Consider the following 72,089-nt stretch of genomic DNA (forward strand, 5'->3'; position numbering starts at 1 on the left):
TATCAATATAACTTGGGGAACTGGGGAATTTATTGCTTCAATCAATTACATTTACCATCAGCACTGTCTGAATATCCACATAAAAAGGTGGCTAATTTCCCCTTTTAAGTAGTCAGTGTTACCTTTGTCAATGGTCTCAGATTGTACAGGCTTGATTCCAGATTCTCCTCCTACCATGACATTATCCTTTGAATGTTCACCAACACCAAGTTCATTCACTGGATCACTCTAAGAAAACAGATTATTTGATTTCACATTATTTAACCAGCTTAGAATCATTGAGATCAAGCACATGAAGTTCAATACCAATAGCAGACCAGTTCAGAGTACAACACCAAAATAAATGCAACAATATGTACACAATGCTATCAGGTTTGTATTTAAACTTTTCTGCAAGTGATTTTCAAATCATCATTGTGTCCAAGCAGATGGTTCATGGAGTCAAACTCAGTCTAAACTAAATGGCTCCAATCTTCATCTTAAATTTGATCAAATATGTATATAGCTTCAAAAACATTGCTGTATGATAATACTACTAAAAATCAAAATTTCTCACCTTTACCTCTCTTTTAATTGCACTCTCCTCCAGCTTGTCTACTTCAGGGTACCAGGGTGGAAACAGATTGCAGGATAAAGTATAAAATAAAATGTTTCTGGTCAGACAACTATTCCAGGTAAATACTGTAAGATTTGTTTGCAATTGTTCTCTGTATATTTAAAAAGTGCATTTTTAAAATGGCATATTTCCCCTAAATAATACAGACATTTGTTTATTATCCATATTTTTGGGAAAAAATGCAACACAACAATTAAAGACTAAATCTCTTGGTTTTTTGGTTTCTGTGGACAGTCTAAAATGTTGGACTTCTGTCCTTAACTGCGTCTATTTCCTCCATGGACAACTCACTCATGCTACTGCTGCTTTCATTGTTGACCTCTTCATTAGCCTCGTCTGTTGAAGGGTCAGAGTCTATAAATATCATATTAGTTAATTAGTTTCCTGTTGTACTGGCACCTTTGAATATTTATGAAATATTATTTTTCTGAAAAATGTTGTGTTACAGTGAAAACTATAATTAAAACGTTACCTTTCTCAATGGTTGCAGATGCTATTACAGACTTGATTATACACTCTTCTCCCACTCCCACTCCTTCCTTCCTCTTCTCCTGTTTGGGACGATTTGCTGGATCACACTAAGAAAGAAGGTAATTTCACCTTGTTAGAGCATTTGAGATCAATATCATTATAACACAGTGTTGCACCAATTGAGTAATGTAATGCAAAAATAATAAAAAGCTAGGTAAAACAGTAGACAGATTTAAACATTTCAGCTTCGAAGACTGGATCTCTCTATAGAGTGGTGTGGATTGAAGCTCTAATTTTCCAAAAGAGCAATGTGCCTTGCAAAGAGCAGACTAGTATTAAGTACAACAGTAAATAACCGTAAATAAATTGTAATCCAAACAATATATACATACAATTTAGACAGACGAATACACAGGTTTACACCACTTCTGTCTTTGTCACTTATGAAAGGCCAAATCCCATTTTGTCAAATAAGCCAACAGCTGAAGGGAATCAAATTAAACACACAATGTAGTGGATGGAAGGAGTAAAAATAATTACCTGAGCCTTCTGTGGGGTTTTTATACTTGATACAGATGGCAAAGATAATTTAAATCTACACTAGTAACTTTATGGCATACATTCACATTCAACTGGATCAGACGGGAACTAAGTGACCCAAATTGTGTTCAGAGGAGCCTGAAGGGGAATAAGGGTTTCAGCCATAAAACAGTGCGTCAGGAGCTTTGCTTGCAAATAATTAATACAATTCCAAATAAATAAAAATTGTGGCTTAAAATGACCAATATTACAACAAAAAGGTTGCATTATTATGATAGTTATTTCACATCAAACAAACATTTAAAACACAAATACTGCAGCAGCAAATTATGATCACCATGCTTTTACCTTGATTTCACTTGCATTCTCTTCCATCTCTCCAACTGTAAGATAATTTAAGGAGAAAAAACAGCAAAAGATTAATGTTTCAACAAAAAATAACACTGGAATAATAAACCATCCTATGGTCCTTGAATACTAAATGTCTGTGTTTTTTTGTTGCATTATTTTCCTGCAGTCAATTATACTAAGGTTGGAAGGGAACCAGCATTACAATCTTTCAGTACAACAATTTTTTATCAGCTATGTGTCAATTCAGTGTGTGTAGTAGCTGTCATGAGCTGTCTTTTGTTTGTTTAGATGCCCCCATCAGCTGCCACAGACATAGAGAGTGAAGCTGCCCACTGATTGCTAAGGTACAGATTCATCACACCAATGCTATTAACTGCAATTTCTCCCGAGGATTGATAATGTCTGTTTGTCTATTCATTCTATGAAGAGGCAAAAAATTTGATGTCAGCCTTGTGTAGACGGGTCCCCTTTATTTAGTGAAGTTGAATTTATAAAGTTGTGTTCTCTATTATCCTTGAAGTGTTCTTGTAGTTCATTTAAAAAACCCAGATTTTTTTTCTGCATTTCTTCTTATTTTAAAAATTAAATGAGGTATAAACCAAACGTGGGCTCAAAATCAAGGTCTGAACCAAACTCTGCATTTGGAGAATCTATACACCCCTATAGTGAGTTGTATATAGTATACAAAGACAATGCGAAACATGTCCAATGGACTTTTGTCAGAAAATGAGTCAGGAGCTCTGGAGGCGACATGCAGGGAAGCCAAACACTATTTATCCGCATATACCCATCAACAATGCAATGACACAAAGCCATTTGAAATTGGCAAAATAACGTAAACGTAAAGGTCAATAAAATATACTTGAGGGGTTGTGAGATGATTAATGGGTTATAAAAGAACCAGAGCTGAGGGGGCAGGCAACAGAACCAGGTTAAAATAAATGTACCAAAAAAGTATCCATTTCCCTGTGAAATGTAGTGGAATAGAAGTGATGTGGCAAACATTTTAAATACTCTAGTAGAGTACTGTACAAGAGTAAATACACCTAGTAAAATGTTGCCCCTGACTAAGGATGTCAGGAGAACTGATACTTTTGTACTAGTGTCTGAAAACATTATGGTGCTTTATTTTTTCTTCCTTACTGCAACTACCTAGCCTGGCTAACACCAGACTAATCACAAGTGAGATTAGTCTGGAAACCAGCCGTTCATTTCTCTGTAGAGGAGGCGTGGTTTACGATCCTCCGGAGCCGTTTATTGGGCGCTTAGAATGTCTATCAAAAGCGTCTGTAGGTAGCTCCTAGCCAATCGAATCAATTATACCAGATGACGTAGTAGAGCGACATAAATTTATGTTTGTTGTGTGTGTGTCTGTGTGAGAGAGAGTGTTGCTTGCTGCTTTGCTTCTCCAGTTCTCGCTTTCTGCAAGATTATTTATTTTCACGCTTTATTCCCCCTCATGTCATTTAGCCACACACATCCACTGATTTTATGGGCAATAAACAAGCTGCTGCGGGTCTCTGGGCGGCTCCGCTGTCCCCCGGCTCGTAGCGAGATCACCGGCGAGATCATAACGGTAGCGTAACCGCAACCGAGATCATAACGGTAGCGTAACGCTACCGCTATTAGCCCCGCTACCGTAACGCCGGTGATCTCGCTACAAGCCGGGGGACAGCAGAGCTGCCGAGAGACCTTTCGCCTTTCAACTTTCGCTCTAAACTATTTAAAAAACCATCTACAGCTAAAGAGAGTTTCGCGTCTGCTGCAGCCATGTTGGATCCGTAAGAAAAGTACAAGCTTCCGTCTGCCGAGTAGTACGCGTCATCGTCTTGCCGTCCCTCCCCGTTCTGTGATTGGATCCCTAAAACAGGGCTAAGAAACCTCTCTGGTTGCCAGACTGCCTGGAGGTTCGAAATGAAATTTGAGCGCGCAAGGCAGTATGGGTATACCCAGGCTAGCAACTAGGGAACTGGGGATGCTCAGTGTCACTTCATGCTGCAGCACACAGACATCTCACCCATCGCCAGAAGTCTAGTGAATGACACATGCTCCGTGTGTTGCAATGTGGAAAGAGACCCAGGTTAATATTAATAGCAGGAGCAATTGCAGGAGCAAGTTGCAGTTGATCAGCTAAATTATGAGCTGAAAGCTCCATAAATAGTTCTAAATTGTGATTATTCTTTGAAGGTAAATAACTATGAGTAACTCTTTCAACACTGCAATTTTTTTACATTGCTGTTACAAGGAGAAACATGAATTATAGTTGCTTTGACATTTATTTGCTCGTAATGGTCAAGTAAGAGGTTTTTTGATCCAATCTTAATGGCATTTTTGTCACCAATTAATTAATTAATTAATTATCAATGCATGTGAGTTCAGTTAGGACTGAAACAAAATAATCTGAATAACATCACTGCAATTATCACAACAGCCTCACAGTAAAACACATTTGCAAAAACAACATGAGAAGTAATGAAGTGATTCTCACTTTCTTTACTATCAGTTGAAGCAGTCTGAGGTGTTGTACTTGTGCCCTCCGGTGCTTCACTTTTCTCTGCAGATGGCTCACTAATGTCATTGCTTCCTTTAGTTTGGATGTCTTTAACTTGGTCAGCCGCTCCTGTTGAAGTGTCAAAGCCTCCAGAAAACAGAGATTGGTTTGATTTAGTTGGTTCCCCTTTTTAACAGCATTTCAAATGTAATCAAACTATAATCTATGAAATTAATTCATTCATTTCATTTAAATTTAAAATTCTTGGTTGAACCATTACCTTTGTCACTGGTCACAGAAGACTTGTCTTCAGACTTGGTTACATCAATCTTCTCTGAGTGTTCAGCCTCATTTGCTAAATCACACTAAGAAAAAACATGATTCTGTATAATCTTTAGTTCACCAAGTTCAACCAATTGAAATGAAAATTGTGTGTGATGGTGGTGACCAGGCCAATAGACCATTTCAGAGATGTAAATATTCCATATGGGTCCCAGTTTTTATCTGTAGCAGTTAGGGTTGCGGTTTTCTATGGGAATTAATAGGAACAAGCCCATAAAAATCAAGATAAACAAACCAAACAAGGATTTAAAAAACCCCACAGTGGTACACCAATTCACTAAACAATATCAGATAAAATGACAGTAAGGTGAATTAATGTACACTCACTAAATGCAAAGAGAATAAGAATAAAGTTAAAAGAAGAACATTAACTCTTTTCGATGTGTTATCCACTTCCTGTGTCAATCTGAGACGTTCAAATCGCAAGTATAAAGGAAAATGGCTACAATCTTCAGTTGGATATGTGAATATGAGAGTTAAAATCAGACTCTAGCTGTATGTTGCTGACTAATGACTAATGAAGATGAAAGATCTTACCTTCACTTTGGTTTCAGCTAAATTCTCTGCCAATGTATCTGTTGCAGGAAAACATAAGAAAAATTACTGAATGCACTAAATCAAATATAAAAGAATCAACTAAAGTTGGATTCTGGATTACTTGATCCCCAAAATAATCATTTACAAACCAATTACTCCGCCTGTGTTATCTTCACTTTTTGAAGAAAATCTTTCTAGTTTTTGTTTATATATACAGTACTGTGCAAAAGCCTTAACCAGATTGATGCTGGTTTGAGGCTAAGGGTAGTCACACCAAAATCTTGATTTGATTTAGATTTTCTTCTGTTCACTCACTTTGCATTATGTAAATGAATATAAATATACAAATTATAATTTGGGGTGTAAGATATTGAATTCACAATCTTCATTGAAGGTTAATTTTCAATTTAGAAATTGTAGTTACCTTTATCATTTGCCACAGATGGGACTGCAGACATGAGTTTAGACTGTTCTCCATCTGTTGTGTCTTCATTGTCCTCCTCCTCCATCTCATCACGTCTTCTTCCTGTAAGAGTCATAGGAAAGAGACATTTAGACAAATGCAACACATTTTCAAACTTCTTGAACAAATGATTTGATAAAGAAATATATACATCTGTTTGGAAAAAGTTTCAACAAGTGCTCCAAATCATAAAACCACATACAGTAAGTCGTCAGGTCCTATATACTTAAATACACCATCCCTCCCACCCTTCCAAGGTGGACTTTGTCAGTCGTTATCATCTATATCCTTGCTTCCACTGCTGCTTTCCACTCTCCATCACATCAGTTCTGCCTTGGCATCCTTCATAACTGCTACGGTCACTAGATGAACTTTTTTATTACGGTTGTCCAATTCAGCATGACCGAAATGGATCTGACAAACGATACATTTTAAACAAGTAGCCTGTGTAGAATCTGGTGACCTGTTTTGTTCTGTCAAATAGAACGTATACACTTGCGTCCATGTTTTCCAATCAAATGTATGTTTCAATACAATTTGTAGAAATGGAGACATAGGAGTCGATGGAGTATTTTTATGAAGAAATAAAATCTTTTGGACTCGAAGAACGCCGAATACCTTTATGCTGTTAGTAAACAGTGCAGACACTGAACCATTGTATGATGCAGAGAAACAGACCTGTCAAGCCTGAACAGTCCTTAGGAGAGATTTCATCAGTCAAATGTCTGTGGTGTACACAAATGTTGTTCAGCCAGTTTAAATGTGAAAGAACAGATGACAATGATGCCCTTTGTTCAGTAGGATGATACTATAATTATATTAATTATAGCCTATAATTTAAGTAATTATAAGTTGTTTTCCTATTCAGGATGTGTTGTTGTTGTTGTTGTTGTTGTTGTTTTTGCCAAGCAACTTGAGAAAACTGGCCTGAAGTGTAGGCTAATAAATGTTGTCAAGCCAGTTTAAATGTCACAGTGGAAATGGTAATGACGCATTTTGATCAGGCGATAAAGTTTAAGGAGCAATCTTCCTCCTCTTAAATGCTGACACTGTGAGTTGTGTCTTGCTTTCAAATGCGTGTTTTATTTTTTTTAAATGTGCACACAAAGAAAGGTTTCAGCTTTGTGTAATACTGCAGTAATTTAAAGAGAATTCAGGTCTCAAGAAGAAAAGGGAAGAATAAAGAAGTAAAACAGTTTATGTGTACAGGATGTCAATAAGGGAATGTGTGTACTGCATAGTAAACAAGCAACATTTAAAAATAAATAAATTCATACAACTTTACATGTATAATCTTAAATGAGATAAGTTAATACGTATAATAAGTGTGTTTGCAGGTCCAGACTATTCAAATAGAAATTATGTATAAACTGACCTGTGTTTTTTATTTTCTGGGTTCTGCTGAGTCTTTGTAGATGCAGCCGCCTTGTTGTGTCCTACCAGTCACTGACCTATATACAGAGAAATCAGAGCATTGTAAACATTCACATCCAGGTGTGTCTTCCACAAAGCCCTCCCACATGTTCTTAGCAAACCTGTCTTGATGTGATAGGTGTAAAGATCTGTGTCGATCCACATGAACATTATTTTTCAGTGAACGCCTTAATCTTCAGAGAAACCATGTGACTTCAAGGAAAACATGTTCAAGTTCATGGAACGATTAAATTATTCTTGTTTGAATCAAATACAATGAAGCACAAACCACTGTCAACTCTGAACATGTACAGTGTCCTCTCTAAAAGTTTATCTTTGATAATAATATAATTGAGTTAAGTTAATACAGTTTGATGAAGTGTTTATTGAACTATCAACAGTAGTTATAGTAGCTTATTCTATGATATTTAACATTTAATATAATAGTTTGGATGATCAGGAGAAAACTAACATTTGTATTGAATGGAATATGCATACACTTGTTTGTTTGTTAGTTTTCTAATTTCTTTTTATTTTAAGGAGTGTTTACGTGACATGAGTCTGCCAGGCAACAATGGGAGAGTGAATGAGGTTACAGGCCTGGCCAGGAGTGAAGGATCTTGTTCAGGCAGTTTGAATGTGAAAGCAGAATTGATGTTGACTTTGATCGACAGTTGAAGCTCGAAAATCTGTGTATTTGAAAAATGTGCAGTGATCTGTGAAATACTGGATACTTGGGATACTGGAAATATTTTGAAGAAGGGTTGAAGACAACAAAAATAAATATGAAGTCTTGCCTATATGCAAGATGTGATCAACAGAGATGGTGCAGCACAAGCTGGTTGTATCATGTCGGATATTTTGGTTTCTGTGATCATGTTTTCTGTGTGTTGGGCTGTTGAGAAACCAGTAAGATTAATAAAAATGACTTTTCTTTAAAAAAATATAATAAATTGATTAATGATACATGCCTAATAGTTCCTAGTATCCACTTTAAAATGGGAATATGTTTAGCCTATTTTCTTTTAAAAAGATATGATTTTTAAATATTTTTATTTAAGTAAAAGTTCATAGAAAATTAAGCAGTGAAACCGAGAAATAAGTGAGAACAGTATGTTAAACTGTAGCTCCATATTAAACATTTCCTGATTGTTCTGTGATATTGTGACCAAATATAGTCTGATTTTTGTTGCCCTCAAGTGGCGAAAGAAATAATTATTGTGAGTTCCAAGTCTTTAACCTTGTAGTATAGTTTAAGACATGAGCATTATGAATATTATTGGAATTGAGATGGTTTCATATTATCTGACAGAAGGACAGCCCGAATATACCAAAATACGCTTTTCATTTGTCAGACATGAAGTTAGTTGTGCAACATTTCACCGAGACTTATTTTCGATGTTCAGAAAACACTCAACAATAACACAATAAAAGGAAGACTTTCCACCAATGCATCCTTCAAAATAAAACTTTTAATACCTTAAGTGCAGATTCTGTACTCTGTAATAGACTAAAAATAAAGTAATAAATAAAATAAAATAAATATAATACACACCTTGTTGAAGGAATGTGTGTGTATTTTTTCTCTTTGTTTGGTGGGTGTGTATTGGAGTTCTATGCCATCAAGGATGGGGAAATAGAGCTGGATAGAAGGGAACCAACGATAAGGGAAAGGAGACTGGAGGCTCAACAACGAGCTCTGCTGGTTGATGACTGCTATAACGTCATGGACAGACAATGGTGTTATGGATGTATGCTTATGTATGACATCACCAGACTAATTCACAAATGCTAGGTAGTTTCTGTTCATTACAGTCTGATACAACACTAACACTACAGCTTTAAAAATGTCTTTGTCATTGTCTGTTTTTGTTATTTACTTTCCTCATCATCTAGTCTATTGCAAAGACACTATTTCATTTATCTTTGGGCCTCATCAATCATGTTGTTCAATTTAAATATGCATATTTGTGTAAATGTTAAATGTTTACAGCATCAGACCAGACACACTCTCTGCCAAGCTGCATTCTTAATCATACAACTTGTCTTTCTTCTGTCAATGTTTTTTTTACTTTAACTTTTCTTTTAATACCTTAAAGGCAGATTCTGTACTCTGTAATAGACTAAAATAAAGGCTGATTATCATCAATACTGATCCAAAATTGTTTGTATAATATATAAAGTCCTTTATTTGATTGATTACACTCCACAGTCAGTATGTGCAATGCATTTCAGCTTCATTTCATGCTTGACTGATTGAATATTTAAAAGATTTCAGGATTTAACTTGACCCATTCCGTGCCCATTGAAGATTTGTAGTAAGTGGGGCCATCCTCAAAATGTTTCATGACTTCTTCCAAACACCTCAAGTTTTTAGGAGCAAATCTTCAAGCAATAATAGACGACCACTGAGCACATTGATGGACGGTGGCTCAAAGGGAATAAACAGATGATCATAAACCCATATTATCTACAGCAATGTTCCTCTGATGAATTGTCATTTTATAGACAGAACAATTCATTATAAAAATTATCCTCAGTTTGAATGATAATGAAAATGATCAACAGTTGCAACCTCTTTTGTGTCTTATATCCCAAATGCCTCTAAACTGAATTTATTTGCTGAAAATCAAAACTTACATGCCATCATCTCGCTGGTATTTTATCTGTACAACAACAGCAGACAGGATTTGTCAGAATTCATAGAACCTCTAACACAGTCTACAATACAGATAACAATATGTTACTTCAATTCCTGAACATAACACTTCACCTCTTTGGCCTGTGAGCAATCATCATCACTTGAGTTCCTTATGGAGACATCAGGTTGGTATCAGGTCCGTGTTGGGGACATAAATGAAGTTTCACTGTCTGATGAAAATGATGATGATGAAAGAGAAAGTGTGTCTGTACATGAGAACTCCAGAGGAGACGGAAAGAAACCAAATACTACAAATAATTGTCAACAATTGAAAACAGACCATTAAAAGAACAGAGCAAGCAGCGCAACAATACAGAGGGCTTTACCTTCTAATGTAGTGGCCAAGTGTGATCTGAGAGCGCACACAAACAGTTTGAATCCAAGGAGAAGAGTTCAAGGGAGGGCGAAGAAAATTTGTCTAAGCAGCAAGTTTTGAGTGCAAACACACAGTTTTCTGTTTAAGGAGAGACAATCTGCGTGTGAGCTGTGATATTTTGAGTACAAGAGAAGAGGTTTGAGAGAGATCAGTAACATCAACTCAAAGTGAAAATCCTGCTCCTGAATAAAGATAGTAAATAAACTCCACAGCTGCTCAGCTGGAATGATGTCCTGGGACGACTGTCCTCTGAGGACAGTTGGTGTGGTCCTTTCTGCTGGGACGACTGTCCTCTGAGGACAGTTGGCGTGGTCCTTTCTGCTGGTGTTGACCAAACACACCTGTAACTCAATCTCATTAAAGAGTAAAACACTCACAATATATTCTGGCAGTTACACTACATGTTCCTTCTGCATTACTCTGCATTATCAGTTCATCATTTAGTTAATAAAAATAGTTTTTAAACAGTTTAATTATTTATAGCAAGTCACAAATAATTGATTCATCATTAACATCCCTAATCCCAGTATAATAAAAAAAAAAATATGAATATGAGTCTTTAATAATAAGGTGGAAGCCCTTCATTAATTCCCAGTGGATTCTCTCATTACTAGTCATGTCTTTATCTGGAACTTTCAATAGCTCAGATTAACTGTGTGAAAGGAAATACAATACACACCTTGTTGAAGGAATGTGTGTGTATTTTTCTCTCTGTTTGGTGGGTGTGTATTAGAGTTCTGTGCCATCTAGGATGGGGAAATAGAGCTGGATAGAAGGGAACCAACGATAAGGGAAAGGAGACTGGAGGCTCAACAACGAGCTCTGCTGGTTGATGACTGCTATAACGTCATGGACAGACAATGGTGTTATGGATGTATGCTTATGTATGACATCACAAGACTAATTCACAAATGCTAGGTAGTTTCTGTTCATTACAGTCTGATACAACACTAACACTACGGCTTTACGTCTTTGTCATTGTCTGTTTTTGTTATTTACTTTCCTCATCATCTAGTCTATTGCAAAGACACTATTTCATTTATCTTTGGGCCTCATTGTTGAATGATGTTGTTCAATTTAAATATGCATATTTGTGTAAATGTTAAATGTTTACAGCATCAGACCATACACATTCTCTGCCAAGCTGCATTCTTAATCATACAACTTGTCTTTCTTCTGTCAATGTTTTTTTTTTTACCTTGAAATCCATTGGATGGATTTTTTTAATGGAGTTTGTTTAAAATGAACACTCTTGATTAAAACTTGAATAAAATGTTATGTGTAAAACTAGCCAATAAATCTTTCGATTACTAAAATGTCAAGTGTTATAATCTACTAAAACTAGACTAAAAAGTCAAGATTTAAGAGGAATACAAAAAATAAAGAGTGTGGTCTTTTCATAATGAGACAGAACAGAAGACACTTAAATTCCAAGAGTCGTGTACACGGTATATTTATTTTTTCATTATAAGTTTTTTTTTCACACTGGCTGATAATTCTGTCAGTAATTCCGAATATCAATATACTGCAGAAATCACAGGCAACAATATAGGCATAAAAATGTCAATATGTTGAATACTCTATATTCTTGAGAAAGACAAAACATCATTGATCAAGTTTTTATCAAATAATAACAGATGACATGAGAAAATATGCAATAACCAAAAAAATGATGTGTGAAAAGCACAAAATGTGAAAAAAGGAATTCCTCGTATCAACTTTCAAATGTTTGACTTTTCTTTCTCAATTACAAGTTTCATGCATTTTCACAATCAACTATGTTCCTTTTTTTTAAACTACAAAGCAAAAAATTACAAACATATTTATGTACAACTTAAGAAAATCCTTTTTTAATGATTTTAATGAGATCTGGATTGTGGTAAAAAAAAAAAAGAAAAAAAATCTCAACCAATTAAAGGTGCCATGTCTTGTTTCAAATGAAATAAATTGTATAGATCTGACATGTCTCAGCTTAACATCTTAACCCTTTGCTCTTAAACTTTAAACAACTACTAAAATGTCCCATTAATGCTTTACAAATGAAAAATAAAAATACCACCATAGTATTCAACAAATGAGAAACTCCTTCTTTATCACTTTTTGAATAAGTTTCCCTTTAAACATTCACTTAAGAAATTCCATAAAAATGAAGAAACAACAAAAACAAAACGCACAATTTAGTTAGACAAAAAACCTATAGCTATTTCTGATGTCTCATAATTTGTGCTCATTCTTTAATGGCAGAGAATATGCAATTTATAATTATACATGCCTTGCATTCTCCTTGTTTAACAGAATTTTTCTTGAATCCCTTCAACTCAATGTCATACTGCAAAACGTTACATATTTATATTAAAAGCAGTTACTTTATACTCATTCGAGAAATGATTAATCCTCATCATTGTTAATGTATTTTCTCTCTCTTCACTACTTCAGTCACATGAAGAAACTTTGGACTTCTGTTACTTTGAGGAGAGCTTGTTTGTTTGTGAATCACTCACAGATTGTACGTGTCATCAAGACTTTTAATAGCATCTTGTTTACTGTAGTTTCTCCACTCACTGGGAATTTCTCCTCTGTCTTGGAATTTTTTTTTATAGTGGTCTTCCAGTTGATTTTGAAATCGACATACAAACCATTTCCACTATGTCAGCTTTGATGCTTCAGGAGTAATCTCCCATGTAGCAAACTCTCCCCCAGCACTTTGATACTGTTTATAAGGAAAGGTCTCATCTGAATCATGACTGGGGTAGAAACTTCTATCACTGGCAACTAATGACAACTGTCCCTCTATAGTGACATCCCTTAATCCCCCAGGGGCGATGGAAAGGGACGTTGTGTTTGTCAGGACTGTGATCTTTCAGTGTGTTGGTACAAACAGCTGCACAGAATGGACACTTTACCCAGCAGCAGTTACACAGCTGATCGATGAGGATTTGATCAGGCTTCATCCTGAATTTTTCCATCTCATCCAATGAGAGACTGCTGACTTCCTTCATAACAGATACAAGGCCTTTTTCTGTCTCTTCTCTAAGAAAGTCAAAGTAGTTTATGTCACTGAAGTTTTGACAACAGATGGTGTCAAATGTTAGCTTAGCTTCTAGCAAACTAGAAAATTCCTCCATCCACATGTCTGTGTCTCCTCTCTGTCTTATGACTTTCTCTGTTGCGTCAAATAAAGCCTGACTAACAAGTTTTCTGATGTCTTCAACATTTTTCTTGAGTATATTCTTTGCTTTATCTCTGTTTTCTGTGAAGATGTATTTCTGTACTTCCTCGCTTATAAAAGACTCTGCTTGGTTTCTTGGGTCATGGATGTAGGTGATAAAACCATCAAAGTCCTCTTTCTCTGCCAGTGACTTCAACAAATGTTTCTCCAAGTTCAGCCTGTTCCCGTTAAATGCTGGGTTGTTGCACCTCATCTCTCCAGCGAGATCAATGGCAGTCTTGTTACAGACGGCCTCAACAGTTGAACTCTTCAGTTTCTCACAGATCAGTTCTCCGAGCACAACAGCAGACGAGCTTCCTTTGCAGAAGCTTTTGAAAATGTTGTAGTATTGCATTTTTTTGCTTTCTACATAAGCGAGTGCATCGTTGTTCCTTTTGAATTTCTTGTGGGACTCTAAAAGCCAACTCTCTGCTCTGTGAAACACGTACAGTAAGAGATCAACTGTGAACTCCTTCTTCACAGCAAATTCCTTCTGTGATTCAAAAGTTTTTACACTTTCTTTGACGTCGTTGGCCACTTCTTGCAAGTAAGCTGTTCTATAACCACTTGAAGCTACAGGCTTGCTCTTTATTGCATGAAGAGAACGTTCTTCAATATCATCAATGAGGGATTTGATCAGTTGCTGTTCTTTATACGTCAGAACCAAGTCTGATTTTGATTCTGCAGTTTTTCCAGAAAATAATTTCTTCCATGTGTTTTTTGTCTCATCTTGTTGGCCTGTTTTACACTGCTTATGGTGTTTGGTAAAATAATCAGCATAGTGAACAACCTTTGATATTTCTCTGTATCTTCCACTGCTTTTGGATTCATGTATGAGAGACCATTCAAAACCAAGCTCCTGAAGGATAGTTGTCTGATCTTCTTCATAGTAGATGTCCTCAATAGGTTTTATATCTGCAGTTAGTTCATGGACCCAGCCACTCCAGACAGAGTTGAAGTGCTTTTTAAGTTCCTCTTCATCTTTTGCCTTGTCTTTTAGCTGATGAGCGAGCTCTTTGCTCTTTTGTAGCAGCTTGTTCTCAAACTCTGTCTTCTTATAATCTAGCTTTTTACAAGCATTCTTCTGCTCGATGACTTCATCCAGTTTTCTTTTAATTTTGCTCACTTGTTCATCAAGAAACTCCTTGATTTTACTTTCAAATCGTCCTCGCCACTGAACCAACGTTTCTTTGTCTCTGTTATCATTAAAGTACGCTGTCATTGCTTTTTTGATTTCTTCATAGGTTTTGTTCATTTCTTTATGAAGATAATTAAGGTCAACCTTGTCAAGTTCTCCTCTTTGAATTCTGGTAGAAAGCTGGTTCTCAATGGTCAACATGTTGCTCCGCAGGGCCCAGGTCCAGTTGCCGTACTGCTCCTCAAGTTTTCTGTACACTGCAATCTCAAGTGTGTTTTTGAAACTGAAAACAATGTTTTCATTCAACAGGGCATTCCACAGGTACTGAATTTTGCTTTTGAACTGTGAGAGAGCGATCCCAGCAGACTGTGAAGCTTTAGAGAGGATGATGGTCTTCAGCTCCTGGACACTCTCACTATAACCTGGATTTGGAGGAGCCATAGGTGGACTTCCCTTCCAGAGTTGAGCAAAGTATTTCACATCTTTCTGCACATCAAATGCAATGACGTCACTGAAGCACTCAGCATCACAAACCTCCTCTTTGGCTGCTAGTTGGGCCATCTGGTCCAGTTTTTCTTGAAGCCGTCTCTTTCCATCCATGTTTTTTTCTGCAGCTGGAATATCTGTAACATTCTGATGAACAAACACACAACTTGGAGAAAGTTTAACTTTCTTCATCCTCATGAAAGCCTGAACAACAATCTGCAGAACATCTTGCATCTCAGCTGGATTCTCTCCAAAGATGTTGATCAGTGTCAAGTTTCCCAGACCAACAACAAATGTTGCCAGTTCATTGTCATGGTGAAGAGTGTTGTTACCTTCCAACTCAAGAGCCCGCAGTCCTTCAGTGTCCACAACTAGAATGTAGTCAAACTGAAAGTCTTTCTTGATCTCCTCTGACACTTTGACCAGCTGCATGAAGGCCCCCTTGGTGCACCTTCCAGCACTCACTGCAAACTGTAAGCCAAACATGGCATTGAGCATTGTTGATTTTCCACTGCTTTGTACGCCTAATACCGACAAAACAAAAACTTTCTTGTCACCCAGTTTCTTGATGACTTCATCTAAAAGACTAGAGATCCATGTTAAAGGCACATGACCTGCATCACCATCCATCAGCTCCATTGGGTGTCCTGATATCATCAGTTCTGCAGCCAGCTCAGGGTATTTAGACCAGTCAGTCTGTTCCTCCTTTGTTTGTTTCTGCAGAGATGCATGGGCTTCATAGATCTGTCCCATTTCTCTAAAGATGTGCTCCAAGCCAAAAGTTGCTGACTGTAGTTTTGTTGATATCTTTTCAAGCTCAGTTTGCTTTTCCTTTAGATCAGTTTTGCCATGCTTCTTCTTCAATTCCAACATGTCAGACCACTTTTTATCATATCTTTGGAGAATTAATGAGAGAGCATCAGTGGAGAGAGCATCTATTGAGATCTGAGTCCATTTCAGGAAATACTTTTTGTCTGTTGATGGTAAAGATGAGAGGTTTTCAATGAACAACTTCATCAGTTCACTGCAGGGCGCAGTGCATTGTTTCTGTCTAATTTCTATCAGTTGCTTTTGCTTTTGACATTTCTCCTCCTCAATGTTTTCTTTGAGGTGATACAGTTCTTTGTTTATTATGGACCAATCATGCCACAATTTTCCTTGACAAGGAAGAAATGTATCTTTGATCTCTGAAAATCTGACAAGCAGTTTACTGCCTCCACCATCTCCCAAACCTCTGTCCCATCAACTGCAACTGCTCTGCCGGCTCTTAAGAAGCTAACAAACATTTTGTCAGAACAATCACTGTGTTGTATGTTAGAGACAGAGACAGGTCAGTAAGGTTTTGTGGTTTTTTCGTTCGAGTTTGTCTGGGTTTCGTGCTGTTTTGTGGCCGTAAGGGATAATTGTAGACATTGTGTTAGTAAGGAAGTGACGACGCGCTTGCTAGGCGCCGATTTGCTAATTCGCTTGAGTGACGCAGAGGGGCGGGTCCAGCAGTGGACCCGCCTGGTATATGTAGACTCTGCTTCACTGTAGGGTCAGCGGAAGCGTTAGCCCTCATTGTGTGAAGACCAAATTTGGTAAAGACCTGCGAGTCTCCCTGCGCGATTCCACCGAGCAAGGACACGGACTGTAAATCACTTTCTACTCCTTTCCTACTCATTCAGGCAACATGTACTATGACAGCATCCCCCTCATTCATGGTTACCGGTAACACAGAATGTGTTGCAGACGACGCAACCCTGAGAATCTTTCCACACTCAGGAAAGCCTCACCCACCCACTCTTCTTTCACCTTCGGCTTATGGAACTGCCAATCAGCTGTAAACAAGACTGAATTCATCCAAGCGCAGGTTAATCTATCGAACTTACAAGTGCTTGCTCTGACTGAAACCTGGATCTGCCCAGAAAACAATGCCACACCAGCAGCACTCTCTGCTGACCCTAACTTCTCCCACACGCTACGATCTGTTGGATGCGGAGGCGGCACTGGTGTCCTCATTTGCAAAAGCTGGAAATTCACCATGCTGCTCAGCAACATCTCTTCCTTTGAACACCATGCAATGAGGGTTACATTTCCAGCTAAACTCATTGTTGTCATTATATACCGACTGCCAGGGTGCCAACTGAACTTAGTTGTAGAGCTTGACATGCTACTCTCGGCCCTCCCTGATGAGGAAACACCACTGATTGTCATGGGAGACATGAATATCCACACTGAGAGAGCCCAAGCTTCTGACTTCCTGTCTCTTTTGTCATCATTTGACCTCAAACAGGTCGCCACCCCTCCTACTCACAAAGCGGGCAAAACACTTGACTTGATCTTCACTCGCATATGCTCCACTGCAAACTTGATTGTCACACCCCTACATCTTTCTGACCACTTCTTTATTCAGTTCACGGTCTCTCAGCTGGAGAACACTCAAGGTCCTTTAAAATGGGTCTCTTTTCGTCAAAACCTTCAGACCCTTACGTCAACCCAGCTCTCAAACGAGGTCTTGACCAGCTTGCCTCCTCCCAAGGAATTTTCATCACTTGGTGTTAACGAGGCCATAGACACTCTTTGTTCCTCTCTTGCCTCATCTCTTAACAACATCTCTCATTCAAACCCGCTCGTGTCTACTGGCGAGTCTTCGTGCGTGCACCACCAAGCCTCTGTAGATGATCCAGAACGTGACTGCACGTCTGGTCTTCAACTAGCCCTGGAGAGCACATGTCACTCCGCTCCTCATCTCTCTGCACTGGCTCCCAGTCGCAGCCCGCATCAAATTCAAAGCTTTGTCTCTTACCTACAAAATAGCAACGGGCACTGCCCCTTCTTATCTGAACTCCTTTGTTCAGGTCCACAAACCCTCCTGTCCACTACGCTCCTCCAGTGAAAGACGTCTGGCTCCTCCGCCGCTGAAAACCTGAACTCAAACCTGACTCTTCTCCTCTGTAGAGCCCTGGAGGTGGAACGAACTTCCAAACTCCATCCGTTCTGCTGAGTCCTTCTCAATCTTTAAGAAGAGACTAAATGCCCAACTCTGTACTGAACACCTTCACTCTTGATCTACACTGACGACTACGACAAGTATCGCACTGACCGCTCTTGCAACCTAAAAGCACTTGTGTCCTAATGGACTCAAACTTAACCCACGGCACTTACTCTTGCTATGTTTCTTCATCCTTGCTTGTGTTGTATTAACTCTCATTTGTACATCGATTTAGATAAAAGCGTCTGCTAAATGACATTGTAGAATTGTAGAACTGCAATCTGTGTATCGCCAGTGTGAATGTTGTGAACCCTTCTATGTTGGCCCATCCAACTAGCTGAATAATCCACCCTGGAAAATACTGACCTGTTGACTATACACCAGGTTTTGTTGGTCAATGCAAGAACATTTGCTAGTTCGCACAGAACATGAGCGCTAGGCGTGAAAATGACTATTGTGTCGATCTGAAAATAAATATGACTTTGCTTGAGGTTAAGATAGGGCCTGATGTGTGTTTTATATTGATTTTAATTGTCCAGACTTTGTAGAAATGTGATACAACAAAAGAAAATTAAATAATTATCACCTTCTTTGTTCACTGTTAAAACAGGATGAGATGTTGGACTTGTGTCCTTCACTGTGTCAGTCTCCTCTATTGACGGCTCACTAATGTTACTGCTGCTTTCATTGTTGACCTCTTCAACTTCATCAACCTTGATTTCAGCTGCATTTTCCTCCAGCTCTTCTACTGCAGGATGATGTAAGAAGAAAAAAGGAAATAGCACTGTATTAGTAAACCATCATAGAGTCATTATATTCACTACATTATCGATTTTACCAGGGTTGCAAGGGACATCACTTCACCCTCTTTAAGGCTAGAAGAAAAAAAAACTATTTTGCTTTTTCAAATTGAAATTGTGATTCTCAAATAGACTCTGCGGGTTGGTCAAATGTTGATTTGAAGCTCTAAATACTTAACAAAAGTTAATGCATCTTTTGAAATCTGCAGTTCCAAACTTATGGGTCAACAACGTATACCTAAAGGATGATGAGATGTTTAATGTGTCACAACACCTGATGTTTTAAATTAAACTGTGGTTTAAACAATAAAGTTAAACAAGAAAGGTTAACGGGCACAATTGCTATACTAGACATTCGGAACATTATCTGTGGTAAAGATGTAGTGGAGAAATGGCATCCTGTCAAGGAAATCAAGTCCAAGTTCCTCTGTTTGTATTCTAATCGAATTAAGCGTTTCTGTTCTTTACTTTGGTAGTAAGGTCAGCAACACATTCATTGTAGAGCGTGTGGGTTCCTCGGATTTAAACCGTGTTGCATGTTCAACTCTAAACAGAGATGTGAAGGAATCTAAAGCTCACTTGTTAGCTACTTCCATTATCAGTTATGTAAAAACACAGAGTGTTTTATTCTGAATTTTATAAAGACACAATTTTGAACATCAAACACATCTTTTCCTGCATTCTGACGCACAGGAGACACACTAATGTCTCAGTTTCACCCAGAATTAGATTCTTTGTTCTGAATGACAGTGAAACAAATAAATTCAAACGTGTGCTACTTTGGCTCTGATGCAGCCGGCCTTTCTCTTACCCCTCTCACACTGAGGGCTAAACCAGGGTTGAACCATGGTTGATCCTGTGTTTGAAAGGGTTAATCATTGTTGACCACATCAGAAGCAGGTTGCTCAAGGGTTGATTTCAATTTGAATGACACACCACCAGGTTAGATACTTTATATATACTGTAAATCTGTACTGTCCTCATTGAAACCAAAATGTTTTGCATAGATTATACACCCACATATAATAGTATAATATAGTTTAATGTTTCACAAAGGTAAAAAATGCTGTATGTAATATATTTACACCATTTTACCCCCAAAACATTCATCATATTGTGATGTGTAAACCCTCTCTGCCTATTCCCCACACATGAGAGTTATGCATTGCTCTGGGGTTGTGACATTCACTCTGAGCCTTTCTGAATGTTCCAAGCTTAAGTAGCTATACTTGTGATAGTTTTTCATGTTATTGTAGTATTCATTCAAATGTTACCTTTTCCAGTGGTTGCTGTTGGTACAGGCTTGATATCAGATTCTCCTTCTTCTGTTGTGTTGTAATCATTTCGGTGTTCAACATCTCCAGGTTCATCCACTGGATCACACTAGGAAAACAAATTAATTCATTTAACATTAGTTTAGCAGGTTGGAACCACTGACATTAAGAACATCAAAAATACACAGTGGTATGCCATAACCATTGCCATTAACACATCTATGTGTCTAATGGAGGTTAACAGGAAGTTAAAATTAAAAAGGCAAACATCTCCAATATTCAGTTAAAATTTGACCTGAAAAAAGGTAGCATTGCAAAAGAAACTTAATGGAGGCGTAGGTAGGGGAGATTTGTCAGAAGTCCCGTCAACAACAGATTTAACGTTTAAACAGCAGAGAGGTTGCTTTAGATGCACACAGCTTCAGATGCAGAGCATATTTAAATTTAATCCATTCATTATATTGCAAAAATATATATATTTCTATAGCAAATTGCAGCCGTTTTAAATGCAGTCTATTTTTACCCCATTGGTCAAAGTTATTTTATAATAGATTTTTGAAAAGGCTAAAAGCATTTTTTTTTTTTTTTTTTTGATGTTTGACTCACAATCTGCCTGAATGTATATTCTTGCCCAACATTTCTTGCAATTTATTCTCCGATACTGATTCAGTTATCAGTGTACTGAGATATTTTGTGTTTCATTTTGGTTTCATTTCCACTGAGTGTGCTTCACTACCATACAGTAAATGTTTTAAAGGACCAGCCACTGTGGGTGAAAGGGGGGTGCCCCTGGATTTACCACAGTTGCCATGTGTCCTTTTGCTGTACATTAATTGCACTGGAAAGTTTCCTGTCCACACAGGTCCAGGAGACATGACAGCTCCAGACAGAGAAAAGCTCTGGCAGGGTGCAAGACCCTCCGAGAGTGTGTGTGTGGCTGGAGGTCATCAACAGGAAGTGGACAGAACCACGTTAAGCAAGTCCATATCAGGTTGAAAACAGCTGTGAGAATCATACATTCATGAAAAAATCATATTCATATAATCAATTGTGTTTGACATTATATACTGCAAACATTTTTTGGGATAAATGGGTACAGAAAGATTGCTTTGGATACGGCTGTGTTGTTCTGTTTTGCTCTGCTGTCTCTCCTTATAGTGCTCTCTGTTCTGTCACCTGGAGCCGAGGGGGAGAGTGGACGGTGGTAATATTATTATATTATTACTATATTATGTACAGAAATTGACATATTGATGACACAAGCATAGTGGTGTTGTGTGTTGTGTGTATTTCTGTATTTGTTCTGTCTGTGTCTGCCTCATCTCCATGGTCATCGAAGGTAAAACCCTTTCCCCATATCAAATGACATTATCCACTCTGAAATGCATGCTTTGCTGCTCACTGATATTGCTACTATTCATAATTTTGTTTGAGTTGGCCTAATGAATGCTAGGCCAAAAGAGGGAATTGTTAAAATAATTGATTATTTTCTATATTGGTAAATGATTTTATGCTTGATTTCTGCTCCTCTGTTGTCTGTCTCTGTTCTCTGTCTCTGTGAGTGACGCAGGTCACTATCAAAGGTCAAACCTTGAGTGTAATAAATATCTCTATGCATTTATATTAAGTCAGACAATATGATTTTGATACAATGATTATGTTTGTGTGTTAATTTTGGTTTAGAAACTTTGACTACATATATTTCATTGTCTGTTTCACATTTTTTAGACTTTTAGAATCTATGTGAGACAGAGAAAAACCTTTGGCTCTGTAGACATAATATCTTTGTTATACAAAACAAGGCAGCAGGTCTTGTTGAATGTTCTGGAGAAGGGGCCAGGGCAGGATGGCCTTGTCTGGGGCAGCAAGCATCCAGGTGGCGTTGTATTAATTAAAACTGGCGAATCAGCGATCAAGAAGGCGGAACTTCCTGGAAGAAATTGACCAGCATGTTTTGTAAACAAATGTTAGTATTTTAATGGGTTCAGGGAGAGAGTCGTGGTTCAGACTTCACAAACTGAAACACATCTGTTTGTATTCAGGGACATGAGTTTTTGAACCCGGAGATTCTCTGTAAAGTGCACATTTTTTGACGTATTGTAATAAAACTATGTTAAACTGAGAACTTGGACGTCTCCAGCTCTTCATTTCCCCATCAACGAACTGCGCTGAAAAATGGTGAGGTTTTTTCTGTTGGTGACAGATCATCAATTTTCAAGGTTTCCTCATGCAATTTTTCTAACAGTGTGCAGTGTTTAAAATTAAGGTTATAATTTCTTTCTTTCTTTTTTATAAATGTGGGCACAAAGAAAGCTTTCAGCTTAGAGTAATACTGCAATGATTTAGAGAGAATTCAGGTTTCAAGGAGAAAAGGAAAGAATAAAGAAGTAAAACAGACTGTTTATGTGTACAGGATGACAATAAGGCAATGTATAAACTGCACAGTAAACAAGCTAAGTTAAAAAAAATGAATTCATACAAGTTCACATGTATTAACTTAAACAGTTCATACTAATAATTGTGTTTGCAGGTCCAAACTATATGAATATAAATGTTGTATAAACTGACCTGTGTCTTGTGTTTTCTGGGTTCTGCTGAGTCTTTGTAGATGCAGCCGCCTTGTTGTGAGTCCTACCAGTCACTGTCCTGTATACAGAGGGATCAGAGCATTATAACATTAGATTCTAGGTGTCTCTTCCACAAAGCCCTCCCACCTGTTCTTAGCAAACCTGTCTTGATGTGATAGGTCTAAAGATCTGTGTTGATCCACATGAACATTATTTTTCAGTGAACGCCTTAATTTTCCGAGAAACCATGTGACTTCAAGAAAAACATGTTCAAGTTCATGGAACGATGAAAACTAGTCTTGTTTCACTCAAGCACAAACCACTGTGTCCTCTCTAAAAGTTTATGATTGATAATAATATAATTAAGTTAAGTTAAAAGAGTTTGATGAAGTGTTTATTGAACTATCAACAGTAGTTATAGTAGCTTATATATTATATTTTAAATATAAAATAATAGTTGGGTAATCAAGAGAAAACAAACATTTATATTGAATGGAATATGCAAACACTTTGTTTGTTTTTTTCTCATTTTTTTAATTTAAAGAGTGTTGACGTGACATGAGTCTGCCAGGCAACAATGGGAGAGTAAATGAGGTTACAGGCCTGGCCAGGAGTGAAGAATCTTGTTCAGACAGTTTGAATGTGAAAGCAGAATTGATGATGACACACTTTGATCAGACATTATACCCAATGTTCGTGTGTCAGGTCTCTTGCTTTCCTGTTATTGTTCTCAAATGGTGCAGTGCAATTTCCTGAAACAGAGTTGCTTTGATCTTAATCAAGCAGAAGTTTCCTGTGAAGAGACTGTGACTGTTGATCAGACTTATGTGTGTTTATCAAAACATGTTTGATGCATATTTAAACTGCTATATGTCTGATATTTTAATACATCTTCACATTAATACACAACAGGAGATAAAAAATATAACTTTTCAGAAGTCTGTGAAATACTGAATACTTTAAAAAAAGAGGAAAGATGGAAATATTTAACAGAAAGGTTGACGAAGACAAAAAGAAACATGAAGTCTTGCCTATATGCAAGATGTCATTAACAGAGATGGTGCAGCACAAGCTGGTTGTATCATGTCGGATATTTTGGTTTCTGTGATCATGTTTTCTGTGTATTATATCTATAATAACTATAATAAATATCTAGAAGAAAATGAAGAAGTGAAACAGAGAACTGAGTGGCTGAGAACAGCAGGTTAAACTCTAGCTACATATTAAACCTGATCTTTTATTGTTCTTTATTTCTTTTTTAAAATTTTGTTAATTTAAAAAAAAAGAGGAATAGTTGATATGTTGTTGTTTTTTTTAAACTTATAAGCAAATCACGTTTGTGAGTCTTGTTGATACAGCCTGATTTTTGCTGCCCCCACGTGTAATTCTTGCAGGTTTCAAATCAGCTGAGTCTTATACTTTAAGACATTAGCATTATGAATATTGTTTGAATTGAGATGGTTTCATAATATCTGACAGAGGGGCAGTATAAGAAAATGACACATCTGCAACATTTCACAAAGACTTCTTTTTTTCCATTTCCACTTTGAAGTGTCATTCAAAGTAAAACTTTTAATACCTTTAAGGCAGATGTTGTACTCTGTAATGGACTAAAATAAAGTATTTTCATCAATACTATCATCTAAAACCACTTGTAGAATATAGAAAGTACTTTATTTTATTGATTAAACACTTTAGTCAGTATGTGCAATATAAATAATATTATATGTAATATATATGTACATATTATCTAATTTCATGCTTGACTGATTGAATGTCTAAAAGGTTCCAGGATTTAAGTTAATATGGTCAGATCATTTGGAGTAAGGGGGGCCATCCTCAAAATGTTTCATGAACTCTTCCAAACATCTAAAGATTTAAGAAGCATTTTTTTTAACAGTTCTCTGAATAATCCAAAAATTCTGTGATGTCAGCAGGATTATTATGAGTAGTTCTCCCTTCATAAAATATGTACACAGTATTATCAGCAGAGGCCAAGACTGGAACTTAGCGGGCAGATCTTCTATCTCGGTTGTACAGTGTATCAACACCAGACACGTACCAGTTTGACCAAAGGATCATATTTGTGTTTATTCACATTACTCAGAAAACCAAACACTGCACACAGCTCGGAGAATTTCTCTGCCTTCTCAATGACTGCTAGTACTGTGTAGTTATAGTAGCTTACATTATATTTAATATATAATAGTTTGGATAATCAGGAGAAAACAAACATTTATAATAAATGGAATATGCATACACTGTTTTCTTTCTTTCTTTCTTTCTTTCTTTCTTTATTATTTTAAGGAGTGTTGACGTGACATGAGTCTGCCAGGCAACAATGGGAGAGTGAATGAGGTTACAGGCCTGGCCAGGAGTGAAGAATCTTGTTCAGACAGTTTGAATGTGAAAGCAGAATTGATGATGACACATTTTAATCAGACATTTGGAGCTTTTTCAGAATCTGCGTATTTGGAAAATGTGCAGAAGTCTGTGAAATGAGGGAATACTTTATGTGAAAATGTGAAATATTTGACAGAAAGGTTGATGATAACAAAAATAAATATGAAGTCTTGCCTATATGCAAGATGTGATTAACAGAAATGGTGCAGCACAAGCTGGTTGTATCATGTTGGATATTTTGGTTTCTGTGATCATGTTTTCTGTGTGTTGGGCTGTTGAGAAACCAGTAAGATTAATAGAATGGCTTTTTTAAAATATATGCTTATTATATATATGCTTTATAGTTCCTAGAATCCTCCTTACAATGGGAATATGTTTAGCCTAGTTACATATATATATATATATATATATATATATATATATAATTTTACTTAGACATTTCCTAATTGTTGACCAATATTATTATATTGTGACAAAATATACTGTCTGATTTTTGCTGCCCTCAAGTGGTCCAAGAAATAATTATTGTGAGTTTCAAGTCTTTAACCTTGTAGTATAGTTTAAGACATGAGCATTATGAATATTTTGGGAATTGAGATGGTTTCTTATTATCTGACAGACGGACAGCCTGATTATTCCTAAAGAGGCTTTCATTTGTCAGACATGAAGTTCACTGTGCAACATTTCACCGAATCTTCTTTTCGATGTCCAGAAAACACTCAACAATAACACAATAACTGGAAGATTTCCACCAACGCATCCTTCAAAATAAAACTTTTAATACCTTAAAGGCAGATTCTGTATTCTGTAATAGACTAAAATAGAGGCTGATTGTCATCAATACTGATAATCCAAAATTGTTTGTAAAATATATTACACTCCTCAGTTAGTATGTGCAATGCATTTCTGCTTCATTTCATGCTTGACTGATTAAATATTTAAAATATTTCAGGATTTAACTTGACCCACTTCGTGCCCATTGTAGATTTCTAGTAAGTGGGGCCATCCATCTTTCATGACTTCTTCCAAACACCTCAAGTTTTTAGGAGCAAATCTTCAAGCAATAATAGACGACCACTGAGCACATTGATGGACGGTGGCTCAAAGGGAACAAACAGATGATCATAAACCCAAATTATCTATTGCAATGTTCCTCTGATGAATTATTGACACAGGAACAACAAATCTAAATATCTTTCCAACTTTACTGAACTCTTGGGCACAGAGGTGTTTTTAAAAAAAAATGTCTTTCATTTTATAGACTGAACAATTCATCATAAAAATGATCCTCAGTTTGAATGATAATGAAAATAATCAGCAGTTACAACCTCTTTTGTGAATTGTCTTATATCCCAAAATGCCTCTAAACTGAATTTATTTGCTGAAAATCAAAACTTATGTGACACCCACAAATGTATGGTCACAATAGTTGAGGTGTGATTGTTATATTATTGTGTATATTTTTTGTGAAAGAGACCAGTTTTGGAGGTATTTACTGGTTATACTTTTGAGAGTGTAGTTGTGCACTTGCGCCACAAGGGGGAGTATCGTGTTGGTGAGCGCTGGTTGTGACAACGGGCTTCCGTCCCTCAGACAGAGGACAGCCTGCTGAACTACAGCAACGATTGAGTCCTGTCTCTGCTTTTACTTAACTTATACAGGTTAGTCGTGTGTTGTTACACCAAAATATGTTTACAATTACTTGAAAACAATTCGGAACAGTGTCTGACAAAGATTGAGAAAGAGAATTAGTGTTTTGTTTCGGTCGGAGACTTCTGTGCACTTTAGCAGAGTTTTCAATGTGGATTAAGTCGCAGGATGGCGGCCGTGGTGTTGTATTTTCGTTTATTTCTAATTTAGCTTCTTGACATTTGTATCATAATAGATAAGGCTGTATTTGTATTATAATAATGTATTGTTCATAAAGTTTGATAAGTTTGTGATACAGGACACAATAAGCAAATTAATATGCTTAATTAGGGCAGATAAATGCCATGAAAGACATGAAAATGACAATGTTGCCAATAGTACTGTGTGATTAAAAAAAGATTAGTAATTCATATGATAATATAATTTCAGTGGTTAAAAATATAATTTTGTGTTGCAATGTGAAGGGCAAATGTGAATTAGTTGAGTAAGAAATTGATGTGAAAAGTGAAAAGATGTTAAATTCTGTTAATAAAGACAGAGGACAGCCTGCTGAACTACAACAGCGATTGGATCCTGTCTCTCCTTTTACTTAACTTATACAGGTTACTCATGTTTGAGGCCTGTAACACTTACATGCCATCCCAAACTGTCCACTGGACTCCATAGAGGAGGTGGGTGAGAGGAGGATGTTATCCAAGCTGGCATCCATCATGGACAACCCCTCTCACCCCCTGCAGGACACTGTGGGGTCTTTGAGCAGCTCCTTCAGCAGCAGACTGTTACATCCACGGTCTAAGAAGGAACGCTGCTGCAGGTCATTCATTCCTCTGCCATAAGACTGTACAACACCAGCACAACCTGAACATGTTGTAGCTTTCTTTCTTTCTTTTCTGCACATTTTGCATATAATTTGCACTCCGCACATTCTTCACTTAATTTGCACTAGGTTGTATATAGTATATTGTATATTGTTAAATGTCTTTTTCTATTAGATTGTTTATTTTTTATCTTTATCTTAAAGGGAAATAATTTTGTGTGCAATTTTTTGGTCGGATGTAACAAAGAAATTTCCCCACTGTGGGATTAATAAAGTTGAATCTAACCTAATCATCTCGCTGGTATTTTATCTGTACAACAACAGCAGACAGGATTTGTCAGAATTCATAGAACCTCTAGCACAGTCTACAATACAGATAACAATATGTTACTTCAATTCCTGAACATAACACTTCACCTCTTTGGCCTGTGAGCAATCATCATCACTTGAGTTCCTTATGGAGACATCAGGTTGGTATCAGGTCCGTGTTGGGGACATAAATTAAGTTTCACTGTCTGATGAAAATGATGATGATGAAAGAGAAAGTGTGTCTGTACATGAGAACTCCAGAGGAGACGGAAAGAAACCAAATACTACTAAAAATTGTCAACAATTGAAAACAGACCATTAAAAGAACAGAGCAAGCAGCGCAACAATACAGAGGGCTTTACCTTCTAATTTACCTTCTAGTGTAGGGGCCAAGTGTGATCTGAGAGAGCACACAAACAGTTTGAATCCAAGGAGAAGAGTTCAAGGGAGGGCGAAGAAAAATTGTGTAAGCAAGTTTTGAGTGCAAACACAGTTTTGAGTTTAAGGAGAGAAAATGAGTGTGAGCAGTGATATTTTGAGTACAAGAGAAGAGGTTTGAGAGAGATCAGTAACATCAACTCAAAGTGAAAATCCTGCTCCTGAATAAAAATAGTAAATAAACTCCACAGCTGCTCAGCTGGAATGATGTCCTGGGACGACTGTCCTCCGAGGACAGTTGGTGTGGTCCTTTCTGCTGGGACGACTGTCCTCCGAGGACAGTTGGCGTGGTCCTTTCTGCTCGGACGACTGTCCTCTGAGGACAGTTGGTGTGGTCCTTTCTGCTGGGACGACTGTCCTCTGAGGACAGTTGGCGTGGTCCTTTCTGCTGGGACGACTGTCCTCTGAGGACAGTTGGCGTGGTCCTTTCTGCTGGTGTTGACCAAACACACCTGTAACTCAATCTCATTAAAGAGTAAAACACTCACAATATATTCTGGCAGTTACACTACATGTTCCTTCTGCATTACTCTGCATTATCAGTTCATCATTTAGTTAATAAAAAATAGTTTTTAAACAGTTTAATTATTTATAGCAAGTCACAAATAATTGATTAATCATTGACATCCCTAATCCCAGTATAATAAAAAAAAAATGAATTATGAATATGAGTTTTTAATAAGGTGGAAGCCCGTCATTAACTCCCAGTGGATTCTCTCATTACTAGTCATGTCTTTATCTGGAATTTTCAATAGCTCAGATTAACTGTGTGAAAGGAAATATAATACACACCTTGTTGAAGGAATGTGTGTGTATTTTTCTCTCTGTTTGGTGGGTGTGTATTGGAGTTCTGTGCCATCAAGGATGGGGAAATAGAGCTGGATAGAAGGGAACCAACGATAAGGGAAAGGAGACTGGAGGCTCAACAACGAGCTCTGCTGGTTGATGACTGCTATAACGTCATGGACAGACAATGGTGTTATGGATGTATGCTTATGTATGACATCACCAGACTAATTCACAAATGCTAGGTAGTTTCTGTTCATTACAGTCTGATACAACACTAACACTACAGCTTTAAAAATGTCTTTGTCATTGTCTGTTTTTGTTATTTACTTTCCTCATCATCTAGTCTATTGCAAAGACACTATTTCATTTATCTTTGGGCCTCATTGTTGATTCGTGTTGTTCAATTTAAATATGCATATTTGTGTAAATGTTAAATGTTTACAGCATCAGACCAGACACATTCTCTGCCAAGCTCTATTCTTACTCATACAACTTGTCTTTCTTCTGTCAATGTTTTTTTTTTTACCTTGAAATCCATTGGATGGATTTTTTTTAATGAAGTTTGTTTAAAATGAACACTCTTGATTAAAACTAGAATAAAATGTTGTGTAAAACTAGCCAATAAATCTTTCGATTACTAAAATGTCAAGTGTTATAATCTACTAAAACTAGACTAAAAAGTCAAGATTTAAGAGGAAAACAAAAAATAAAGAGTGTGGTCTTTTCATAATGAGACAGAACAGAAGACACTTAAATTCCAAGAGTCATGTACACGGTATATTTATTTTTTCATTATACGTTTTTTTTTCACACTGACTGATAATTCTGTCAGTAATTCCGAATATCAATATACTGCAGAAATCACAGGCAACAATATAGGCATAAAAATGTCAATATGTTGAATACTCTATATTCTTGAGAAAGACAAAACATGATGTGTGAAAAGCACAAAATGTGAAAAAAGGATTTCCTCGTATCAACTTTCAAATGTTTGACTTTTCTTTCTCAAATACAAGTTTCATGCATTTTCACAATCAACTATGTTCCTTTTTTTTTTAACTACAAAGCAAAACATTACAAACATATTTATGTAACACTTAAGAAAATCCTTTTTTAATGATTTTAATGAGATCTAGATTGTGTAAAAAGAAAAAAGAAAAAAATCTCAACCAATTAAAGGTGCCATGTCTTGTTTCAAATGAAATAAATTGTATAGATCTGACATGTGTCAGCTTAACATCTTAACCCTTTGCTCTTAAGCTTTAAACAACACTAAAATGTCCCATGCTTTTATTACAAATGAAAAATAAAAATACGACCATAGTATTCGACAAATAAGAAACTCCTTCTTTATTACTTTTTAAATAAGTTTCCCTTTAAACATTCACGTACGAAATTCCATAAAAATTAAGAAACAACAAAAACAAAATACACATTTTAGTTAGACAAAAAACCTAGAACTATTTCTGATGTCTCATAATTTCTCCTCATTCTTTAATGGCAGAGAACATGCAATTTATAATTATACATGCCTTGCATTCTCCTTGTTTAACAGGATTTTTCTTGAGTCCCTTCAACTCAATGTCATACTGCAAAACGTTACATATTTATATTAAAAGCAGCTACTTTATACTCATTCTAGAAATGATTAATCCTCATCATTGTTAATGTATTTTCTCTCTCTTCACTACTTCAGTCACATGAAGAAACTTTGGCCTTTGTTACTTTGAGGAGAGCTTGTTTGTTTGTGAATCACTCACAGATTGTACATGTCATCCAGACTTTCAATAGCATCTTGTTTACTGTGGTTTCTCCACTCACTGGGAATTTCTCCTCTGTCTTGGAATTTTTTTTTATAGTGGTCTTCCAGTTCCTTTTGAAATCGACATACAAACCATTTCCAGTATGTCATCTTAGATGCATCAGGAGTAATCTCCCATGTAGCATACACTCCCCCAGCACTTTGATACTGTTTATAAGGAAAGGACTCATCTGATTGATTGGGGCGGAAACTTATATCACTGGCAACTAATGTTGTGCAGAAATCAACGACCAGGTCCTTTGTCGCTCTATAGTGCCATCCCTTAATCCCAGAGGGGCGATGAAAAGGGACGTTGTGTTTGTCAGGACTGTGATCTTCCAGTGTGTTGGTACAAACAGCTGAACAGAATGGACACTTTACCCAGCAGCAGTTACACAGCTGATCGATGAGGATTTCATCAGGCTTCATCCTGAATTCCTCCATTTTATCCAATGAGTGGTTGCTGACTTCCTCCATAACAGATTCAAGGCCTTTTTCTGTCTCTTCTTTAAGAAAGTCAAAGTTGTTTATGTCACTGAAGTTTTCACAACAGATGGTGTCAAATGTTAGCTTAGCTTCTAGCAAACTGGAAAATTCCTCCATCCACATGTCTGAGTCTCCTCTCTGTTCTTTGACTTTCTCTGTTGCATCAAATAAAGCCTGACTCACAAGTTTTCTGATGTCTTCAACATTTTTCTTGAGTATATTCATTGCTTTATCTCTGTTATCTGTGAAGATGTATTTCTGTACTTCCTTGCTTATAAAAGACTCTGCTTGGTTTCTTGGGTCATGGATGTAGGTGATAAAACCATCAAAGTCCTCTTTCTCTGCCAGTGACTTCAACAAATGTTTCTCCAAGTTCAGCCTGTTCCCGTTGAATGCTGGGATGTTGCACTTCATCTCTCCAGCGAGATCAATGGCAGTCTTGTTACAGACGGCCTCAACAGTTGAACTCTTCAGTTTCTCACAGATCAGTTCTCCAAGAACAACAGCAGACGAGCTTCCTTTGCAGAAGCTTTTGAAAATGTTGTAGTATTGCATTTTTTTGCTTTGTACATAGGCGAGTGCATCGTTGTTCCTTTTGAATTTCTTGTGGGACTCTAAAAGCCAACTCTCTGCTCTGTGAAACACGTACAGTAAGAGATCAACTGTGAACTCCTTCTGCAGAGAAAATGTGCTCTTTGATTCAAACTCTGTCACCTTTTCTTTGACTTTGTTGGCCACTTCTTGCAAGTAAGTTAATCTGTACCCTCTTGTAGCAACAGGTTTGCTCTTTATTGCATCAAGTGACTGTTTTTCAACATCACTGATGAAGGATCTGATAAGTTGCTGATCTTCATTCTTCAAACCACGAAGGTAATGTCGTGCTTTTGAACATATATCCTTTTTGCCCGTGTTGAATATATCTCGGAACTTGGTAGGACATACATATTCAGAATAATCACCAACCTTTGATAATTCTTTGTATCTTCCACTGCTTTTGGATTCAGTGATGAGAGAAGTTTTAGAGTCAGGTTCCTGAAGGATAGTTGTCTGATCTTCTTCATAGTTGATATCCTCAATGGGTTTTATATCTGCAGTTAGTTCATGGACCAAGCCACTCCAGACAGAGTTGAACTGCTTTTTAAGTTCCTCTTCATCTTTTGCCTTGTCTTTTAGCTGATGAGCGAGCTCTTTGCTCTTTTGTAGCAGCTTGTTCTCAAACTCTGTCTTCTTATCATCTAGCTTTTTACAAGCATTCTTCTGCTCGATGACTTCATCCAGTTTTCGTTTAACTCCTCTCAATTCTTCATCAAGAAATTCCTTGATTTTACTTTCAAATCGTCCTCGCCACTGAACCAACATTTCTTTGTCTCTGTCATCATCAAAGTATGCTGTCAATGCTTTTCTGATTTCTTCATAGGTTTTGTTCATTTCTTTTTGAAGATAATTAAGCTCGACCTTGTCAAGTTTTCCATTTTCAATTCTGGTATAAAGCTGGTTCTCAATGGTCAACATGTTGCTCCGCAGGGCCCAGGTCCAGTTACCGTACTGGACCTCAAGTTTTCTGTACACTGCAATTTCAAGTGTGTTTTTGAAACTGAAAACAAAGTTTTCATTCAACAGGGCATTCCACAGGTCCTGAATTTTGCTTTTGAACTGTGAGAGAGTGATCCCAGCAGACTGTGAAGCTTTAGAGAGGACGATGGTCTTCAGCTCCTGGACACTCTCACTATAACCTGGATTTGGAGGAGCCATAGGTGGACTTCCCTCCCAGAGTTGAGCAAAGTATTTCACATCCTTCTGCACATCAAATGCAATGACGTCACTGAAGCACTCAGCATCACAAACCTCCTCTTTGGCTGCTAGTTGGGCCATCTGGTCCAGTTTTTCTTGAAGCCGTCTCTTTCCATCCATGTTTTTTTCTGCAGCTGCAATATCTGTAACATTCTGATGAACAAACACACAACTTGGAGAAAGTTTAACTTTCTTCATCCTCATGAAAGCCTGAACAACAATCTGCAGAACATCTTGCATCTCAGCTGGATTCTCTCCAAAGATGTTGATCAGTGTCATGTTTCCCAGACCAACAACAAATGTTGCCAGTTCATTGTCGTGGTGGAGAGTGTCGTTACCTGCCAACTCAAGAGCCCGCAGTCCTTCAGTGTCCACCACTAGAATGTAGTCAAACTGAAAGTCTTTCTTGATCTCCTCTGACACTTTGACCAGCTGCATGAAGGCCCCCTTGGTGCACCTGCCAGCACTCACTGCAAACTGTAAGCCAAACATGGCATTGAGCATTGTTGATTTCCCACTGCTTTGTACGCCTAATACCGACAAAACAAAAACTCTTGTCTTGTTGCCCAGTTTCTTGATGACTTGATCTAATAGACTAGAGATCCATGTTAAAGGCACATGACCTGCATCACCATCCATCAGCTCCATTGGGTGTCCTGATATCATCAGTTCTGCAGCCAGCTCAGGGTATTTAGACCAGTCAGTCTGTTCCCTCTTTGTTTGTTTCTGCAGAGATGCATGGGCTTCATAGATCTGTCCCATTTCTCTAAAGATGTGCTCCAAGCCAAAAGTTGCTGACTGTAGCTTTGTTGATATCTTTTCAAGCTCTTTTTGCTTTTCCTTTAGATCAGTTTTGTCATGCTTCTTCTTCTTCAATTCCAAGACTTCAGACCACTTTTCATGGTAGATTTGGCGAATTAATGAGAGATCATCTGTGGAGAGAGCATCTATTAAGATCTGAGTCCATTTCAGGAAATACTTTTTGTCTGTTGATGGTAAAGATGAGAGGTTTTCAGTGAACAACTTCATTAGTTCAGTGCAGGAAGCAGTGCATTGTTTCTGTCTAATTTGTTTCAGTTCCTGTTGCTTTTGACATTTCTCATCCTCAATATGTCCTTTGAGGTGATACAGTTCTTTGTTTTTTTTGCACCACTCATGCCATAGTTGGCCCTGACAAGGGAGACATGTATCTTTGATCTTTGAAACATCCATTCCCTGAAGCAGATTAACTACTTTCATTGCAGCAGATTTCCCATTCCGGCAGACTTCGTCATCTTCATCCACTGTGATTCCAGAGACCTCAGCCATGGTTTCAAGCTGGAAGGATTCATGTGGTCCAGACAAAAATCTTCCAATAACTTTTTTCAGTTCTTCAGAAACTTCTGACAGGTTTCTGTCCTTTATACCCAATTTGTACTTTCCCTTTTTCATCTGAACTGCTCCACAATCATTATCAGCAATGAGAACAATGAGAGGCTTTGGAGACTTGAGAAGGGCAGAGATAACTGCAGTACTTTTGTCACCTTTCTGAAGAGTTGGTACAAGAACAACATTGACTGAAGATTTGTCTGTCAGTATGTCACGCTGTTTTGCTATTGTTAGAGCATCACCATGGAGATTACAGAAGGCAATGCAGTCAGTGAAAGCATCATTGGGTTTTCCAGCAGGACAGTACCAGGCAATCTCTGCCACACCATCCATCAAATGCCGAGACTTGGTGCTACCTGGGCAGTTTCTGTGGAAGAAGGTGCTGTGACGGTCGTTGATCAAAGTGTTCATCAGCTGAGATTTAGACATAGACAGTGAACCCAGGCGGAGAAATGACACCATGGCTGTCTCAGCTTTGCAGATGGACATGGTGACAGTGTTTGAATTTTCTTTGATTTCAGCTTTCTTCCATGTTTTTGTTATTTTTCTGAACGTCCACAGAGGACAGTCAATGTTCATTGTGACTGGGTCTGGAACAAGCAAAGGTAAGGCGTACTGACATTGTGAGAGCTTTGTTATCATGTTCTGCTTTAAAAAGCTGTCTGAGCAGTGAAACACTGCCATTTGAACATCCATTGGATGAACATGAGTTATTTTGGATTGATCAAATGCTGCAGTTGTTTCGTAAAAATCATCTAAATCACTTTCGTCTGTGTCAACAGTGTCAGACTCTGGATGAAGTTTTGATTGGCTCAGCTCCTGACTGTCCTGTCTAACTGGAATAAATCTGGCTCTGTAGTCTAATGACATCAACATCTTAAGAAAAGTATGAGCGAGATCTTTCTCAGATATATCTTGGTCCTGTTTCACAGGTGGACCTACTTTAAGAAAATCTGCTGATGACAACTTCTGTTGGTGTTTGTCTTGAAGGTGAAGTCTGCTGAGAAGTGTTTCAGTTTCTCTTGTATGTTGTTTCTTCTTGTTGATCTCTTCAGAAATCTCCACTGACTGCTAAATAATTTCATAAATACATATATATGTGAGAAAGTATGTCATCCAATAGGGTTATAAATGAAGCATTCCTTGAAATACTGTTCAGGAAATTTTGAGTTTCTTACCTTATCCATGTTCCCACTCAGATCCATACCTACAGATAGAGAAAGAATAGAATACATTACATTACATTACATTACATGTCATTTAGCAGACGCTTTTGTCCAAAGCGACTTACAATAAGTGCATTCAACCTGATGGTACTAGACATAGACCATAGGAATCGAGTAAGTACATAACTTTAAGAGCTAACTGTCATTGCTACAGGAGTGCTATATGTTAAAGAAGAAAAGAAGAGAAAAGAATAAGAATTTTTTTTTTTTTTAAGTATATATATCTGTTAGGTGACCATGACTTAACCGAGGTATTGTTGGAAGAGATAGGTCTTCAGCCTGCGGCGGAAGATGTACAGGCTGTCTGAGGTCCTGATGTCGGTGGGGAGCTCGTTCCACCATTTGGGAGCCAAGACAGAGAAAAGTCTGGAGGAGGTTTTGAGGCGAGTTGACCCACGCAAGGTGGGAGTCGCCAGCTGTTTGGCTGATGCAGAGCGGAGAGGACGGGCAGGGGTGTAGAGTTTGACAAGGTCCTGGATGTAAGTAGGACCTGAACCGTTAGCAGCAGAGTACGCCAGAGCTAGAGTCTTGAAGCGTATCCGCGCAGCCACTGGTAGCCAGTGGAGGGAGCGGAGGAGGGGTGTTGTGTGTGAAAATTTGGGAAGATTGAAGACCAATCGAGCAGCTGCATTCTGGATGAGTTGTAGAGGTCGGATGGCTTTGGCAGGCAGACCTGCCATGAGGGAGTTGCAGTAGTCCAGGCGTGAGATGACCAGTGCCTGGACCAGGACCTGAGCTGCCTTCTGGGTGAGAAACGGGCGGATTCTCCTGATGTTATGCAGCAAGAATCTGCAAGATCTGGTAGTGGCGGTGATGTTTGTTGAGAGGGACAGTTGGTCGTCAAGAGTTACGCCAAGGTTTTTGGCGGTTTCTGTGGAGGCAACCACTGTGTCCTGGACAGTGATGTGGAAGTCAGTGGTGGGAGAGCCCTTCCCTGGGAGGTAAAGTAGCTCAGTCTTTCCCAGGTTGAGTTTGAGGTGGTGCGAGGACATCCACTGGGAGATGTCGGCCAGACATGCAGAGATACGTGCTGCTGCACGTGTTTCAGACTGGGGAAATGAGAAGATTAGCTGGGTGTCGTCGGCATAGCTATGATAGGAGAAGCCATGCGAGTGGATGAGGGAGCCAAGGGAGTTGGTGTAAATCGAGAAGAGGAGCGGACCAAGGACCGAGCCTTGAGGGACCCCGGTGGTGAGAAGACAGGGTTCTGAAACAGAACCCCTCCAAGTTACACGGAAGGTGCGGTCCTTGAGATAGGATTTGAGCAGAGAGAGGGCAGAGCCAGATACTCCAAGGTGGTGAAGGGTGGAGATGAGGATCTGGTGATCCACAGTGTCAAAAGCTGCAGAAAGGTCCAGTAGAACCACAACAGATGAGAGAGAGGCCGCCTTCGCCTTGTGAAGCTGTTCAGTCACAGCGAGAAGGGCAGTCTCTGTTGAGTGGCCCTTCTTGAAACCAGACTGGTGAGGGTCAAGGAGGTTGTTCCCATGCAGATAGGAGGACAGCTGATTGAAGATAGCCCGTTCCAGAGTTTTGGAGAGGAACGGCAGGAGAGAGACGGGTCTGTAATTGTCCACTAAGGAAGGGTCGAGGGTGGATCTCTTTAGGAGAGGATTCACCCTTGCTTCCTTCAGAGAGTTAGGAAAGCAGCCAGTAGTCAAGGAAGTGTTGACAAGATGGGAGAGGAACGGGAGGAGATCCGGAGCAATAGACTGAAACAGGTGGGAGGGAATAGGATCGAGCTGACAAGTGGTAGGACGGGCAGAGGTTACAAGGCTGAGCACTTGAGGAGGAGACAGTGGAGTGAATGCTGAGAGGGAGGGAGACACTGATGGGGAGGGAGGAGAGGCAGGTTGTGAGACTGGATGGGTAAATGACGAGCGTATGTGCTCAATCTTTTTCAGGAAATGGTTGACAAAGTGGGTTGGTAGGAGGGAGGAGGTAGGAGGGGGAGTTGGAGGGACCAGGAGGTTTGTAAAGATGGAGTAGAGCTTCTTGGGGTTGGAGAATGAGGAATAATAATGTACTATAGAATAATATGTACTATACGAGTGTCAAAGCAATGTTCTTATGAACCAAAATACGTATATTATTTTCTATAAATAAAATTCACTGTGAGTCTTTCTGAATGTTCTAAGCTTAAATAGCTATACTTGTGATAGTTTTTCATGTTATTGTAGTATTCATTTAAATGTTACCTTTTCCATTGGTTGCTGTTGGTACAGGCTTGATATCAGATTCTCCTTCTTCTTTTGTGTTGTAATCATTTCTGTGTTCAACATCTCCAGGTTCATTCACTGGATCACACTAGGAAAACAAATTATTTCATTTAACATTAGTTAAGCAGGTTAGAACCACTAATATTAAGAACATGCATATCAAAAATACAAGGTGGTATATCATAACCATTGCCATTAATTCATCCATGTGCCTAATCAAGAGTGTCTACCAGTCAGTCTTTACCCTCTTTTTTTGTTTCTGCAGAGATGCATGGGCTTCATAGATCTGTCCCATTTCTCTAAAGATGTGCTCCAGGCCAAAAGTTGCTGACTGTAGTTTTGTTGATATCTTTTCAAGCTCTTTTTGCTTTTCCTTTAGATCAGTTTTGTCATGCTTCTTCTTCTTCAATTCCAAGACTTCAGACCACTTTTCATGGTAGATTTGGCGAATTAATGAGAGATCATCTGTGGAGAGAGCATCTATTAAGATCTGAGTCCATTTCAGGAAATACTTTTTGTCTGTTGATGGTAAAGATGAGAGATTTTCAGTGAACAACTTCATTAGTTCAGTGCAGGAAGCAGTGCATTGTTTCTGTCTAATTTGTTTCAGTTCCTGTTGCTTTTGACATTTCTCATCCTCAATATGTCCTTTGAGGTGATACAGTTCTTTGTTTTTTTTGCACCACTCATGCCATAGTTGGCCCTGACAAGGGAGACATGTATCTTTGATCTTTGAAACATCCATTCCCTGAAGCAGATTAACTACTTTCATTGCAGCAGATTTCCCATTCCGGCAGACTTCGTCATCTTCATCCACTGTGATTCCAGAGACCTCAGCCATGGTTTCAAGCTGGAAGGATTCATGTGGTCCAGACAAAAATCTTCCAATAACTTTTTTCAGTTCTTCAGAAACTTCTGACAGGTTTCTGTCCTTTATACCCAATTTGTACTTTCCCTTTTTCATCTGAACTGCTCCACAATCATTATCAGCAATGAGAAGAATGAGAGGCTTTGGAGACTTGTAAAGGGCAGAGATAACTGCAGTACTTTTGTCACCTTTCTGAAGAGTTGGTACAAGAACAACATTGACTGAAGATTTGTCTGTCAGTATGTCACGCTGTTTTGCTATTGTTAGAGCATCACCATGGAGATTACAGAAGGCAATGCAGTCAGTGAAAGCATCATTGGGTTTTCCAGCAGGACAGTACCAGGCAATCTCTGCCACACCATCCATCAAATGGCGAGACTTGGTGCTACCTGGGCAGTTTCTGTGGAAGAAGGTGCTGTGACGGTCGTTGATCAAAGTGTTCATCAGCTGAGATTTAGACATAGACAGTGAACCCAGGCGGAGAAATGACACCATGGCTGTCTCAGCTTTGCAGATGGACATGGTGACAGTGTTTGAATTTTCTTTGATTTCAGCTTTCTTCCATGTTTTTGTTATTTTTCTGAACGTCCACAGAGGACAGTCAATGTTCATTGTGACTGGGTCTGGAACAAGCAAAGGTAAGGCGTACTGACATTGTGAGAGCTTTGTTATCATGTTCTGCTTTAAAAAGCTGTCTGAGCAGTGAAACACTGCCATTTGAACATCCATTGGATGTACATGACTTATTTTGGATTGATCAAATGCTGCAGTTGTTTCGTAAAAATCATCTAAATCACTTTCGTCTGTGTCAACAGTGTCAGACTCTGGATGAAGTTTTGATTGGCTCAGCTCCTGACTGTCCTGTCTAACTGGAATAAATCTGGCTCTGTAGTCTAATGACATCAACATCTTAAGAAAAGTATGAGCGAGATCTTTCTCAGATATATCTTGGTCCTGTTTCACAGGTGGACCTACTTTAAGAAAATCTGCTGATGACAACTTCTGTTGGTGTTTGTCTTGAAGGTGAAGTCTGCTGAGAAGTGTTTCAGTTTCTCTTGTATGTTGTTTCTTCTTGTTGATCTCTTCAGAAATCTCCACTGACTGCTGTAAATAATTTCATAAATACATATATATGTGAGAAAGTATGTCATCCAATAGGGTTATAAATGAAGCATTCCTTGAAATACTGTTCAGGAAATTTTGAGTTTCTTACCTTATCCATGTTCCCACTCAGATCCATACCTACAGATAGAGAAAGAATAGAATAATATGTACTATACGAGTGTCAAAGCAATGTTCTTATGAACCAAAATACGTATATTATTTTCTATAAATAAAATTCACTGTGAGTCTTTCTGAATGTTCTAAGCTTAAATAGCTATACTTGTGATAGTTTTTCATGTTATTGTAGTATTCATTTAAATGTTACCTTTTCCATTGGTTGCTGTTGGTACAGGCTTGATATCAGATTCTCCTTCTTCTTTTGTGTTGTAATCATTTCTGTGTTCAACATCTCCAGGTTCATTCACTGGATCACACTAGGAAAACAAATTATTTCATTTAACATTAGTTAAGCAGGTTAGAACCACTAATATTAAGAACATGCATATCAAAAATACAAGGTGGTATATCATAACCATTGCCATTAATTCATCCATGTGCCTAATCAAGAGACTGACATTATGAAACTAAAAAGGCAAACATCTCCAATCTTCAGCTACAATTTGAAGAAAAGTAGCATTAATAGTATCTCACCATGGCATCTGGTTTTGTTGCATTTTCCTCCATCTCGTCCTCTGCAGGGTGATGTACCAATGGCCCTATTGCAGAATCAAGCATAAAGTACATTTTTAAACTTTCCAGGTTAACAAGATTTATTTGCCAAGGATCTCTGTATATTTAAAAGGTGAATTGTTTAACATGGTGTACCAGCTCTACACCAAATATACACATTGCGCCCATCTTCAATAAGCTATGCAACACATGGTCTAAAGTGCATGGAACATGTGCATTTAGGGTGTGTCCAAGTCCAATTTGCTAGTTTATTGCAAAGCAGGGTGCAAAAGGACAAAGGGGTTGGATTTAGTTCCTAACATAAGATTCGGTGTGTTTTGTGTGTAACAAATTTATTTGTCACCTTCCAGTCCCATTAAAAGCCAGGTTTGCCTGCACAGTGACAGCTTCTTTAAAATAGTGGATTTTTCTATGCAGACTGCAAGGTCGCTGCAGCAAATATGGGGTACACTTGAGCAGTAAAACTAAAAACTGTCGCTGTATACTTGATAGAGGAAACAACTACATTTTTAGCTTCTGAAATAATCAGTGAAATAACGCTGCTGTTCCTTGTGCATACTGCATCTCTCTCAATGGGGACTTCCTGATGAAAAGCTTTCTGCTGCACAGAGGATATAACTGCAATCTGCACATCACCAGTGTGAACGTTGGGAACCTTTCTATGTTGGCATCCTGATATCTAAATAATAAACCCTTACAAGAGCAGAAAACACTGCCCTGTTGACTACACACCAGGTTTTGTTGGTCAATGAAATTACCTGAAATTAGGTGAATTATTTGTACCTTAAGTTATTTCACTGCTACTTCCTTTTGTTTAAAATCAGAATTGAACATATTTTCTGTCCACTACAGCACTAAAAGCTTACCTGTTTGATTTTGCTGTAACACTGAGGAATCACTCTGAGATGTTGCACTTGTGACCTCCATTGTTTCACTTTCCTCTGAAGACCACTCGATGTTGTTTTCAACACCTCTTTTTCTCTTCTGCCCTCTTTTTTGGAGTTCTTCACCATCATCACCTTCCCCTGTTGATTCATCTGTTGAAATATAAAAATTAGTTTAACTATGTTTCCAGAATTATTCTGTGATTAAAAATCAACTGAAATATCATAAGTATAATCAGTAACTGTACAACTAATCCATAATGGAAAAATTACCTGTCTTATCTGATGCAGATGGTTCTACACATGTTATTTCAGAGTCTCCTCCTGTGCTTTCAGCAGTCTTCTCTGACTGTTGAGCTTCACCAGGTTCATGCACTGGATCACACTGAGAACATATATTTTATTCAACAATTACTTCTCCAGGTTGGAACTATCAAGGCCAGATGGGCTTTTAACAGAGAAACCGAAACCACAGAAACAACATCAACATTAAAAAAATGTGTGAAGATGAACATATAGTACTAATACAATATTATGTAAAATAACAGCAAAGAGAAACAATATATATACGTATATCCTCCCAAATGCAATTAGAAGTTAATCATGTGTAAAATTACAGGTCATATATGATTCATTGTTGGGCAAAAAAACTTTAAAGTGTCTACCAGGAGATTATATTATAATATTACAGATACTGTTCTATAATAATACTCATTAATTCAGGGGAAATAATCTTTTGCTTACCTTGATATCAGATGTATTCTCCCCCATGTCTTCTACTACAGGATCATCTGAGGAAAAAACAGATTGCACATAATGGGGTTTTAGATTTTTTTAAACTGGATTAAAATGTGTTTTTTTTCTGCAGATGATTTTATCAGAGTTGCAATACAACTTTATTAATTTCTGGAGTTATGGCCAACTTTCCACCACTGACAAAATGAGAAAAGCCAAATGCTACAGTTAGCTATCACCCAAACATTCTCCATTCAAGGTTTAAAATCAGAACATTGATTTATTAGTTATTGAAACCTGTGGTATAATAATATCATTCATTTGGAGTCAAGCTTTGGCCACCTGGCGAACATAAGTCCAATATTCACTCTCATTTAGCTCTATTTTTTGTAAACTAACTGACTCTTCAGCTGCTAAATGATTCACTGTGTTCACCAGCTTGTCAATATCTCTGCTGTTTCTGATTTTGAGTGTATAGTGGGACAGCTGCCTCCTGCAGCAGATAATAAGTAGCACCAGACAAAAACACTAAAAATACAGATGGACAGCTAACTAACTCTAAAGGCACCATAATTATGTTAAATCATGATAATTCTTTGTCACTTTATCACTGTGAGTGACTCGTTTCACATTGTAAAATTGTTTTCACATTGCAGTGAGATTGCTCTTATGAAATATTATTTATTGTCACTTTAAGTTCTGGTAGAACTTAAAGTAAAGGTGTAATCACGAATATGAACTCCTCACATGTTTGATTTAGCTGACACACTGAGGAATCCTTCCTTTCTTCTTTGTAGGATTTGTGGCCTTTATTTTCATCACACATCAGTCCACTGTAGCAGTTTGGATCATTTTCAGAGACCATGACATCTATTTTTTCCAGAAGAGCTACCATCTCTTTTTCATCCATCATACTTCTTGTACATGTCTGGTATCTTTTTTTAACAAAACTGCTGTTGAGTTTCAGGTCTGTCAGTGCACTGTCCCATTTTTCATCTGATTCACAAGTCACAACTGCCATTACATAAGAAAGGGCTTCTTTACCAAATTATTTTTCTAACCACTGCACTCCTCTAGTGTAATGGCTGTCATGCTGACCATTTGGTAACAGTAAGAGAAATGCATGAATTTCCTGTTTTAAGGGGAATTTGCCAATGTTTTGAAGACCAAGCCTGTTGATGACAGAGATGTGTTGACCACACAAATCATACAGTTTGGGTGAAAACTGTTCCACATTTGTTTGCTCATCATGGTCAACTAAGAGGTTTTTTGATCCAATCTCAATGGAATTTGTTTCGCCAATTAACACAATTGTGAGTTCAGGTATGACTGAAACAAAAGAAACAGAATAACATCACTGCGGTTATCACAGCATCCTCACTGTAAAACACATTTGCAAAAACATTATAAATTATGAAGTGATTCTCACTTTCTTTGCTACCAGTTGAAGCAGTCTGAGGTGTTGTACTTGTGTCCTCCAGTGTTTCACTTCTCTGCTCACTAATTTCACTGCTTCCTTTAGTTTGGATGTCTTTCACTTGGTCAGCCGCTCCTGTTGAAGTGTCAAAGCCTCCAGAAAACAGAGATCAGTTTGATTTAGTTGGTTCCCCTTTTTGACAGCATTTGAAATGTTAGTGTAGAATTAAAATTCTTGGTTTAACCATTACCTCTGTCATTGGTTGCAGAAGACTTGGCTTCAGACTTGGTTACATCATTGTTCTCTGAGTGTTCAGCCTCATTTACTAAATCACACTAAGAAAAACATGATTTTGGATAAACATTAGTTCACCAAGTTCGACAAATTGAAATGAAAATTGTATGTAAATATTCCAAATGGAACTTTATTTTATGTTGCAGTACACCTGAATGGCATGGCAAGTGATGAACAAAAAGGGAATCAGAATAATAAAGAAGAACATTAACTCTTTTCAAAGTGTTATCAACTTCCTGTGTCAATCTGAGAGGTTCAAATCGCTACTGAAAATGAAAATGGCTACAATCTTCAGTTGGATATCTGAATATGAGAGTTAAAATCAGACTCTAGCTGTATGTTGCTGACTAATGACTAATGAAGATGAAAGATCTTACCTTCACTTTGGTTTCAGCTAAATTCTCTGTCAACGTATCTGTTGCAAGAAAACGTAAGAAAAATTACTGAATGCACTAAATCAAATATAAAAGAATCAACTAAAGTTTGATTCTGGAATACTTGATCCCCAAAATAATAATTTATAAACCAATTACTCATCCTGTGCTACCTTCACTTTTTGAAGAAAAACTTTCTAGTTTTTGTTTTTTATATACAGTACTGTGCAAAAGTGTTGACCAGAATTGATGCTGGTTTGAAGGCAAAGAGTAGTCACACTATCATTTTGTTAATTCATAAAAAAATAAATAAACTATAAACATTTCTATTTTTGAAAGCATTCTTATTTTACAGAAAGTTAATTTTCTAATTTACACATTGTAGTTACCTTTATCATTTGTCACAGATGGGACTGCAGACATGAGTTTAGACTGTTCTCCATCTGTTGTGTCTTCATTGTCCTCCTCCTCCATCTCATCACGTCTTCTTCCTGTAAGAGTCATAGGACAGAGACATTTAGACAAATGCAATACATTTTTAAAATTGTTGAGCAAATTATGTGATCAAGAGATATGTGTGATGCGTTTGGGAAGAGTTTCAAAAAGTCCTCCAAATCATAAAACCACATACAGGAAGTCGTCAGGTCGTGCCCTTAAATACACCATCCCTCCCACCCTTCCAAGGTGGACTTTAAAACTACTGTAAAAACAACCCATGGCGTCTTATTTTTGGAGAAGACAGTGTAAAAAAATCTAAACAGACAATCCCAAGTTGACTCAACTTAAAATAATTAATAATAATAATAATAATAATAATAATAATTATTATTATTATTATTATTATTATTATTGTTATTTATTAATAATAAATAATACACTTGGCTCCAAGTTTTCCAATCAAATGTATGTTTCAATGAAATATGTAGAAATGGAGACATAGAATGAGTCGATGGGCTATTTTTATGAAGAAATAAAATCTCTTGGACTCGAAGGAACGCTGAATACCTTTCTGCTGTTAGTAAACCATTGTATGATGCAGAGAAACAGGACTGTCAAGCCTGAACAGTCCTTACAAGAGATTTCATCAGTTAAATGCCTGTGGTGTCCATAAATGTTGGTCAAAACTTGTGAGCCCCTTGGTAAATTTTTTGCAATTTGCCATTAAAAATACTCAATAATTTTGCCTGTTACTGCTAGTGGGACAACATTTTGCAAGGATTTCAGTTTTCTATCAACCTTTAAAATTTCAACCTTTGATCTTATAATAGGGCGATATTTCACAGTGTAAAAAAAATAGTGCCACGTATTACCCTCCAGACATTATTTGGACCATTGACTCCCATTAAAACATACATTTTTGATCCTAGTCTAATTTCAGCATAAAACAATGTTTTACATATGACTACCTTTTTAATCTAAGCTTTTGGCTTGATTTTCCATTATATGGCTGAGGGCTCCATTATATGCTGTTTCAATGAGGCCTTCTTCTGTTGCACTTCTGACTATTGCTTGGCAACGGAATATATGATTACAACTGAAATGGTCTGAGCGTGTCGGTATTGATGTAGAAGCTTAGTATGAATGTGTGCATTGAGAAAAAAATGTGTGTGTGTGTGTGTGTGTGTGTGTGTAAAGGAAATTATTTTTTGCTCATTCACATTTTCCACATCCCCGTCTATCCCCCTCTTTTTCTTATGCCTCTTTGTCACGTGACAGCTAAACGATTCGTTCACAATGCATAACAATGCTGCGCCGATCAGCATCCCAGTGGTCCCAGTCAAGGGCGTAACTTTGAGTTGAACATTGGGGGGTTGAGATTTCTGCCTGTGAAGCAGGTCTAAGGACATGCCCCCCATGAGAAAATCTTTAACTATATATGTAACATAGTTGAACAAGGCAGTTAATAAATTGTGCTAAGTTCAACAGCGCCGTCTGCTGGCGTAATTATGTACCTGCATTGCAATCGCAATTGATAAGGCAAAGGATTGTGGGTAATCCTCAGTAAAACGGAGGATTGTCACAAAGGTAACGTGTCTGTAAATGCCTGTGGACAAAAGTAATGTTAACGATGTGAATGAATATCAAATGTTGAGCTATTGATATGTGGGTGAATATTATGTGTCTGTGGTCTGAATTTAGCACATATCTTCCGAGTTCTATCCTACTAGATGGAAATGTGCCAGTTGTCCACAGCAGATGACGTTACCTATGGTCTCTCTTTTTAGCATAAATGCAGGTGTGTATTATGTGATGTTTAATATGTTTTCTACATGAATTGAGTGTTTGTTTCATGTTATTAAGAAAATAATACTAAAAAGTTGGTAACAGTCCAGTTTAAAATTATTTTTATTGTGCAATATATTTTTTTATATTATGCAAACTTCAGTTGTTTAAATGATTTATTTTGTAAAAACCACTATACGATCAATTGATTACTTTATTAATATATACAATTTTGTGTAAAAGAAGAAGTAAAACGGAGGATTATCACAAAGATGGAAATGTGCCAGTTGTCCACGGCAGATGACGTTACCTATGGTCTCTCCTTTTGTCATAAATGCAGATGTTAATAAATCCTGATGTTACCAAGAGCTGAGCAGCGTAAAGAGTTTTCATTTAACACAAGACACAACGCAGAGGTCACATATATAGGCCTATATTTTTTATAATATTACGAACATAAACTTTATTTATTTGCTCAAGTAAATGAACATAAACACACACAGGCTGCATGAGTCGCTCAGGTAAAGAGACAGATCAGAAGAATAGTGGAAATATAGCATAAATCAAATTCACACGCCTGGTCTCCTTGTGTAAGAACACTTGTCAGCCCTGTGAGGTACAATCAACTATTTTACATCCTTTTTTCAGAACAACCTGGGCTTTCAGAATATTCATGCTGTGGTGGTGTCATGTGAATATAGGAAAAGTTAAATGACCAGATATAGAAAGAAAAATAAAAAACAGAAAATTTATTTCACACATATTTATGGAAACACACAGAAAATTATTATTCATTTCTTTCTAAATGTTATACAGCTGTTCTTTAAGGGCTTAGGGATCAGGGGGAAATAATCAACACCAGCACTGCACAGCCCAGACATTTACATGAGCTACAGACATTTATTGTCATATTTCCTGCACTAAACACGGGTTCTCCTTCACCTCAAGCACATTTACATTTACAATCATCGTCATGAATATAGACGATCTTTGGCTGGTAAAGTGACCGCACAAAGCTCTTCTATTGGCTTTTAGCCCATCATGTGACGGCTCACGGGTCACATGGGACATGGGACGTCCTTCCCTCCGAAGCGTCACGTGAAGCGACGTCCGTTTCTAATGACGCCGGCAGCAGATCACAGCTGGATCAGCTGCCAGTCGCTTTAACAGCTGGAGACATGCACTAATAATAATAATAATAATAAGAGTTGTCTCTGTTTAACAAACACATGCACATGAATAACAACCTCCATTGTGTATTTATACTGTGAACTGTGTCCAGCTCAGGGGCACGGGAATGCATTTATATTACTTATTTATTATTATTTTCTTCTGTATAGAACGGCGTATTAAGGCCAAGTATGAAAAGAAATGCGGACCCGGGGGAGGGGGGTAATACTGGTCCATGCCTCACTGGGTCCGCCCGGTGCCACAAATGCAAGCAAACACACACGCACACACACACACACACACACACACACACACACACACACACACACACACACACTGATGAATAAAGATTCCATAAACCCGGCTCCATGGCACGCGTAAAGACCATAGACTGTATAAAATAGGTAAAGACGCACCACATGAGAATGCCCGTGAGGAATGAAGGCTGGGAACAATAAACCTGCTGCTGTGAAATAAGTTTAGACGAACGTTACACACTGTAACTGTCAACAAGAAGCAGAGGAGGTCTGAAAGAGATCGCTCCGTGTGAACGCGAGGAGGAGGGAGCGTCAGTCGGATCACTCTGATAAAACACCCAAAACAGAGCGAGTGATGGAGAAGAAGAGACATCCCGCAGGTAGAAAGGAATGATGAAAGGAGTGATGTAGTACCATCACCTCATGTTATTGGTTTTTTACGCGTGCCATGGTGGCTGGGTCCCTCACCCCTGGGTCCATATTTATTTATTTTTTCATACATGGCCCTAATACGCCGTCGTAGTAGACGATCCTGGTGATAAATTAATTATTTAATATCCCAGAACATGATTGTGTCCGCTGAACACCGGCCAATATTTTATTAGGTTATATGATTAAGGTAAAATGTAAATTATGTCACTCAGTAATGATCGGCCTCGCGTGGGACGGATGAAAATAAGAAACAATGTAAAAGTGTTTCTTGCTGACGGACAGACTCTCAGACTCTCTACTGTTTTTTTTACTTTAATAATATCCATAATAAATCTGTATGGTGGGAAAAAAACAGATCACAAAAAGGAAAAAAAAAACTTCTAGAGCGATCTTTCTCTTAATTTATTATAAATGTAGAAATATGTTTATGGTGTTTTTGTTGTTCAGAGTCACAATAAAACAGATTTTAACTACATGGTGAACCATATAAAATATAAAACTTGTGGTGACACACTTTTAATCTGCGATCTGTCTTCACTCCGGTATGAAACTACAGCGATGTTGCGATGTATAACATCAGTCCGATCAGCTGCTGCGTCTATTCAATAAGTCAGGGGGCGGGGCCACCGCTAAAACACTTCCGCATAGGATTCTCTCGTGTATCCTCGCTTGTGCCTCCTCCGATATGCCTCCTCTGTCCTCTATCCTCTATCCTCCGATCACAAATAAGAGCTTTGGGACGGTCTTAAAGGTGGCGCCTGCGAAAGAACTTCCGGTTCAAGCGAGGATAGAGGATAGAGGAGGCGGAAATTAAGAGTTTTGGGATGTACCCCCGGTTTCATTGGGGAGGTGGGGTTGAATTAAGTTGCTAGATGCCGGCGACCTCTTAATAAAATGGTTAATATGATGACATAGTTGCCTGTTAACTGAATAGCGAAGACAGCAGAGCAGAAAGTAGGACTAACTTTTCTTCAGTTAACATTATTTGTCTCGTGAGTGGTGGCACTGCAGCCCTAGTAGTAGAGTACTCCTGTTGGGAAAATATTTTCATTCTTTTGACCAACCAACAACTTTAAATTGTTGGTTGGGCTTTCTTTTTCTCTCGTGTGCAGCAAGTATTCATGCAAAGTATACATGCAAATGATCTGCATCTCGGCTCTAGTGACTCTCTCACTGACACTGACACACACACACACACACACACACACGCAAATTGTTTCATATTTGGTGTTTTAACTTTTAACTTTTATTTTTTTTGCACCGAGGGTAATGCATCAATATTTTCTGGAGGGGTGCACAAGAGTTAAATGTGAAAGGACAGATGATAAAGATGCCCTTTGTTCAGTAGGATGATAATTGAGGATCATAGTTTTGACACACTTTGATCAGACGATAAAGCTCAAAGAGAGATCTTCCTCATCTTAAATGCTGACAATGTGAGTTGTGTCTTTCTTGCAATGTTTAAAATAAAGAATAGAATTTCTTTCCTTTCTTTTTCATAAATGTGGGCACGAAGAAAGCGTTTAGCTTTGAGTAATACTGCAGTGATTTAGAGAGAATTCAGGTTTCAAGGAGAAAAGGGAAAGAATAAAGAAGTAAAACAGACTGTTTATGTGTACAGGACGACAATAAGGCAATGTATAAACTGCACAGTAAACAAGCAAAGTTAAAAAAGGCATTCAGGTTTACATGTATTAACTTAAACAGATAAGTTTACATAATAATTGTCTTTGCAGGTCCAAACTATATGAATATAAATGTTGTATAAACTGACCTGTGTCTTGTGTTTTCTGGGTTCTGCTGAGTCTTTGTAGATGCAGCCGCCTTGTTGTGAGTCCTACCAGTCACTGTCCTGTATACAGAGGGATCAGAGCATTATAACATTAGATTCTAGGTGTGTCTTTAGCAAACCCCTCCCACATGTTTTTAGCAAACCTGTCTTGATGTGATAGGTCTAAAGATCTGTGTTGATCCACATGAACATTATTTTTCAGTGAAAGCCTTAATCTTCTGAGAAACCATGTGACTTCAAGGAAAACAATGTTCAAGTTCAAGGAACACTGAAGAAAATTCTTGTTTCTATCAAAAACACTGAAGCACAAACCACTGTCAACTCTGAACACATATAGTGTCCTGTCTAAAAGTTTATGATTGATAATAATATAATTAAGTTAAGTTAAAACAGTTTGATGAAGTGTTTATTTAACTATCAACAATAGTTATAGTAGCTTATATATGATGTTTAAAATATAATATACTAGTTTGGGTAATCAGGAGGAGTTTTTTTTCCTCTTTTTATTTTTTTATTTTAAGGAGTGTTTACGTGACATGAGTCTGCCAGGCAACAATGGGGGAGATAAGGAGTTTACAGGTGTTAAAATAATTGATTATTTTCTATATTGGTAAATTATTTGATGCTTGATTTCTGCTCCTCTGTTGTCTGTCTCTGTTCTCTGTCTCTGTGAGTGACGCAGGTCAAAGGTCAAACCTTGAGTGTAATAAATATCTCTGTGCATTTATATTAAATCAGGCAATATGATTTTGATACAATGATTATGTTTGTGTGTTAATTTTGGTTTAGAAACTTTGACTACATATATTTCATTGTCTGTTTCATATTTTTAGACTTTTAGAATCTATGTGAGACAGTGAAAAACCTTTGGCTCTGTAGACATAATATCTTTGGAAGACAAAACAAGGCAGGAGGTTTTTTGTTGAATGTTCTGGAGAAGAGGCCAGGTCAGGATGGCCTTGTCCGGGGCAGCAAGCAACCAGGTGGCATTGACGTGCCGTTGTATTAATTAAAACTGGCGAATCAGCGATCAAGAGGGCGGGACTTCCTGGAGGAAATCGCCAAGCATGTTTTGTAAACAAATGTTAGTATTTTAATGGGTTCAGGGAGAGAGTCGTGGTTCAGACTTCACGAACTGAAACACGTCTGTTTGTATTCAGGGACATGAGTTTTGGAACCCGGAGATTCTCTGTAAAGTGCACATTTTTTGACGTATTGTAATAAAACTTTTGTTAAACTGAGAACTTGGACGTCTCCAGCTCTTCATTTCCCCATCAACGAACTGCGCAGAAAAATGGTGAGGTTTTTTCTGTTGGTGACAGATCATCAATTTTCAAGGTTTCCTCATGCAATTTTTCTAACACAGGCCTGGACAGGAGTGAGGAATTTGAATGTTTGAATGTGATAGCAAAATTAATGATGACGCACTTTGATCAGACAGTCAGAGATAAAAAATTATAACTTTTCATAAGTCTTTGAAATACTGGATACTTTTAAAACATAACATAACATTTGTAATATGTCTAGCCTATAAGAAAATGAAGAAGTGAAACAGAGAACTGAGTGCAGGTTAAACTCTAACTCCATATTAAACCTGTTCTTTTATTGTTCATTATTATTATTTTTTTTGTTAATTTTTTTAAAAAGAGGAATAGTTGGTACGTTAGTAAGATTTTTTTTTTTTTTTTTTTTTACTCATAAGCAAATCACATTTGTGAGTGTTGTTGATACAGCCTGATTTTTGCTGCCCCCAAGTGTAATTCATGCAGGTTTCAAATCAGCTGAGTCTTATACTTTAAGACATTAGCATGATGAAAATTGTTTGAATTGAGATGGTTTCATAATATCTGACAGAGGGGCAGTTTAAAATAAATGACGCATCTGCAACATTTTACCAAGACTCAATAATAACATAATAACAGCTGCTGATGAATATTTTCCATTTCCACTTTGAAGTTTCGTTGAAAATAAAACTTTTAATACCTTTAAGGCAGACGTTTTGCTCTGTAATGGACTAAAATGAAGTATTTTCATCAAAAATGTCATCTAAAACGGTTTGTAGAATATAGAAAGTACTGTATTATGATTGAACACTTTAGTCAGTATGTGCAATATAAATAATATTATATGTAATATATGTATTATTTAACTTCATGCTTGACTGATTGAATGTCTAAAAGGTTCCAGGATTTAAGTTAATACACAGCAAAATCAACAGTGTTAAATTCACAGTGTAAAAAGTTTTTAACACCCATGGAGTTGATATTGCAACTGCCAGTGTAAAATAAGCACTGGTATACATGTTGATAATATAATATATAATATAAAATTATCTCTAGGAGTAAATCATAACCACGCCCATTTTTCCCGACCAACTTCCTTTCCACTTGACGCCATTGTTGAATGGACAAGCAATCGGTAGCGAGCTACACAGATACCAGCAAAAGTGAGTATTTCATTTCACTATTCTAATTATTTTATACAGTCTATGGTTTTCAGACATGCAATTTTAAAAGATAAACATGTGTGTAGCTAGCTTTAGTAAAGCCTCAGCCTGCTTCACCAACTAACGTTACCGTCGTAGATAGCATTAGCTAGTTAGCTAATTCTATAATATAAAAATAATTGTACACTTTCTGGGCTATTCTCTTGTAGCTGGTTATAACGGGTTGGTGTTTTTCGGTTTGTTTGCTGCCAGACTAACGTTATGGAACTCATGCAGGAGACCTAAGTTTTATGGTGGAGTGGTCCGTAAGTTAGAATTTTTAAAACTTTGCTGGCGGGAACTTAGACAAAGCGTTACCATTACTTCGTTACGTTACTACGTTAGCTAACGTTAGGACTGGCACAGTGAGTTCAGTGACTTCGATGAATCGGACAAGCGCCACAAACTAACGTTTAGTTTGATTAATTTTGCTAGCTGTATGTTGTGTTATAATCGTGGATGCATTTAAGGTAAGCTATTTAACATTACGTGTTCATTTTGTAAAAACGACTATAAGGGTATACAGAGTTGTGTTTGATGTTTTTCCCCCTGCCCCCAGTGAGATTGGCGGATTTCCTTGTAGCCTGTAGCTAAGAAGAGATTGCTGTCATTTAGCTGTTAGCCAACATATCAGGTCTAACAACAACGTTAGCTGGCTAGCCCTTAGCTTTTCGGGTAACGTTAGCCCTTCACATGAATGCGACCACGGTCATGTGAAGGGCTACCCGTACGTTACTCGTTATCAGAGCAAACTTTGCAGGCGGGAATTTAGACAAAGGAAACTTATGCATTTGCTAAAAGCTGTGGTGGTTCTCGAGCATTAGATGGCGTTTGAAGCAAGTCCTAACTGTAGATTTGAAGATTTCAGGCTCAACAACAGATTTATAGTACTGTCACTTTATATTGTAGAGTAACGTTACTTTAAATTAGCTAATTCATACTATGGTCGGTTAATCATATCTCATACAAGGTGAGTTCTTTATTCAGTGTAACTTATAATCCAGTTATGTTTGATGCCGCATTTTGGCGTTGTTAGCTAACGTTACGTTTTGTGGTCAGAGTGATGTTGCAACTTGCAAGCAAGTTAGCCAACTCCATCTCAATGCACTGGTTTCTGTCTCATCTGGGTAGATTGACAATGTTGTTGTAACGGTAATGATAGTTGTGGGATATTTAATGAACATTAGCTGACTCAGTGCTTTTCGGGTTTGTTGGCTAAAGTTACTGCAGTTGGCTAATGTGGTTTATAGTCGTAGCCGTCATTTGAATATTCAAATGAGCCATGTGTTGATGCGCAGCTCAGGTAAGCTAGCGGACAAGCTGTTTTGATATGTTGTAACTGAAGTATGTAGTAGTATTTGACAGGACTTAACATTTAAGTTTTTATAGAAAGTACTATTGATAGGTAATTACCATTGTATTAGCCTATTTAAAGTCGACTCGTTAATGTTACATTCCTGCGTCATGAAAACTAGCAATAGCTAGCTAACGTCTTCCCTACCTCAGGGACAAGGGCTCGACATTTAGCTGATGTAAATTTCACCTCAGCAGGTTCCTTTTTTTATGGCAGGGAGGAGGCATTTCTCTTTCTTTACTCCTAGATGAACTCAGGCAGGAGATTCATTTTGCCATCTTTTCAAAATATATGCATTTGCCATCTTTTCAAAACAGGTTCATTTGTCATTTTCCAAAAATGTTCTTTCTAATATATTTAATATATTGTACACTGCACTGTGTCAGGAGAAAGTGTATCTCTGATACTTCTGTGTTTAGGTCACAGTGGTGGCTGTTGTCTTTCTGTAGCAGTATTTGTCTGTACCTTCTCACTTCTATGGCCAGGCTTTGCACACTGTTTCAGCCTCTCTCTCTCACTCACATCAGCTCATTTTGCATTTTCCTGTGCATGTTTTGCATCTTGTGGAATGTTTTGCATCATGTGTAGTCCAATACCAGCTTCCCTGTGTTTATTTTTGATCATGTCTTTAACAGTTGATTACAGCAGTTTTTTCCCTTAGTCGACTGGATCAGTTTAAGTTAGTTTATGCTTGGCTATTTGTTTTGTCAGTCTCATTGGTGGAGTCTTTGTCACAATGTTGAAATCCTTTATGGCTGTTCTTGTCATTAATTCCAGATGCTGATCAAAGTAAAGTACCAAGGGGAGCAAAAATATGTGAAAATCACTGACCTCACACTGGACAGCCTTTTGACTGGAGGTAAGTAAATTTTAACTATAGTTTGTTGTAAAAGAAGACAATAGTATTGTATAATATAGCATTATAAACCCTATTGTTTATTATCTAAAAAAGCCTCATATTTAAAAAGAATGTGTAGATTAAAGTAATAGTATGTGGTGTGTTAAAGGGACAGTGTGGTTTTTAGCTACATCCAGTGGTAAAATTGAATGTTTCATTGACTGGCATTGAATTCAAAATGGCGGCCTCTATTAAAGGGGTAGCTCAGGATTTTGGACCATGTACCTCATCTACAAGTAAGTGAGTGAGAAATTTATCAGTGGAGACCGTTTTCAACACATTTCATCCAGTTCACAGTGTCTGAAACACCAATCAAATATGACGCCAGTCTATTGGTGTGATTTTTTGTGTTGATAGTATAATTTTATACTATGATGCAACACACCTGATGATCACTTCATTCAATAGACAACGCGCATAACTGTAGTTCAGAGTTCAGCTCCAGTACATCCTGGAGGAAGTTCACACATGGGTTTCCTGTTGAAACGCTGTTGGATGAAGTGATTAATTTCGGGTGTGCAGCACAGCTGATTCATCACTTTATCCAACAGTGTTTCAACAGAAACCCATGTGTGAGCTTCCTTCAGGAAGTACTGGAGCTGAACTACAGTTATGCACATAGTTTTTAGTTGAAGGGTTGGAAATGAAGATGCCATCTCTATTCAGGAAGTAATATTTGAGCAAGACTACAGTGGTGCACACAGCTTATTGGTTGCTAATCACTTCCTTGCTGCTGAGAGAGTATTTCCTAAAAACGTAAAGCAATTAAAGGACAGTTCTATTTTCAAAATTATTCTATAAACACATTAACATGAATAGACTAGCATGATATTTATTTGCTCTGGTGTACTGTGGAGTAGTTAAGACTAATTTGTGGTGTAAAAGTGATCACATCATCGTAAACAGTAATTGAAGCATTTAAATTATTGTGTAACAAGTATTAAAATAGGAGATGAGAAAGTATTATGAATTGACAACAATCTGTTTTATTGCAGGGAACTTGCAACACTCCATTCTAGCTATTACTCTCTTGGAGAGACAATTTCAAGTTCAATCCAATCCAATCCCCTTTATTTATATAGCACAATTTTAGCAAACACAAGGTTTCCAAAGTGCTGCACAAACAATAAATACATAACACAATACAAAGAGATGTAGTAAACAATAGATCAGTAAGATGCAATAAATTAAAAATGGGATAAAAATAAATAAAATAAAATATAAAATGTACTGCCCGCACAAAATAAAATATGCATGAATACAATAAAAACAAAAAATCATAAAATCAACATAAAATCAACATAAAATCAACATAAAATCAACACTCTACGTGGTGTTAAAAGCCAACGAGAAGAGGTGGGTTTTAAGAAGAGATTTAAAATGAGACAGTGAGGAGGCCTGTCTGCTGTGCAGCGGCAATTCATTCCACAGTTTTGGAGCTGCGATGGCAAAAGCTCGTTCCCCTCTGAGCTTCAGCCTAGCTCTTGGCACTCTCAGGAGAAGCTGGTCAGCTGACCTGAGAGAGCGGGTAGGAGAGTAGGGGTGCAGCAGCTCAGAGAGGTAAGGAGGAGCAAGACCATTTAAAGCTTTAAAAGCAAATAAAATAATTTTAAAATGAATCCTAAAATGAACGGGCAGCCAGTGCAGTGAAGCTAAAACAGGTGAAATGTGCTCATACTTTCTTGTGCCAGTTAAAAGACGTGCAGCAGCATTTTGGACCAGTTGAAGGCGGGCAATGGAGGACCCACTAACCCCCATATAAAGTGCGTTACAGTAATCCAGCCGAGTGGTCACGAAGGCATGGATTACTGTCTCAAAGTGCCGTGCTTGCAGGAGTGGTTTTATTTTTGCCAGCTGCCGTAGCTGGAAGAAACTGGACTTCACCACAGCTTTGATCTGGCTGTCAAATTTAAGATTAGCGTCCACTTTAACCCCCAGGTTACTCACAATTGGCTTATGATGTTGTGCCAAAGAACCAAGATCAACCAGGGGGGGTTTTGCAGAAGAGCCACCAAAGACCATGACTTCGGTCTTTTTTTCATTAAAACTCAGGAAGTTTGAGGACATCCAGGCTTTGATGTCATGTAGGCACCTTAGGAGTGAGTCAATACAGTACGAGTCATCTTTTTTGAGGGGGACATAGATTTGACTGTCATCTGCATAACAATGAAAAGAAATTCCATGTTTTCTGAGGATGGACCCAAGTGGCAGTAGATACAGGGAAAAAAGAAGCGGGCCAAGCACAGAGCCCTGCGGGACCCCACATGAGAGAGGAGCAGTGGAGGACACAGAGTCACCAAGGCTGACACAGAAAGTTTACATAGACTGTATCATAAATCAAATCAAATACTTTTCATAAGTGCAACATTGCATTCTTTAAAGCTGGGGTCTCAAACTCAATTTACGCTGGAGGCAGTATCTGGGTGAGGCTGGGCCGCATCAGGTATTCCACAAAAAAAAACGTTGCTAAAAAAAATTGAAACTTCTCAAATGCCATTACTAAGTTATTTAACTTCAGTTGCTTCTTCTGAACATGAACTGTCCTGAACATGAATGGAATATTAAAGAACATGAACGGTTTTTCTGAAAAAGGCTTCTCCTGCCTACTTCTTGCTGCCAGATGTATATGTATATATATGTTCTCACAGAACGGATATACAGAAAGGCAACATGAGACAGATTTTTATAATGATAATAAATACATATATGTTAATGTTATGTGTTATTATTGTTATCATTATAATATAAATATTACTAATATAACATACATGGAATGATTAAATGTTTTATATATAAATGATTTAATGTGCAAACTTCCCGAGGGTACTATTGAACTTCCCTGCTCTGTTCGGGACGTCGTCGAACGTCACCGGAAAGACCCGAGTAGACCCGAATGAACGACAAACAGTTCCGGAGGAAAAGTTACCAGTTAAGTGCGCCGCTGCTGCCGCACATCCTCGTTGGTTATGGCAGAGTCAAACTGAGCCTAATCATAACTGCCTGTTATCACTTAGTGTTCGTTGTGTGTGAGTCAGTGGCGGTTCTAGACCAGTTTCACTGTGGGGGCCAAGGAGGGGCCAGTGTTTAATCAGAGGGGCACATTTAAAAACTGCAAAGATGATATTTAAGCATTAAAAACCTTTATTTTACCTTATTTAAAAATCTCATTTAAGTATATTTGGAAGATACAAATACATTGATTGAAACAATGAGACTTACAAACAAGAACAGTTATTTTTGTACGACAATGATATTTCTCATCTTTGTCCACAATTGCTTCTTTTTTTGTGTGTAATATACACAAGCTTTTATTGCTTTTATTTAACTACACAATGTACACATTTTGGGTTCCTTTTTTGTACAATGCGATATTGTTTGAAGAAAAATAAGTAAGAATTGTTCCGTGATTCATCGTTATAAATTGATCATTTCATTATTAATTTGACACAGGGGCCACAGCAGGGGCCAAGGGCTTCATCACAGGGGCAGTGGCCCCTGGAGGCCCCTGTGTAGAACCACCAGTGGTGTGAGTACAAGTTATTTGCATAGGTTGATTATTATTATTTGCTGTATCATGTACGTTTTTATGGATCCGGACTGGTCGCCATGTTGTGATGCGTGATCCCGCACACAGAGTTTCATTTTTGTGAAACCTCACCACAGCAGGTCCTGTACCTTGTTCATGTGTGAACCAATTAAAGAGGATAAAAAACTCTATGGAGTAGCTGCAGTTTTTCTAACAGAAAATTAAGGCCAGACTGTCTACGCCAGCATACAAAATATAGTTTACAAACAACACTACAGATAATAAACTGTCCAGTAGCATTTTCCTTTCATTTTGCGCTCAATATTTATGTCTTTCATGATGACATGAACATCATGACATTTGTAGATGGCAGAAAGTACCGGGATATCGAGCGCCTAAAGGACCGCACTAACATTAAACTTTCATATCAAGGTGGGGGCCACAAAATATCGTCACGAGGGCCGCAATTGCCATGTGTGAGTGTGTGTGTCAGAGAGAGAGAGAGATATGGCGCAGAATGCACTGCAGGCAGACAGCGCAGCACTAAAGAATCAACATTAATTCATTATAACACAAATCTATGTGTGCTGGTAGATTAATTCTTAAGCACTGCTGTGTCGCTTGCATGCGTTGCATCTTTTTTTCTTTTTCTTTTTTTTTTTTTGCCGGACATTCTAGCCCGGGCGCTACAGATTTCAGGCCGGGCGGGGCGCCTGGCCAAAAAAGGTCTGCAGGAAACCCTGGGATCTGGAACTGAAGTTGATGGTGATGTGTTCGAGGAGGTGATAAAGGAGCCGGACCTTGGCATTTTCAAGCTTTCACTGGACAATGAAGCTACAGGTGCATGCCTTTTGAAGACTTGGTTACCTGTGGCAATCCATTATAGTATGGCTCAATGGATATTTTCTTCTCAATGCCTCTGACAGAGGTGCACTGTATACATGTTTGCTGTGGAGTATTGTCTGCATAGGACTTCAATATAACATTTGACATTGACACGGGGAGGAAACCCAGGAATAGGACTCGGATGCAGAGTAGTTGAGAAAAAACAAGGTCTTTATTGTGTCCAAGAAAAACGGAGCAACAGGTAACAAAAGGCGCCTCTAAAAACGAGGGAGTTACTAAGAAAAATACCAAAACTAAACTGAGGAGATCTCTAGGCAAAAAGGGCAAAAGGCCAACACAAAATCACTCTTAACGAGGGCTAAGGAAAAGTAACAATTCAACAAGACTATGACTGTGGCAATACTGTGGTTCAGAGCTAGTGGTGCGGACAAAAGACATGACACACTGGCACAGGACAAAGGGGAGACACAGACTATAAGCACATGAGGGTAATGGGGAACAGGTGGACACAATCAGGGAATCAGGGAAGACAATCAGACTGGAGACACATGAGGAAGGGCAAGTGACCGCGGTGTGACAGTACCCCCCCCTCTAGGGCCGACACCTGACGGCCCAGGCTGTTCAGGGTGTTCTTTATAAAAGTCTCGAATGAGGTCAGGGTCCATGATGAACCTGGCTGGGACCCACTGTCGTTCCTCTGGGCCATACCCCTCCCAGTCCACAAGGAACTGCCTGCCCCGACCTCGATTGCGCACTGACAGCAGCTTCTTTACGGCATAAACAGGCCCCCCTTCGACCATTCGGGGAGACGGGGGTGGCTTGGTTGCCGGCACCATGACGCTCTCCTTGACAGGCTTAATCTTGCTGACATGGAAGGTGGGATGTACTCTGAGGGACCGGGGCAGACGGAGGCGCACGGCTGCTGGATTGATGATTTTAGAGATGGGGAATGGACCAACAAAGCGTGGAGCCAGTTTGCGGGACTCCACCTGCAACGGCAGCTCCTTGGCAGCGAGCCACACCCGCTGGCCAGGTTGATAGGCAGGAGCCGGTCTCCTCCTGCGATCTGCTGCTCTCTTAACTCTGTCCCCTTGACGGATTAGTGTCTGGCGGGCTGCTGCCCAGATGCGGCGGCAGCGGCGGACTAGGGCATGGGCGGAGGGCACCGACACTTCAGGCTCAGACTCAGAAAAGACAGGGGGTTGGTAACCAAACACACAATTGAAGGGGGACATACCGGTGGCAGAGGTGGGAAGGGAATTGTGGGCGTACTCGACCCATGTCAGGTGTTGACTCCAAGACGCTGGATTCTGTGCCACCAGGCACCGGAGGCCGGTTTCCAGCTGCTGATTGAGGCGCTCCGTCTGGCCGTTAGCCTCTGGATGGTACCCCGAGGTGAGGCTAACAGTAGCTCCAATTAACTTGCAGAACTCCCTCCAGAACCGTGAGATAAATTGGGGCCCCCGATCTGACACAATGTCCTGAGGGAATCCGTGGATCCTAAACACATTGTTCATCATACACTCAGCTGTTTCTTTAGCAGACGGCAGTTTAGGCAAAGCTATGAAATGTGCCATCTTAGAGAATCTGTCCACTACGGTTAAGACCGTAGTGTTACCTCTGGAGATCGGGAGCCCCGTGACAAAATCCATGGAGATCTCCGCCCACGGCCGGGACGGGATGGGGAGAGGCTGCAGCAAGCCTGCGCGGGCTCTGGAGGAGTTCTTATTCCTGGCACAGACTGGACACGCCTCAACGTACTCCTGGACCTCCGGCTCCATGGACGGCCACCAGAACCGCTGTGCGATGGCGAACATGGTCCGACGTACACCCGGATGGCAGGTGAGCAGAGACGAGTGAGCCCAGTGAATCACCTGTGGGCGCAGATTAACAGGAACAAACAGACGATTTTCGGGGCACCCACTAGGTGGAGGGGTCTCACCATTCGCCTGCTTCACCTCGGCTTCTATGGGCCAGGTAACCGCTCCAACCACATGGTTAAGTGGAAGGATGGGGTCAGGTTCCGTGGCAACGGGCTCGGGGCTGAAAAGACGGGACAGGGCATCAGGCTTAGTGTTCTTTGACCCCGGTCTGTAAGATAGGGAAAATTGAAAACGGTTAAAGAACAATGACCAGCGGGCTTGTCGAGAATTCAACCGTTTGGCTTTTCTTATGTACTGCAGGTTTTTATGGTCTGTCCAAACCAGGAACGGGTGTTGTGCCCCCTCCAGCCAGTGCCGCCACTCCTCCAGCGCCACCTTCACTGCCAGCAGCTCCCGATTTCCCACATCGTAGTTTCGCTCCGCTGCCGTCAGGCGTCGTGACAGGAAGGCACAGGGGTGGAGCTTGTTGTCCGACTCGGCTCGTTGGGACAGAACACCCCCGATCCCCTCATTGGAAGCATCAACTTCCACCACGAACTGGCGAGAGGGGTCGGGGAGTGTGAGGATGGGTGCTGTGGTGAACCGCCGCTTAAGCTCTCGGAAGGCTGCGTCCGCGTCGGCGGACCAGCGGAACGGCACCTGTGGAGAAGTGAGAGCATGGAGAGGAGCCGCTGTCGCGCTGAAGCCTCTGATAAACCGCCTGTAAAAGTTGGCAAATCCTAAGAATTGCTGCACTTTCTTGCGGCTATCTGGTGTGGGCCACTCAGCCACAGCGCTAACTTTTGCCGGGTCCATCTGAACCCTTCCAGGAGCTATGATAAAGCCCAGGAAGGAGATGGTATCGGCGTGAAATTCGCTCTTTTCGGCCTTTACAAACAACTTATTCTCAAGGAGACGTTGCAGAACAAGTTTGACGTGTCTCTTGTGAGTCTCCACGTCGGGAGAGTAAATCAGGATGTCATCTAAGTAGACATATACAAAGTGATCTAGAAAGTCTCTCAACACATCATTTATCATGGACTGAAATACTGCTGGAGCGTTTGTGAGGCCGAACGGCATGACTAAATACTCATAGTGTCCTGAAGGTGTGTTGAAACCAGTCTTCCACTCATCCCCTTCCCGAATGCGAACGAGGTGATATGCATTACGCAGGTCTAATTTGGTGAAGATCTGCGCCTGTTGAAGTTGGTCGAATACTGAAGTCATGAGGGGAAGGGGATATCTATTCTTTACTGTGATTTCGTTGAGGGGGCTATAGTCAATGCAGAGGCGGAGGGTCCCATCCTTTTTCTTTACAAAAAAGAACCCAGCCCCGGCTGGAGACGAGGATGGTCGGATCAGGCCTGCTTTCAATGAGGTCTCAATGTAGTCTTTCATGGCCTGCCTTTCAGGCCCAGAAACCGAATAAAGCCGGCCCTTGGGAATGGTGGAGCCCGGCAGGAGCTCGATGGGGCAGTCATAGGGGCGATGTGGTGGAAGAGCTGTGGCCCTACTTTTACAAAAAACCTCCGCGAGGTGGTGATAACAGCTTGGTACTGTGGTCAGGTCGATGGTCTCTGGGTCTATGGCAGAGTTAACAGAAACATTGTTCAGAGTGAGAATTTCATTCTGGGGCCGGCAACAGATTTTACAATCCTCCCCCCACCCAATAATGTCCCCAGTCTGCCAATCAATGCGCGGGTTGTGGCGCACCAGCCACGGGAGCCCGAGGATGAGAGAGTGCTGAGGTGAGTTAATCAGGTAAAGTCTAATGTGCTCCTCATGATCAGCGATGTGAATGTGTACTGGTTCAGAAATATGTGTAATGTCAAATAGTGCGCGCCCGTTGAGCGCGCTCGCCTTAATAGGCTTACTCAGCGGCTCTACCTGGAGCCCCAGTCTCTGAGCAAACCCCCAGTCAATCAAGCTCCCATCCGCCCCCGAGTCAATCAAAACACCCTGCTCAATGTCCTTGCCAAGGTGCGTAATCGTTACGGTTGTTAACTTTCGTGGGATGGGGGTGACGGCTGTGAAATGACTCACCACCAAGGTCGCTTTCACGGGGCAGGCGGCGATGAGGTGGCCCTGTGTGCCACAGTAAAAGCACCTGCCTTCCTGGGATCGCCGCTGCCGCTCCTCCCGAGAAAGCCGGGACCTTCCCAGCTGCATAGGTTCCCCCTCCAGCTCAGCAGAAGGGCGAGGAAGTGGCTCGGGAGGAGATCGACATGGCGCCGTGCGCCAAGGAGCCGCGGAGGGATCTGGCATAGCGGCTGGCACCAACCTGGACCCGCGCCGCTGCTTCCTCTCTTGCAGCCGGTTATCCGTGCGGACGGCGAGAGCGATGAGGGAGTCGAGGTCCGGAGGAAGGTCCAGCGGAACCAGAAGATCCTGGATAGGATCTGCGAGCCCTTTCAAAAAAACGTCGTACAAGGCAGCGGCGTTCCACCCGCTCTCCGTAGCCAGGGTGCGGAAGCGGATGGCATAATCACAAACTGAATCAGCTCCCTGCTTCAGCCTGCAGAGTTCCCGAGCCCTCTCTCGATCTGTCGCCACCGGGTCAAAGACGAGTCTGAGAGCTTCGGTGAATCTCTTATGTGACGTACACACCTCGGAGTCTCTGGCCCACTCCGCGGTGGCCCACGCCCGGGCCCTCCCCGTGAGGTGAGACATCATGAAGGCAACTCTGGATCTCTCCGTGGGAAAATCATGGGGTGAGTGTTCATAATGCATTTCGCATTCTGTGATGAAGGACCTACTTAGTCCGAGGTCCCCCGAGTATCGCTCCGGAGGAGCCAGCCTGGTGCATGCGCCAAAGCGCGTAGATGAGGGAGAGGGCTCCGGAGACGCTGCGGGCGGTTCAGGCGCTGCTGTCGGGTTCTTGGCGAGGATGAGGAGAAGCTGCTCCACCTGGGAGCCGAGGAGACCCACCTTGGACATCACGGTGGCCTTAAACTCCTCTTGGCTGAACGCGAGTCCTCTGAGTCCTTGGCCAAGGCTGGCCACCTGCTCCTCCTGCTGCGTGAGTTTGGACGCCTGGGAGCGCAGCGCCGCGCTCAGCTGGTCCTGCTCTGCCGAGTCCATGCTGGCCAGTGTGTACTGACACGGGGAGGAAACCCAGGAATAGGACTCGGATGCAGAGTAGTTGAGAAAAAACAAGGTCTTTATTGTGTCCAAGAAAAACGGAGCAACAGGTAACAAAAGGCGCCTCTAAAAACGAGGGAGTTACTAAGAAAAATACCAAAACTAAACTGAGGAGATCTCTAGGCAAAAAGGGCAAAAGGCCAACACAAAATCACTCTTAACGAGGGCTAAGGAAAAGTAACAATTCAACAAGACTATGACTGTGGCAATACTGTGGTTCAGAGCTAGTGGTGCGGACAAAAGACATGACACACTGGCACAGGACAAAGGGGAGACACAGACTATAAGCACATGAGGGTAATGGGGAACAGGTGGACACAATCAGGGAATCAGGGAAGACAATCAGACTGGAGACACATGAGGAAGGGCAAGTGACCGCGGTGTGACAGACATAAATGTATTGCCATTTTTATGTGTATTTTAGAATCTCTGGCAACAAGACACTCACCAGCGCACAGGTGGTTGTGACTTGTTGACCCAAACCAGTCCCTCAGTTGAGAGCTGACGAAGTGCATAAGCAAAACAAGTTATTTACAAAGTGAAATATTTGTTAAGTCAATCCTGGAGTGTGCAGTCCCTCCCTCAAATGTATGTAATGTGTTTGCTTCATTTTGCTTGTAACCTCATTCTGCCAGCAAATGGATTTGAACACTGCTGTTTTTTCCTCAGCTGATCGAGACCATACTCAAGAAGAAACCTGGTGGAGAGGTTGTCCTGAGGGAATACTCAAAAACGAAAGGCTTGACTGACGAATGTGATTATGAAGTGATTAATCCAAAAGTGTTTAACATTGAACATTATTTTTTCTTCAGGACATCACCGCCGCGTAGGGTGAGGGAGATGTTTGCAGAAGGCATTGTCTCCTTGTTCCCGTACCTGAAGGATCCTTACAGCGAAAAGGGATATGTAAGTACACGACAATGGATTAAAAAAGCCTCTGTCTTAATTTGTGTGGTAAGGTATCTGAGTGAATAAGCCCTGGTTATTTTTCTTTGATTCATGACAACAGTATTTTCTTTTTCTAAAGGAACATTATTTCGATCCCAAGAGTGGAGATGGGTACCTCGCCTACAGAATCAAGACTGTTCAGAGGAATTCGTCTTCATCTGAGAAACGACCCACACCAGAATACTCCGGAGGGCCCACTGCTGATAGAGAGACGGTGTCATCCACTTTGGTTCTGAGTGAAGACCGGTACAGAGAGGCCATCTCTCTGATGAAGCATTCTTCTGATGAAGAAACCATCAAACAGAAGATGAAACTGACCATTGCATATCGGAAGAAGATGATTCAAGGCCCAGTGAAATGCTCCACCATCCTGAGTGAATTTCCACGTTTCCTGGATGTCAAAGGCTTGGTAATGCTTTATAAAGAACAGCCAAATTTAATGGGGGCATCTCCAGGTGTCAATTTGGGTTAATCAGTAAATGTAAACATAACAATACTTCTGTAATGTTAGTTGTTCACTTCATTTGTATGCTAGTGATCAACCCCCCAAAAGGTGTTTTTAATAAATATCAAAGGTAAACAAAGTTGACTAAACTTGTTGATGTTTTTGTTTTTCAAATTGAACAGGACTTTGTCCAGCTGTTTGGAGAGGAAACATCTGCTAAGTTCCTAGAAAAGTGGCCAACGATCTTCAAGCAGAAGATCATCCAGTTAAGCAAGTCCCTTACCAGTAAGAGAGAGGAACTCCTGGAGCTGATCGAGATGGCAAAATCTACAGTTGCGGGAGCGGACACAGATGCTGATGGTGAGATCAAAATGTCTTTTGCACCTTTTCAACCCTCCTCTCTCACTCCCTCCCTCAGGCACGTTCACACTCACATTTTCTCCCACTCGCATTCTCTCCCTCTCACACATTTCCCCTCTCGCGCACGTACACACACACACACACACACACACACACACAAAATAAGAACCTGAACATAAACGCACGTCTTCTTTCACACATGTGCACATGCTCACTAGATAAGAACTTGAACACACACTAAATTAGAAGCTGAACTCTCTCTCTCTCTCTCTCTCTCTCTCTGTCTCTTGTTAAGGATGGGACAGTGACCTTTCCTCCATCCTTCTGTTGCTCCATTTGATTCCTCCAACACGAGGCGAAGGTCGCAAAAGAGCTGGCCACATGGCTGCATCCCAAGCCGAGAATCTTCTTGTTAAATTCCTGAAGGTTTGTGTTAGTATTGGTATTCTTCTTTTTATTATTAGGGAGAGACAGCGTGATCAACTTCAAATATATGAGTTGGTAGGAATGTCAGTTTTCATTCATAGTCCTGCTCAAGGACACTGCGGAGCTGGGTTTGAACCACAGACCCTTCGGTCGACAACCTGCTCTCCCAACTTATAAGATAGGTCAATGCTGCAGTTATGATAATCTAATAATGTTACTTGTGATCTTCAGGCAGGAACCAGCATCCAGCAGCACCTTGATGCCATCGAGCAGAGCAAACCATATTTGCTTGCGGTCGGGTCCAAGAAGAGCGACATCCATGCCTACTACATCGTCCTTGATAAACAAGCCTTGCCCTGCAAGTCAGTGAGTGCTGTTGGTGCATTCGATGAAATGTTCAAGGCCCACTTTGTTTTTGGTGTTGCTTACAATACCAGCATGTACACCTTTGTACAGACAACAGTGTACAATGTGGACATTGGGAAGGTCAAAGAGACCCCCAGAGTTGCTGAGCTCAGAACTAAAATCCTCCAGCAGTGCAAAATGCCTCCAGTTCTCTGTTTTGTTTGCCAGGTTTCTCATCAAAGTACCAATTTGCTTGTGAGGCACCTCAAGTTGGTACATGGAATGTGCCCTGGTAAAACTTTAAAACTAAAATGTGGTCAGGCAGGTTGTCATTGTTTATTTGCTACCTTTTTAGGCTTTAGGAAGCATTTGAACAGGGCACATGCTGGAGACTGTCCAGATCCTACTTTGTTAGCTAACATGTATGCAGAGAAAGCCACTGATAATGATCTTAGCAATGTTGAGTGTGCGTCTGCTATTGCACAATTGCAGGCTGCAGGTGTAGGCCAGACCACTGTGAATACTTTTGTATCTTCAATGGAAGAAGTTGTTCAAGAAATACAGGGTCAAGCTCAAGACATAGCTACATGTACATGTTCAAAAGACCCAGAAACTGTAAAAAAAAATTTAACAGTCTTTTGAGTATATGGAAAATCCTTTCACTTCGTTGAACTCAGAATCTAAACGGAGTGCTTATTTTAGTTGAAAATGGGGAACAGTCGAACCAGTTCAGAAGGTCCTTGGTGTTCGATTTGATAGTAGAAAAAACAAAACAAGTGGAATTTATGATCAAGTCACGATCACTGATACCTTCTCTTATGTTCCAATTCTTGAGACATTGCAGTCAATTTTGAAGAACCCAAACGTCGTTGACATGTTTAAGTCAGAGCACAATTCTAAAGATGGAGTTTACTATGATTTGGCAGATGCACTGTATATAAAAGGACATCCTCTATTTTCTAAAGAGAAAAATGCACTACAAATCCAACTTTTTTATGACGACTTTGAGGCTTGCAATCCATTGGGATCAAAAAAGGGTATTCATAAGCTTGGGGGTGTATACTTTACTTTGAGAAATTTCCCACCCAAGTTTAACTCAATGTTGGTAAATATACACCTAGTTGCCCTTTTCCATACCCAGGACCTTAAAAACTATGTGTTTGCTTCCATTCTGGAGCCAATAGTGAGAGATTTGACAGTACTTGAAACAGAGGGTATTGAAATACCCTCCCATGGCCGTGTACATGGCAGTATTGTCCAAGTAACTGGAGACAATCTGGGTATACATTCCTTATTTGGATTTGTGGAATCATTTAGTGCTCGTTATTGTTGCCGGTTTTGTATCACTGAGAAAGGGGATTTCCAAACAGTGTTTTCTGAAGATGATCCAAGAGTGATTTTGAGAAGAAAACACATGCACTCACAGCATTGTGAATCTATGCAGTCAAAGCCCACAACACCTCATGTGTACGGTGTGAAAGATGCTTGCTTATTGAACTCTCTGCAGTACTTCAATACTACCGACAATTTTTCTGTTGATGTAATGCACGACATTTTGGAAGGAGTTGCACAATTTGAGTTAAAACTTTTGTTACAGCACTATGTACAAGCCAAGTTTATGACTGCAAAAGATTTGTCATTCATTCATTTAACTATGGCTACACACAGAGGAGCAATTGTCCAACTGCAATCAAGTTAGATGATGGAGCAATGATTTGGGACTAAACGCTTCCCAGTCTTGGTGTTTTCTCCGCCATTTTCCATTGATATCTGGTGATCTGATACAGAAAGGTGATTCATACTGGCAGCTCCTTCTCTTACTTCTACAAATTGTAAATAATGTCTTTTCTCCTGTTCTTACTGAGGGTGTGACTATCTATCTGAAGCACTTAATTGCTGAGCATCATAAACTTTTCAAGTCTTTGTTTCCTGAAAGGAATCTCCTACCGAAGCACCACTTCATGACACATTATCCACGATGCATCAGAAATATTGGTCCTATTCTTCACTCATGGTGTATGCGGTATGAGGCTAAACACAATTTTTTTTAAAAGCAACTGAAGAGTTTTAAGAATGTCACTATGACTTCAGCCAAGAAACACCAACATCATGTAGTATATAAATGGGAAATGTTCAGCCAAGATAGATTAACGATTGGTCCAGGAAAGATGTCACATGTCAGTGAACAGATTTCAGCCAAGCTAGGAGTTTCAGTGGACATGCAGGTTTTGTCAGTGAACTGGGTCAAGCAGCACGGTACAGAATACCGCCTTGATATGGTCCTATGTAGTGAGTTTGCCAGTGAAATGCCAGTATTTTACCAACTTAAGGATATTTTTGTTAAAGAGGAGACTGTTTATTTGGTTGGTTATGCTCTTGAAGCCATTTGTTTTGATGATCATTTACATGCATTCAAAGTTCTGAGAAAGAGAAATCCACCAGGCAAGGTTTTATGTTTGACAGACATTGTGTACTACAAACCTTTTGATTTGCTCATGTCATATGGAGCAAGGGACTATTTTTATTACATAGTCCCCTACTGTAATTTGATTGACGTGAATGTGGTTTCAACACACACACACACACGCGTCACACACCATAGTCAGATTAACCTTGAACAGATTCTCATTTGATTCTTGCAGTCGGTCTGGGGTCGCGCCCATAGGGCCTCATTTGCAAACTTGTTATCTGAGTTTCTCTCAAGTGCCAATCAAATGACTGAATTCTTAAGAAACCGCCCTACAACTAGTAGGCCATTGTAGGGCGGTTTCTTTAAAGGATGACTCTGTACTCTGTAATAGTGTAACACGTTGTGTGTGGACCCAATGCAGCACACAGGAGGTAACCAGTCTTTAATCACAAGCAGAGGTTCAGTACGCAGGAGTTCAGTCAGGCAAGGCAGACAAACAATCCAAAGGGATAAGGCCTAGGCAGAGTCCAAAAACAGGTAAGAGTCAAAACCAAAAAGCATTCAAGAAAAAACGCTGGAGAGTAGGACACACGGTGGGTGAACAGGTGAAGAGAGTCTGGCTGATGAGGAGGGAGTGGCTGACAGGTGGAGTGAGGAGGAGGCAGGCTCAGTGGAAAATTACTGGGAGACAGAGCTGAAACTGACAAATAGACTAAAATAAAGGCTGATTGTCAACAATACTGATCCAAAATTGTTTTGTTTTTTTAGAGTATATAAAGTCCTTTATTTTATTGATTACACTTAATTTCATGTCTGACTGATTGAATATTTTAAAGATTTCAGGATTTAACTTGACCCATTTCGTGCCCATTGTAGATTTGTAGTAAGTGGGTCCATCCATCTTTCATGACTTCTTCCAAACACCTCAAGATTTTAGGAGCAAATCTTCAAGCAATAATAGACGACCACTGAGAACATTGATGGACGGTGGCTCAAAGGGAATAAACAGATGATCATGAACCCAAATTATCTACAGCAATGTTCCTCTGATGAATTAATGACACAAGAACAACAAATCTGTGAATATCTTTTGAACTTTACAGAACTCTTGGGCACAGAGGTGTTTTTAAAATAAAAAGTCTGTCATTTTATAGACTGAACAATTCATCAGCAGTTACAACCTCTTTTGTGAATTGTCTTATATCCCAAATGCCTCTAAGTTGTATTTATTTGCTGAAAATCAAAACTTACATGCCATCATCTTGCTGGTATTTTATCTGTACAACAACAGCAGACAGGATTTGTCCGAATTCATAGAACCTCTAACACAGTCTACAATACTGATAACAATATGTTACTTCAATTCCTGAACATAACACTTCACCTCTTTGGCCTGTGAGCAATCATCATCACTTGAGTTCCTTATGGAGACATCAGGTTGGTATCAGGTCCGTGTTGGGGACATAAATGAAGTTTCACTGTCTGATGAAAATGATGATGATGAAAGAGAAAGTGCGTCTGTACATGAGAACTCCAGAGGAGATGGAAAGAAACCAAATACTACTAAAAATTGTCAACAATTGAAAACAGACCATTAAAAGAACAGAGCAAGCAGCGCAACAATACAGAGGGCTTTACCTTCTAATGTAGTGGCCAAGTGTGATCGATGCGGTCTGAGAGCACACAAACAGTTTGAATCCAAGGAGAAGAGTTCAAGGGAGGGCGAAGAAAAATTGTGTAAGCAAGTTTTGAGTGCAAACACACAGTTTTCTGTTTAAGGAGAGAAAATCTGCATGTGAGCTGTGATATTTTGAGTACAAGAGAAGATGTTTGAGAGAGATCAGTAACATCAACTCAAAGTGAAAATCCTGCTCCTGAATAAAAATAGTAAATAAACTCCACAGCTGCTCAGCTGGAATGATGTCCTGGGACGACTGTCCTCTGAGGACAGTTGGTGTGGTCCTTTCTGCTGGGACGACTGTCCTCCGAGGACAGTTGGCGTGGTCCTTTCTGCTGGTGTTGACCAAACACACCTGTAACTCAATCTCATTAAAGAGTAAAACACTCACAATATATTCTGACAGTTACACTACATGTTCCTTCTGCATTACTCTGCATTATCAGTTCATCATTTAGTTAATAAAAAATAGTTTTTAAACAGTTTAATTGATTAATCATTGACATCCCTAATCCCAGTATAATTTTAAAAAAAAAAGAATTATGAATATGAGTCTTTAATGGTGGAAGCCCTTCATTAACTCCCAGTGGATTCTCTCATTACTAGTCATGTCTTTATCTGGAACTTTCAATAGCTCAGATTAACTGTGTGAAAGGAAATACAATACACACCTTGTTGAAGGAATGTGTGTGTATTTTTCTCTCTGTTTGGTGGGTGTGTATTGGAGTTCTGTGCCATCAAGGATGGGGAAATAGAGCTGGATAGAAGGGAACCAACAATAAGGGAAAGGAGACTGGAGGCTCAACAACGAGCTCTGCTGGTTGATGACTGCTATAACGTCATGGACAGACAATGGTGTTATGGATGTATGCTTATGTATGACATCACCAGACTAATTCACAAATGCTAGGTAGTTTCTGTTCATTACAGTCTGATACAACACTAACACTACAGCTTTAAAAATGTCTTTGTCATTGTCTGTTTTTGTTATTTACTTTCCTCATCATCTAGTCTATTGCAAAGACACTATTTCATGTATCTTTGGGCCTCATTGTTGAATGATGTTGTTCAATTTAAATA

General features: G+C 39.3%; 2 protein-coding genes and 1 pseudogene across 2 annotated transcripts; all 3 read right to left on the minus strand.

Moving 5' to 3' along the window:
* Positions 1 to 12,685: 12,685 nt before the first annotated feature.
* Positions 12,686 to 27,510, minus strand: LOC131982818 (interferon-induced very large GTPase 1-like; annotated as a pseudogene).
* Positions 27,511 to 30,235: 2,725 nt separating this feature from the next.
* On the minus strand, positions 30,236 to 35,805 carry LOC131982710 (interferon-induced very large GTPase 1-like). Its single transcript, XM_059347274.1, has 2 exons — positions 35,779 to 35,805; positions 30,236 to 35,671 (listed from the first exon to the last, which is right to left on the minus strand). The coding sequence occupies exons 1-2, from the start codon at positions 35,803 to 35,805 to the stop codon at positions 30,911 to 30,913; spliced, it is 4,788 nt and encodes a 1,595-aa protein (XP_059203257.1). The 3' UTR covers positions 30,236 to 30,910.
* Positions 35,806 to 43,374: 7,569 nt separating this feature from the next.
* On the minus strand, positions 43,375 to 50,327 carry LOC131982819 (uncharacterized). Its single transcript, XM_059347439.1, has 6 exons — positions 50,268 to 50,327; positions 44,801 to 44,902; positions 44,415 to 44,452; positions 43,994 to 44,078; positions 43,756 to 43,896; positions 43,375 to 43,655 (listed from the first exon to the last, which is right to left on the minus strand). The coding sequence occupies exons 2-6, from the start codon at positions 44,883 to 44,885 to the stop codon at positions 43,375 to 43,377; spliced, it is 630 nt and encodes a 209-aa protein (XP_059203422.1). The 5' UTR covers positions 44,886 to 44,902; positions 50,268 to 50,327.
* Positions 50,328 to 72,089: the final 21,762 nt, after the last annotated feature.

The sequence above is a fragment of the Centropristis striata genome, chromosome 13 (genome assembly GCF_030273125.1).
Source record: "Centropristis striata isolate RG_2023a ecotype Rhode Island chromosome 13, C.striata_1.0, whole genome shotgun sequence".
NCBI lineage: Eukaryota > Metazoa > Chordata > Actinopteri > Perciformes > Serranidae > Centropristis > Centropristis striata.

Coding starts and splice junctions, on each gene's coding strand:
- LOC131982710 (XM_059347274.1), bottom strand. CDS start 35,805: ATGGATCTGAGTGGGAACATGGATAAG. Junction 35,672..35,778: donor TGAGTGGGAACATGGATAAG/GTAAGAAACTCA, acceptor GAAATTATTTAG/CAGTCAGTGGAGATTTCTGA.
- LOC131982819 (XM_059347439.1), bottom strand. CDS start 44,885: ATGGAGGAGGAGGACAATGAAGACACAACAGATGGAGAACAGTCTAAA. Junction 44,453..44,800: donor ATCTGTGACAAATGATAAAG/GTAACTACAATG, acceptor TTCTTGCAACAG/ATACGTTGACAGAGAATTTA. Junction 43,897..43,993: donor TTCTGCAACCAATGACAGAG/GTAATGGTTAAA, acceptor TGTTTTCTGGAG/GCTTTGACACTTCAACAGGA.